Source organism: Typha latifolia, chromosome 9, assembly GCF_019914945.1.
Source record: "Typha latifolia isolate L0001 chromosome 9, TyphaL0001v2, whole genome shotgun sequence".
NCBI lineage: Eukaryota > Viridiplantae > Streptophyta > Magnoliopsida > Poales > Typhaceae > Typha > Typha latifolia.
This window is the reverse complement of record NC_133094.1, coordinates 6414785-6486873: the sequence shown is the minus strand read 5'-3', so window position 1 is coordinate 6486873 and position 72089 is coordinate 6414785. Positions and strand designations below refer to the sequence as shown.

The window sequence follows — 72089 nt, the reverse complement described above, 5'->3', positions numbered from 1 at the left end:
CCAAATACAAGTCTTATCCGTACTCACGAAAGTCCAAATTTTATCAAACTTCATTGGTGCGTTCGAACGCGGCCCAAGTGCGTTTGAACGGCATGACTTAATCTCAGGTGCGTTCGAACGAGCCAGAGTGCGTTCGAACGCGACAACTTGATTTCTTCAGGTTGCGTTCGAACGCGTTTGTGAACACAGCTCTTGGTCTGTGTGAACGCAGTACCCGCATTCGAACGCATTTGTGAACACAGCTCTCGGTCTGTGTGAACGCAGTACCCGTGTTCGAACGCGTTTGTGAACGCAGCTCTCGATCTGTGTGAACGCACCGCATTCGAATGCGTTTGTGAACACGGTGTGAACTCAACAGCTTTTCTCCAATAATTTTGTAATTCTTAAAACTAGAGATATTCTAGACTTGTATAAAGCTCATATACATGTAAAAATACACTTAGAATATTTTGTACACAATTGCCAATAATTAAAAACCTAACAATCTCCCCTTTTGGCAATTTGTGACAAGACATCTAGTTTAAAAGATATTACAAAGAATTTAAAAATGAGCATTCAACAAGTCTAGTACTTTTAGCGCATCAATCCGTGCAAATAAAAATATACCAAACCAAGATCAAGTGAAAATAACTTGAAATGAATAACAATCCAAACACAAAGTATCAAATAAGCAGTTCACAAGTACTCAAGCAAACAAAGTTCACAGGTATTCACGCAAAGGTATTTAAGCAGTAAACATAGCCTAGTAAAGTCCCCCTATGCCATTACTCCCCCTACACAAGTAAACTCCTAAACTCCCACGAACTCACACTCATTCTCCCCCTTTTTGGCACAAATACCAAAGCCTAGGAACTCGGAGGGAACTGACGATGAAGAATCGACAAGACAGAGTCGAGAACGGTCCCCTAACGTGCTTGCTCACCTCGTAAATCATTCACGACCGAATGGAGGTCCTGCACCTGAGTGCTAAGCTAATCGAAACGGTCAGAGAACTGTGGTAACTCCCCCTCAGTGTGAGATGAGTCATCATCCGAACTGTCGTCGGAAATATCAAGATGTGCGGAACGTCTAGCGGCGGAAGAGGACGGCTTGAGAGGAGACGACTGATCATGAGCTTGACTCTGCTTAAGAGTAATCCGATCCAACGGTTTTTGCGAAGTAAGAGAAGGTTCCGTGGCATCCACGCGCACCCCATCTGAGTGCACAAGTTTGTAATAAATATGCCAAACGGCAACCCTTCACGGGGCGCTTCTTTCTGTGCAGCTGTTAGAATGGAATCATAGATCACCGCAGCTAAATCAACAGAAACTCTCGACAACATCGCATGAAGGTGGAAGGCACGATCAGGACTAATACTAGAATGGCAAGTCTTAGGGATGATGTTGTACAGACAAAGCAGGTGAAGCATGCGAGCCACTGATGTCAGTTTTGCATGAGGCATCATATTGCGCTTCCAACGTTCCCCTTTAATTGACATCAGGGAGTTGGAGTTCTGCATGAATAACATTGGAGTCCAAGTAGATCGAAACCTCACAGATAGTAGAACGTATATAGCGTTCTAAAACCGTGGCATTACTAAAAAATTCCCTAACCACTTCCACATATGTAGTCTCGCTCATCCGACACACGAATAACCATCCTCGCTCAGTAAAGATCTGTTCGATCCCCAAGGCAGAAAAATCAGAAATGACCATGGGTCGTTCACAAATAATAGGTCGAGTGCCAAAATTGTGTTTGTAACGCCTCGCAGCCGTAGATGTCGAAAACTTGGGAGCCGAAGTAGGTGAGGAAGGCAGCCTAGGTTTCTTGGAAACTGCAACTTTTCTAGGCATTCTTGAGAAAGAAACAAGATGCAAGATTCAATACATGCCCAAAGCAAACAAAAAGATAGCAAGAAAATAAAAAAAATTCAAGAAACCATGAAGGCCCTAAATGAAATCTATCATCCACTTGAAAATGCTAAGATATCACGTTCAATCACACAAGAAACATCAAGATTGTAACTTTAACGTGATCAAAACTCGAAAACGTACGAAATCAATCAAGATCAAGAGACTTAATTGAATAAAAAATAGGAAAATTGATGGATGATCATACCTCGCAAAAGTGAAGAAAAACTAGGAAATTCGGCCGAAAGATGCTAGATCCGGAGGAGAACTACCCTTTAAAAGGGTTTGTAGTGAGAAATTTGATGAAAAAGACCAAGATCTTGAAGATTTGAGAGGAAGAAAATGAAGGGTTTCTAGGGTTTGGAAGATGGAAGATGAAAATCCTTAGGTTCAGACGCAATATATAAAGAATCCTTGAGTGCGTTCGAACGCACCAGTCGACGCGTTCGAACGCGCCAGTCACTGCATTGGAACTCAAAAATTTGCATTTGAACGCCCCTTTTTTTTAAGTAAAAAAAATCTAAGAAAAAATCAAAATATCTTTTTGGAGATGCACCTCTAAAAATTCAAAATAGATTCAAGACATAGAATATGACAATCAAATGAAATAAGTCATACACAGATCAATCAAATCATTAAAAGCATACTATAATCACTTCTAATGCATCAGTCAAAATTAAATTAATCTTAATTGATCATAATAATATGCCATATGCAAGGTGAGCATAGATAACATGAAACATTCTTCTTAAATAAACTTTCCTATTTAAACAATGATACAATACAGTAGTCAAACCGACTTAGTGTTTAAATTTGCACTTTTCGACTTATTCTCCATAATCGAACATGAATTTTTCCTGTATTATTTTTTTATACATAAACCATATAGGTGCAATGATGGCTTTCACACATGAGTAGGTAGTCATTTTCTTGTAGTACATATCAAACAATGTGCAAGAAGATATTCACAAACATCAAAAAAATTTATTTAATTTGCAAGCAATGTACTGAGTCAAACTGGACTCTAAACAAGATGGCTTTCACACAAACTCATTGTAGCCCTTTTCATTGATCTTTTATGAACACATTTGTGATGACTAAGCATGAGGTCAAACTGTGCAAATCAACGTCAATAATGAACTATTTAAAAAAAAATTCATGATGTCATGCTCACTCAAGAATATACATACGTTATGAGTGCATTAAATTTAGTTTAATTATCATAGAAGTCGAGAGAGTGAACAAATAAGAAATGATACAATATACTGCAAGATGACAAAATTGACTATAATAACTCATAATCAAGAGAAAAAATCATATTTATATGTCAAGAGTATATTATTGAATCTAGGAGTGCATCAATTTTTTATTTTTTTTATGACAAAAACTCTTGACAAATCTGAAACTAAAACCAAAGAAAAGTTCAGAGTAAAGAAAACCTAAAAAGAAACGAAGAGAAATAATAAAAAGAAACACGCAAACCAAAACAAAAAAAATTAATCCAAAGCACAAATCCCTAAAGAAGTACGAAGATACTCAAATCTCTGTAAATCCAAAGGTTTTGTAAATAGATCACCCAACTGTTTCTCCGTCTGAACATGTTCTAGTGCTATTGTTTTGTCTTCAACTAACTCGCATATAAAATGATGTCGGATATCAATATGTTTTGTACGCGAGTGTTGAACAGGATTTTTCGATATATTAATAGCACTCATGTTGTCATAATAAAACACCATAGTATCTTGTTCAATGCCGTAATCTTTGACCATCTGTTTCATCCATAGTAACTGAGAACAACAACTACCCGCTGCAATGTACTCGGCTTTTGCAGTAGATAAAGATATCGAGTTTTGTTTCTTACTGTGCTAAGCAACCAGATTGTTTCCAATATAAAAACATCCACCTGAGGTACTTTTTCTATCATCACATGAACCTGCCCAATCAGAATCCGTGTATCCAGATATGATAGCTCCCGAGTCATACGTAAACCAGATACCTAAGTCAACTGTGCCACCGACATATTTTATGATACGTTTCACAACAAACAAATGTGTCTCCTTAGGTTCAGACTGAAACCTAGCACACACACCGACACTAAATGCAATGTCTGGTCTACTAGAAGTTAAGTACAAAAGACTACCAATCATGCTCCTATACAGTTTCTGATCAACACATTTTCCTAAAATATCCTTACCTAGTTTGGTAGTTGTACTGATAGGAGTTCTAGCATGTTTTGCATTTTCTAAACCGAATTTAGTCACAAGATCCTTAGCATACTTGGTTTGAGCGATAAATATCTCTCTTTCCAATTGAGTAATTTGAAGTCCCAAAAAGAACTTTAACTCACCCATCATGCTCTTCTCAAAATGACTATGCATAAGACCTGCAAACTCTTTAGCTAATGATCGACTCGTTGCCTTGAAGACAATGTCATCCACATATATTTGTGCCACAACTAAACTCTTGTCCGACCGTCTAATGAACAATGTCTTGTCCACTCCCCCTCGAGTGAACCCCGCATCCACTAAAAAAGTGGTCAACTTCTCATACCAAGCTCTTGGAGCTTGTTTTAGCCCGTAGAGGGCCTTTTTCAGTTTAAACACATGAGAAGGAAATTTTTGATCTTCGAACCCTTTCGGTTGTTCCACATAAACATGTTCATTCAGAGTACCATTCAAGAAAGCACTTTTAACATCCATTTGAAACAATTTAAATTTTAAGTGACAAGCAATAGCAAGCAGTATACGAATAGATTCTAATCTAGCAACAGGAGCAAATGTCTCATCAAAATCTATACCCTCAACCAAAGTAGATCCCTATGCTACGAGTCTAGCTTTATTTCGAACTATATTGCCATGTTCATCACTTTTATTCTTGTAAATCCATTTTGTTCCAATGACGTTCACATTCTTAGGTCTAGGAACTAAATACCAAACATCATTCCTAGAAAATTGCTCTAATTCCTCTTGCATAGCATTAACCCAAGAATCGTCTAACAATGCTTTCTTCACATTTTTAGGTTCAAAAGAAGATGTATAACAAGTAAATGATACCTCACTTTGGATTTGTCGTCTTGTCTTAATTGGTTCATTCACGTCTCCGATCACTTGTGACAGTGGATGATTTGATTTCACTTTGGCAGATGGTTCCGGTACGTTGCAATCATTTTGTTCATTTCAACTTTGTCCTCGTCTTGATTCTCAATTTCCAGATCAAGCTCCTTTCCTATTTCTTCGTCATATGTATCTGCAGAAACTGAAATAGGAGTAGCTTCAATTAAATCAGTCGTGGATTCATCTATCATAACATTAGCAGATTCCATAACAATAGAAGTGTCAAGATTAAATACTCTGTAGGCTCTACTATTATTGGAATACCCCAAGAAGATGCCTTCGCTACTTCTAATGTCAAATTTAGTCAAATATTCTCGATTACGCAAGATATAATATTTACTACCAAAAACTCGAAAATATTTAACACTAGGTTTCTTACCTTTTTAGATTTCATAAGCAGTCATTTTTGTACCTGGTCTTAGATAAACATGATTTATCACATGTACCGCTGTATTGACCGCCTCCGCCCGAAACCTTTGAGTAACCTGTTTAGCGTGAAGCATAACCCTAGCCATTTTCTGCACAACTCGGTTCTTTCTTTCAACAATCTCGTTCTGTTGTGGAGTTATAGAAAAATTTTCATTTTCAAATTCTCTACTATGATCAGAACGAATCCTAACTAGGGTTGTAGATTTTTCATTCTGCAATTTTAAGCATAGTGATTTAAAAACTTCAAAGGTTTCAAACTTCTCACGTAGAAAGGCAACCCAAGTATATCTGGAGTAATCATCGACCATTAAGAATATATAGCGTTTACCTCCAAGACTTTCCATTTTTGTTGGACCCATCAAGTCCATGTGAACTAATTGAAGCACAGTGGAAGCTGCATTTACCTTCTTGTGTGAGATCCGAATTTGTTTTCCAAATTGACACGAACCGCACACTCTTTTTGACATTTCTTTCATCTTAGGTATTCCTCTTACCACTTCTTGTTTGGACAAAGTAAATAATTCCTTGTGATTCACATGTCTAAGATGTTGATGCCAAAGATCTGCAATGTCGAAAGAGGCACTGTTACATTTCAGTTTATGTGACGTTCCAACAACATAACAATTATCAGATGTCCTAGATTCATAACAAATAACATTACCACCATGATCTAGAATAGTACAATCATTTTTGGAAAATTTTACCTCATAATCTTCATCACAAAATTGACTGATACTCAGAAGATTTGCTTTTAAGCCCTTAACATAAAGAAACATTTTCAAGAAAGGAACCTCTAGAGAACTTACATTTCCTTTACCTATTACCTTGGATGAATTACCATCTCCGAATGTCACAACTCCCCCTTCATGTTTTTCAAGATTAGAAAATAACAACTTGTCACCCGACATATGTCTTGAACAGTCACTGTCTAAATACCACAAATCAAAATTTAAAGCTTTCAAGGCTGTATACACAACATAACATTTCAAATCACTTTTCTTGACCCATATGGCCTTTGTTTTCATCCCATAAATGAAAGCAGTTCTAAGTTTTTTGCAAAATTTTGCAATGAGGTCGAATATGCTCTAAAATGCCGCAATGATAGCATGTCGGAACAAACCCTTTTCTACTCACCTTTTGTCGAGGAGTGTGACTAAAGTTTACCTTTGGTGCCGTTGACGTTTCACCAGTTTGTAGATTCACCTTCAGTTTAGAAGCATTTATCCAGGATTGCTTTGTAAATGCGGTTGATGACTTCAAATATTCTTCCTTTTGTATACCTGTAGAAACGAAGACAGTTTTATTATTATTTGAATTACTAGTGTATCCAACACCATACTTATCTTTTCCAGAGTCTGAGCCTTTAGAATCTCGTCAAGTTTGTTCTTCCCTTTTAGAAATGTCACTTCCTTATTCAGTCGCTCTAGTTCAATTTCATCAGTCTTCATTTTATTTTTTGCATTGTCAAGTTGTTCATAAAGGTCTTTGACATGTTCAAGTTCCAATTTGTACTTCTTCTCAAATTGAATTCTTTCTAGTTCGATTACCTTGAGTCGTTGAAGTAGTCTAAGATTGCTTTTCTTGAGTTTAAACGACTCTAGGTACAGGTCATTATATGCCTTTTGAATTTCAGATTCATCCTCGTTAGCTGGTAACATATCCTGATCATCTGTACTATTAGTATCAACAACAGAATCGATATTAAGTAGAGAAGAGGCAAAAGCAACAAAGTTTTCTTCGTCTTTTCCAAAATCATCATCAGATTCATCTAAGTCATCCCAAGTAACTTTCATAGCTTTACCCTTCTTCTTAAGGCAATTAGGGCATTCTTGTGCTATGTGTCCAAAACCAAAACATTCAAAACATCGAACTTTATTCTTAGAATTCTTATTTTTCTGTTTGACACTGTTGTTGTTCACAGGTATATTCGAACTCGCAGTATTCTTCTTTTTCACAAAGGCTTTGCTTTTCTCAAGTTTTTCAGCATTCAACTTGTTTGGCTTCCGAAATAATTTATTAAACTTTTTGACGAACATGGCCAACATCTCAACATCTAAATCACCTTCATCATCAGACTCCTTTATAATTTCTTCAACTGTGGATAGAGCAATCCCTTTGGACTTCCTCGGTTTTGAAAGACTGGACTCAAATGTTTGTAGATTTCCTACCAATTGTTCAACTTTCATAGAATCGATGTCCTTACTTTCCTCAATAGCTATAACTTTCGCCTGAAACCTTCTCGGAAGAGACTTAAGGATCTTACGGACAATTCTATTTTCATGAATTTTCTCTCGTAGGTTGAAACTGGAGTTGACTATATCACTCAGCTTTGCATAGAACTCATCAAATGTCTCATTCTCCTCCATACGTAGAGTTTCAAAACTAGTAGTCAACCTCTGAAGTTTAGAAAGTTTTACAGCCATAGTTCCTTCATGAGTAGTTTCTAAGATCGTCCAAGCTTCTTTTGCTATCTCACAATTAGAAATTCTTCTAAATTCTTCCGAGGAAACACAACTAAAAATTGCATTTATTGCATTGCTATTCCATCCAACTTTTTCATAGTCTGACCTATCCCATGACTCTATCGGTTTATCAGCAAGTTTATCATCCACCATGTACATTGGTGGACTCCAACCATTCACAACGGCAAACCATACTCGTTCATCTATAGACTTCAAGTAAGCTCTCATCCTAGCTTTCCAATATCCATAATTTGATCCATCTAGGATAGGAGGTCTAATAGATGATGGTCCATCTCTATGAAAATCCATGCCTATCTGATATATCTCAAAGAGTGAGAGAACCTGCTCTGATACCAATTGAAAAACCCCTAGACACAAATATGTATCTAAATACTAGGCAATGATATCACTCGTTCGCTTAAGTAAAAGTCCGTAGAAATATTAAGAACGAAAGCAGAGATGAACGCCAAGATTTTAACGTGGAAAAACCCAAACGGGAAAAAACCACGGATCCAAACTCGGATCAAAACCAATCACAAGAATAGTAGCAGTTACAAGACTGACTCACAAAACAACCCGTCGATCCAAACAACTTTGTTCCTCTTAGTCTTGCTCGCTAGAACCCACAATTCACTGCTTCTCGTGATTGAAGTCCAACCTCAGTAACCCTCGAGATTGATCTTTCGTCTAGATAGCCCTTAAGATAAAAGATTAACTTTTACAAGTGATTGCTCACTAGAACCTCACTACTTCACAAGATTGAACACAGCTCTCGGTCTATGTGAACGCAAGTACCCGCGTTCGAACGCGGTGTGAACTCAACAGCTTTTCTCCAATAATTTTGCAATTCTTCAAACTAGAGATATTCTAGACTTGTATAAAGCTCATATACATGTAAAAATATATTTAGAATATTTTGTACACAATTGCCAATAATTAAAAACCTAACATGTCCCATAAAGTATGGAAGACTCCTTTGATCGGTTCGTATAATGAATCATCTACCGAGCAAATAAGGCCTCCACTTTGTCACCGCATGTAGAATTGCCAACATCTCTCTCTCAAAAGTCGATAATTGCTGAGATTTTTGAGACAAAGCCTTACTAAGGAAGGCTATGGAACGTCCTCCTTGTATTAGTATAGCTTCTATTGAAACACCCGACGCATCACATTTGACAATGAACTCTTTCGTGAAGTCCGGTAGCGCTAGAATGGGTGCCGTCGACATTGGTGTTTTCAATTTTTCAAAGACTGAAGTGGGTTTATCTGTCCATCTAAAAGAGTTCTTCTTCATCAAAGAAGTGAGAGGAGCAATGATCTTGCCATATCCGGCGATGAATCGGCGATAATATCCGGTCAGTCCAAAATATCCTCTCAATCCGGTAGTAGTAGTAGGAATAGGCCAAGCGGTCATACATGCAACCTTTTGAGGATTCGTCGCTACACCATCCGCTGAAATGATGTGGCTTAAATACTCCACTTGTGGTACTCCCTAGAGGCACTTGGACTTTTTGATCTTCAATTGGTTTTGCTTCAATAAATTTAGCATGTCCTCCAAATGCCTCCAGTGCTCCAATTCATTCCTGCTATACACTAAAATGTCGTCAAAAAATACTAAGACATACCTTCGCAAGAGAGACTGAAATATATCATTCATGAGGCCTTGAAAGGTAGCTGTAGCATTGGTGACATCAAAAGGCATCACTCGGAACTCGTAATGCCCGTCCAAAGTCCAAAATACAGCTTTGTGCACATTCGCCGAGTGAACTCTAATTTGATGATACCCGGCCCTCAAGTCAAGCTTGCTGAATATAGTCACCCCTGCAAGCTCGTTTAGTAGCTCCTCTATAACCGGAATAGGATACCGATCCTTGATGGTACTAGCATTTAGCTGAATATAGTCACCCCTGCATGTCCCGTCCTTTTTCGCACTAATAGCATGAGGGATGAGTATGAGCTATGACGGATGAATGAGACTTTGCTTTAACATCTCGGCTAACATCTTTGAGATAACTTATTTTTGCACATGTGGATACCGGTATGGCCTCATGTTCGCCGGTGCAGCCCCGAGTACAATCTTTAAGCGATGGTCCGCTGCTCTCCTTAGTGGCAACTCCTGTGGCTCCTCAAGTAGTCCAGAAAAATTATCAAATAAATTAGACAACTAAATGGTAGTGTCTTGACTCATTTGAGGCTCATCTCCTGCTGGTCCTAACTGAAGAAGATAGGCCAAATCATACGCACAAGGCAGCCCTGTCATAGGCTGCATCGTAGGAATCGGCGAAGACCGAACACCATCAAGCCGCACATCTTTGTTTCCATGTTTAAATTTCATCCACATGCTTCGAAAATCAAATGTGGCCGGTCCCAAACTCTATAAACATTGAGCACCAAGGACAATGTCCGCTCCTCGCAGCACCAACGGATACAAATATACAATGATGTCGTATCCTTACATCCGTATACCGACCTGGCGACATAAGCTCTCTGCCTTAAGCTTCATGCCGTCTCCAATAGCAACATCAGATCCCGTGGTCGATTCGACATCTGTAACGCCCCTGCCAAGCACAGGCACGTGCACGCCCACGCAGGCACGGCACGCGACAGGACGGGCAGGACCCGTCACGCATAGATACTCCTGTGCACATCATCAAATAAAACCTACTAACCTATCCATGATCACATAATCCATCATAAAATAAATCATATTAATAACCAAATAAACCTGTTAACATAAAAATATCCAAGTTCACAATAATATACACTAGACTACTACATAATATGGCAGGACCTACACAGGCCACAACAAACTATCAAGATACAACTAAAACGACTAATATAAGAGTACACTATGATTCGACTTGTATTATACAATTCATCGTCTAATATAAAAGAGTACAAATATCAAATACTAGTACAACTCAATTCCTATATAAACTATCGTCTATACCGTCTCGCATCTATAGCTCACCTCATCATCGCTCTAAAATATCTTCTCAAGATATCTCAAGTCGCTATCACGTACCACTTATTTGAGAGGTTAGAAAAGAAATAAAGAGAGTAATGAGCAAAAGGCTCAATGAATAGACCTTACCTCGAATTAGTGATGCCAAACAGAGAGTAAATCATGTACCGGATAATATAAATCAGAAAGAACATCATGTCATGAATGAGTATATAAATGTTCCTCAATAATACATAAATGAAAAATAGATAACATATCATGTCATAACTGATAAAATATATAATCCTCGAGAATGTATAAATAAATTTCCATGTCATACCATTATCATAACTCTCTCTCAAATATGACATATGATGCATGCCGACCATGACCATGCTATGATATCAAATGCAACTATATATGATGCATATTGATCACTCTATAATTAGGCAATCAGATGATAATGAAATCATATGCATTTCTCAACATCTCAGTCATCAATGTCATCTCTATATGTCATCATCATACTAGACCACTATGTACAGTCAACACCCGGTACCCGGTCTCAACATCATGTCCGAAAGCTCAGAGCATACCCTGCCACCCGCAAGAGTATCTCAAATATAACCATACCCCGCCACTTGCTAGGGTATCAACATCCATCCAGACCGGGCACCCACATAGTTGATAGAAACCTTATGAGGATAACTTGCTACATATGCCCTAGCGAACGGCATGTGTCCGAATGTCTACTGCGCACACAGACTAACGACCTCAGACATAAGGCCAACAGGATCGCGACTATGTCGAGAGATCAATCATCTCTAGGCATACCCTAACCATCGCGCCCACTTGAGTATTCTCACGCTTTCTATCAACTATCCTATCAATCACATTTCATATTTTCTTTCTAAATGACAGATCATATTTATATATCTAGTACGATAATAAGTCAATGCATAACAGAAATTTAGGTGGAACAAAAAACAAGAAGAAAATGATGCAATGTAAAATCCAACCATGTATCTAACACATGGATACTCCAGCTAGTCTATTACATGCAGACTCATACTAGAAGATCATCTTCATATAAAATCATAATAGTATAATCATCTTTAATAATCTCTATTTATCATCATCATACTCATATCCAAGATCAACCTAATTCTATGCATGATAAAAATTATGCTCGACTGAAATCATCTCTAGATAAAATCATATAATCATGCTGGAGGCCAAAACATACATGTACATAATATATAATAAATCGTAATTTGAGAAAGGCATCTAGGGGATAAGACTACTCACTCTGATCAGAAGATACACACCACGTATCCTTCACATCCGCCCATCAACCGAGTGACACTCATCGCTAGCAAAGTCTACGGGGTCTCAAATAAGGGGTTCGGGATTTGAAAATGTTTAAGTAGCAAGAAGTTAGTCGTTCATCTACGGGGTCTTTATAACTGGCTAAATTTTTAATTATAAATAAAAATATAAATATATATAAAACTCTAATTATAATTAAATTATATCTTGATTAATTAGAGAGTACGTAGTCATTACTTTATAAAATAATAAATAAATACATAAGCCGATCATTTTATTTGCTACAAAATAATAATGTATAATAAATTATTAGAATTATTTAAAATGTATCTCATAAAAACATTAGTATATAAATTTGATAATTATAATTAATTATAATTTAGAAATCTATATATTAATCTAATAGAGATATAAATAAATAAATATGAGTATTACGTATATTTATACCTAATTAATCATTGATTATACAAATTATAATTAATACTAGTCATATTGAAGAATATATATAATTATTAAAATAATTAATGTCTAAATAATCTATATACATTAATTAAGAAGGAAAAAACCTAAATAAATAATATTAATAAAATAAATAAATAAATAAATAAAATAATTAATTAATTAAAATACTGCCATCAGTGCTGGGCTCGGGACTATGCAGAAAAAAAAAGGAGTAGAAGCCGAGGAGGAAGAAGAAAAAGAAAGAAAGTAGAAGAAGGAGGAGGAGAAGAAGGAGGAGAAGAAGAAGAAGAAAAAGAAGGGAGGAGAAGGAGAAGAAGAAGAAGAAAAAGAAGGGAGGAGAAGGAGAAGAAGAAGATAGGAGGGGAGCTGAGGGAAAGGAAAGGAGAAAGGAAGAAGAAATAAGAAATAAGAAGAAAGAAGAAAGAAGAAGAAGAAGAAGAAGAAGAAGAAGAAGAAGAGAAGAGGAAGAGAAGAAAGAGAGAAGGTGAGTGAGGGGGTTGCGTACCTAGGTCGGCGGGGAGGTCACCGGTCGCTGCTGGCCAGCTAGTGGCCGGCCTCTCACTGGCGGCACGGCTCTGACGAGTCCAAGCTCGGGCAAGAGAGAGAGAAAGAGAGAGAGAGAGAGGAAGAAAAGGAAAGAGAGGAGGAATGAGGAATCTCACCGGTGGCGGCGGCTTTGGGGAGGTGTCGGTAGGCCGACGTTGGCAACGCGGAGAGGAAAGAGTGCGAGAGAGAGTAGAGTGAGAGAGTGACCGAGAGAGAGATAGAGATAGAGAGAGAGATTTAAAGAGAGAGGGAAGTCCGCCAGCCACATCGTGCCCATAATTATTTTTTATTTTTTTATTTTTTTATGTTTTTTAAGGTTGGGTTGTTATATTTTCCTTCCCCCCTTATAAAAATTTCGGCCTCGAAATTTAAATTGCACTTGTATTGCAAGAAAATCCACATATTTAGTTCCACGACGTTCGAATTAAATCGACAACTGTGCAATCTCACTTTTTCAAATTCATAACTCATACTTCGTTCACTAACTCCTAACATTACACAATCACAAGTAACTCCCTTACAGGAATAAAATTCCTCGATCTAGGTCAGTCAGGTAATCATACTATGTTTATAGACATCAATAATACCACTGGTCTGCAAGAAAGAGTACATTCATTCTACAATACACAAAGTGTTGTCATATATTAAGTGAATCATATTCTACTTCAAAATACCTCAAGCTGTCCCAATTTATCATTTTTCCTGCTAACTACAAGAATACAACATCGTAATGCCCTAATCACCTATGATAATATGATACAACCTATTTAAGTAAATTATCTCTAATCTACTGATTAAATACTCCGATCCCAAATATACTCAATGGATTATCCCTCAATACTATCACTAATACCAAGTAGTACGATAAATATAAGTTATTTTAAGAACATCCGAAATACTTAACTCATGCTTCTCTTCCTAGTCAAATAATATCACTAATCTAAACATACTCAACATCATCCGATCTCCTCATAAAATTTAGGCGATAGCACAAACTCTCTTATTTAAATCGTACTGCTCATATGCTTAAACCATCATAGAAATTACAAAATAAATTAATATAAGAGGTCACACATATTCATATAAGACTACAATATCAACTTGTATTCATAATACATTCTTCAAATTAATATACCGTTTATCAAATCCAACCTATCAATGTTAATCCTAATGCAACCTCAAACGAATTTATACACCCTTCTAATTCTCCACATTATCTTCCTTCTTAATCTGCAATATCTGAAAGATTAAGTTCAAACTATCTGAAGAAGCATACATGATAAACTTTATAATGATCTTTCTATCAATCATTTCTCTGTGTCCAAACTATTTATCCCTTGATCAACATAATTCCAGTTTGATCATTATCTATTTAATTACTATCACTACTAGTATATCCACGAAAATATCACTTAATAATATCGATATTCAGATCCAAAGACTATCCACGAAGTTCTATTAAGTAATCCAATAATCTCTTCAATATCTCAACAGATATAATATTTAGTTCATAATATTAATTTATTGCCACATAAATATTTACTCATCCATCATACTTGATCTTTAAGAATACATAAACACATCTTAGACAAATTCACAAAATCATTATACATGAACTAAAGCTACTAAGATTAATCTCCCGAATTGATAATGCTAGTATGATCTGCTAATAAGCTAGCTGACACTAATTGATTCATATAGATTAGAAGACATCCAAAAATATAGATAACAACATTCTCGCAACCTTAACTTTGCAACTCATTAAAAGATTAAATTTTCACAAACTATAATATAACTAATCATGAAATCATTATATCCCAATTATGAAATCATTATCTCCCAATCAAGTATCTTTATCTTAAGACTTAAATGTAAACTTGTAAGTCTTTACAATCATTAAGATCAATCTCTTCGTTCTAAAAGGCTCGCTCCATAACTACCAGTAATAATCGAACATGTAAGCCAATGGTTAAACAAATACTAATATAATCACTTTTCTATACATCATTATCTATTTATCATTTAGCAGTATAATAAACATCCATCAATACACTATATATGAAATATCATAGTCCTATGAAGCAATTAATTAAACTTCCAAATCATCTATCAGTCATAATAAATAATCATATCTATAGGCTCTATGAATAACTCTATCAAATTATCTCTCCAATTAGTATCATCGAAATAACTAACATGTCAAAACACATAATATCTCAATTTAACATCTATACCAACATATCTCATTCCTAATTTAATCACTTAAATCTCATATTTTTCAATAGTCCCAACTTTATATTTTATCACATCCTCTATGATTCTATATAAAGTCCACCACCTATACTAAACAATTTAATCTTATAGCATCATCAAAACTCATTCTATAACAACATTAATATCACCTAATAATCATGAAAATAAGTTTGTATATTTGTAGCGAGACTTCATCACCTAAAATACATGATCGTCATGCTATAATATTATTATCCTCTAAATCAAAGCCCAAAACTAAACTAATAGTCGACATATATTTTCGTTGTCATACAATATATGTCATGGGGCTATCAACTTAACAACTATCATCACTCTATATTATTTAGTTCATTATCATTCTTTCCATCTAATCAAATTCATACAATTAGGAACTTCTAAACTAGACCTACTATCATGTCATCCAAAACTATATACCTTATGTCTCAACTACTAACATCACTCACAATCCAATAACTATATCAATGTCATATTTTCTGTACCCATTACCCTATTTAGTAATCAACTCAAAGATTTAAACAATACGTTAATCCTCTGGTAGTACTATTGGACAAACATATCCCTATTAAATCATCCATCTTGTGATTATGCCTACTAACACAAGTATGTTGCAAACATAATTTATCATACTAATCGTCCCAAAAATTCTTTTCCGTATACAATCTACAACTATATCACAACACATAATTTCTTTTACACTATACAAATTCATCATATGTCTTATTTATCCATCCACCATCCATAATTATAACTTTCATAAAAATCAGAATAGTCTTTCTGCAGATATACCTTTTATATCAATCTCCTAATCTCACATATATCCATAAAAGATCAAAAATCCAAAAATATGTTATGTCTACTCAGAATAACCTCGAATCTACTGATAATAATCCTTCTGTACAAAATACATATCTCCACATATTTATAAATTTCTACACTTTATCACAACATATGAACAAGTCTATATATCCAATATTAGGCTCCAGAGACTATAACACCTCAATATCAAAAATATCAATGCATGATTTAGTAATATCTTTTCTTATCCATTAGTCGTTCAAATAAATTGTCAATATACTAATATCACAAATTATTTCTATCAATATCGTCAGAGTATTAATAATCTCAATATCACAACCTAGATTTCTATCTCAATCAATTAATATCAAACTCATCGAGATCGACTACTAGCATAACCCTAAATAAGATCGACAACTACTATACTTGATGGTTTGCCAAATCATCCTTAAACCTAAGCTTTGATACCATATGTATTGTAATGACCCCGCTCGGCACAGGCACATGCATGCCCACACGCCCACACGGCACGCGCGACGCACGCGACAGGACGGGCGGGACCCGTCACGCATAGATACTCCTGTGTACATATAATCATGACATCATCAAATAAAACATGCTAACCTATCCATGATCACATAATCCATCATAAAATAAATCATATTAATAACCAAATAAACTTGTTAACATAAGAATATTCAATTCCACAATAACATACACTAGACTATTACATAATCTAGCAGGACCCACATAGGCCACAACAAACTATCAAGATACAACTAAAACGACTAATATAAGAGTACACTATGATTCGACCTATATTATACAATTCATTGTCTAATACAAAAGAGTACAAATATCAAATACTAGTACAACTCAATTTCTATATAAATTATCATCTATACCGTCTCGCATCTATAGCTCACCTCATCATCGCTCTAAAATATCTTCTCAAGATATCTCAAGTCGCTATCACGTCCCACAAATCTGAGGGGTTAGAAAAGAAATAAAGAGAGTAATGAGCAAAAGGCTCAGTGAATAGACCTTACCCCGAATCAGTGATGCCAAACAGAGAGTAAATCATGTACTGGATAATATGAATCAGAAAGAGCATCATGTCATGAATGAGTATATGAATGTTCCTCAATAATACATAAATAAAAAATGGATAACATGTCATGTCATAACTGATAAAATATATAATCCTCGACAATGTATAAATAAATTTCATGTCATACCATCATTATAACTCTCTCTCAAATATGACACATGGTGCATGTTGACCATGACCATGCTATGATATCAAATGCACACATATATGATGCATATTGATCACTAGATAATCAGGCAATCAGATAATAATGAAATCATATGTATTTCTCAACATCTTAGTCATCAATGTCATCTCTATATGTTATCATCATACTAGACCACTGTGCACAGTCAACACCCAGTACCCGATCTCAACATCATGTCTGAAAGCTCAGAGCATACCCCGCCACCCGCAAGAGTATCTCAAATATAACCATACCCTGCCATCTTGCTTAATATCGTCCTCTGAACCATCTTGCTTAATATAGCAACAAAATCTTCATATGCCACCATCCCAAATCTGCATGTAATCCTCTTACAAAAGTTAGCCCATCCAGTAAATCTTCCACCACGAATAATCGATCGATACCAATGCAATGTCGTTCCTTGGAGATGAAAGCTTGCTATTTTGACATTTGCATCTTCCGCTGTACCTTGATAATCAAAATATTGTTCAACATGAAACATTCAATCCATTGGATCACTGCCTTGGAATTTTGGAAAGTCTAAGCGTGCGGTTCTCCCCCAAATAGCATTGTTAGGTTCACGAAATATCCTTGGTTCAGGTCTAAACCTTTGTGCAAATTGATCACCCTCTCTAAATCCTCGATCACATCCATTACCATCTCCATAGGGATCAACCTCATCCTCATAGTGCCAATCCTCCTTATCGACGAAGCGCACCGGTGCCGCATGCCTCTCGGGTTCCACCACCGCCTGTCTTGGGTTTTTGCAACGGATGTGTGGGCATAGGTAAGAGGGTATCATTGACACTCGCATGACGCACCTGGACTTGTAGGGTATCAGTTCGATGAGGTCCCGCCACTGGTCCTTCTTGAAACTCCGATTGTCGTCAAGGAGATAACGAATCAAATCGGTTCATGACATATTCCTTGAAATCATTATGATTCTTTTGAATTGAGTCAACTCTATGCATCAATGTATGGAATATGCCCCTAAGTTTATCTATATTTGCCCTCATGGACATTGGTTGACTCGGTCTTGCCATGGTCGCTCCAAAGGAATCGGCCTCATGGTTAGGGTCATCGTCGATTGAGTCTTCCCTTTTCGGTGTGCTCTCCATAGGTCTCCTTGTTGATGTCATGTTTCTTGTTTCAACCATTAATGGAGGTCTGAGGTCTGCCTACTCTGATACCAATGGTAAGCTCTCATACCATTTGATAAGATCTAAAACCAAAGATAGGCTACGCTACGATTCCTTCTAAATCTGAATGTATTATAAGAATCAGTCTGTATAACTATGGGAAATTTTTTTTCAGATATCCTCCGATAGTCCAAAAATTTAGATTCGTAACTTTCTGATCTACAACTTTTGTATTTATGCCCTTCGTAGATTCAAACTGTCGAAGGGACGAAAATACAAAATAACGTGGGTGATGGTGGTGGTGACGGGTGGAGTGGATGTTAGGATTATGGATGGGTATAGAGATGAAGGTGGATGGTGGATGTGATTAAGGGAAATTGATGAAGGGAACAAAGTGGTCGAGATCCCAAAGAAGAGGGGTGGCTCGATAGTCGAGGGATATTAGAAGTTAGAAGAAACCTTGTCAGTGGTAGAGGTGGAAGGATAGTGAAGAGGGAGAAGGGAGAGAGTCTAGGGAGAAGATAGAAGGCAAGAAATTAATATTCCAATAGCATAATAAATTTGGTTACCATCCACATATATATAGAGGCTAGCCAACAAGTCCTAAAACAATATGTAGCCTTAATTCTAGAGGATTCCCGCCATCGCATTCGAACGTGCTCAATTGCGTTCGAATGCACAAAAGACGTTTTCAGTATGTGCGAACGCAATGCAGGCGTTCGAACTCGCCAGATCGCGTTCGAACACACAATATGTATTCTCTATATTTGCGAACCTAATTTAGACATTTGCAAGGGCGTTCGAATGCGACCCCACCTGCGTTCGAATGCAACTTACAGAAATTTTATTTTAATGAAAATAAACAAATAATGCAGTAAGAAAAGATTCTAACTAAATGTATCACATAGAGTTGACGCAATGTAGAATGATCATAATGCTTTAAAGAAATATGTCATGAACCGATCGGCTTCGCCATCTCCTCGACAAAGATTGGTGCCTCAAGGAGTGGGGCCACATCGAACCGATACCCCATAGGTCCAGGTGCGACATGTGAATATCAATGATCCTCTTTTACCTATGCCTACACATCATACCACACCTCCGATACAAAACCCAAGATCGACGATAGTGGAACCCGAGAGGCATGCGGCACCATTGCGCTTCGTTGATGAGGAGGATTGGAACTTTGAGGATGAGGTTGATCCCTTTGGAGATGATGATGGACGTGCTCGAGGATTAAGGGAAGGAGATCAACATGCACAAAGAATCAGACCTGAACCAAGGATCTTTCGCGAACACCACAATGCTATTCGGGGGAGAACTACACGCTTGGACTTTTAAAAATTCCGTGGTGATCCCACAGATTGGGTGTTTCAAGTTGAACAATACTTTGATTGTCAAAGGATAGCGGAGGACACAAAGGTCGAGATGGCAATCTTTCACCTCCAAGGAACGGCATTGCATTGGTATCGATTGATTATTCATGGTGGAGGATTTAGTGGATGGGCTGACTTTTATAAGAGGATTACATGCAGATTTGGGATGGCGGCATATAAAGATTTTGCTACTATATTAAGCAAGATGGTTCAGAGGACGGCCGTATTGGAGTACCAAGCAGAATTTGAAAGAGTTAGTAGTCGCTATGAGCTATCTTGGCTCGAACTGATATTGATGAGCACATTTATTTCAGAGCTGCGAGAGGAGATACAAGCGGATGTTCGTGCTCTATGTCCAACCACTCTTGAGGAGGCCTTTGAGAAGTTCGTGAGGATGGAGCAAAAGCATAAGGCCCTCAAGATGGCAACGAAAATAAGTTGGTGCAACCAAGATGGGCGATTTGCACCTAGAACGCCGGTTGGAAATTCTACGGGTTCAAAAACAGCGACTACTACCACGACCACCTTTGAGTCTTTCTTCCAATGTTAGAGGTGGCACAAGACCCCCTCGAACTCTCATGCGATGAACGTTTCATTCCCGATCATCAGTGTTCCAAACCGATCGGGAGTGTGATGCTCATCGACGCTCTCGAGGAGGATGATGAGGTTGTGGGTGATGGAGAGTGTTCAGAGGAGGTCAATGAGGAGGCCATTGAGGAGGGTGTGGAGGAATATATGCAAGCTGAAATATCGATGCATGCATATTCTGGTACTTTCACGCCGAGGATGTTACATGTAGACTGACTCATTAGAAAGCATTGTGTACACATCCTCATCGATTACGGGAGTACACACAACTTTCAAGATGAGATGTTAGTGAGGAGATTAGGTTTGGATGTTGAACCGACCATGGGGTTTGATGTGGCTATTGGAGACAGCACGAAGCTTAAGGCAGAAAGCTTGTGTCGCCGGGTCGGTATACAGGTGCAAGGACACGACATCATTGTGGACTTGTATCCATTGGCACTACGAGGAGCAGACATTGCCCTTGGCACTCAGTGGTTACAAAGCTTGGGCCTCGTCACTTTTGATTTTCAGAGCATGTGGATGAAATTTAAGCAATGAAACAAAGATGTGCGGCTTGATGGCGTTCGATCTCCGCCGATTCCAACGATGCAGCCGATGGTGGGGCTGCCATGTGCGAGTGATTTGGCCTATCTTCTTCAGTTAGGACCAGCAGGAGACGAGCCTCAAATGAGTTTAGATACTACCATCGAGTTATCTAATTAATTAGACAGTTTGCAAAACAAAAGGGGTTGCCACCAAGGAGAACGGTGAACCATCGCATAGAGATTGTGCCCGAGGCTGCACCGATGAATGTGAGGCCATATCGGTATTCACATGTGCAAAAGGAAGTTATCTCAAAGATGGTAGCTGAGATGTTGGAGCAAGTTCGAACTCGCCCGACCGCGTTCGAACGCACCGAATTAGCTCTTCTGGATTTGCGAACGCGATGCAGGCGTTCGAACGCGGGAGCGAACACGCATGTCGGTATTTGCAAACGCGATGCAAGCGTTCGAACACTATCTTAACCCACGTTCACAACCCTGTTCACAAACTGCGTTCGAACTCACTCCACCCGCGTTTGAACGCGACTTACAGAAAACTTATTTTAATGGAAATTAAACACTAAAACATGAAACAAAAACACTCCTAAAGTGAATCCATGCTCGAGACGACGTCGGTGAAGTTTGAATCGTATCAAATTGACTATTTGATAATTAGGTATTCAGATGAGAATAAAATCATATGCAGTTCTCAACATCATGATCATCACCAACATCTTAGTATCATCTCATCATTCTAGACCACTGTGCATAGTTAACACTCGGTACCGGGTCTCAACATCATGTTCGAAGGCTCAGAGCATACTCCGCGACCCGCAAGAGTATCTTAAATATAATCATACCCCGCCACCCGCTAGGGTATCAACATCCATCTAGATCGGGCACCCACATAGTTGATAGAAAACCTCGCGAGGATAACTCACCACATATGCCCTAGCGAACGGCATGTGTCCGATTGTCTATGCGCACAGACTCAACTGACCTCAGACATGGGCCACGAGATATCACATATCAGCGACCATAATCATCCATCTAGGCACCCCTAACCTTGGCACCTACTTGGGTATCCTCAGCTTTCTATCAACTATCCTATCAATCACATTTCATGCTTTCCTTCTAAATGCCACATCACATGCATAACGAGTCAATGCATAATAAAATTTTAGGTGGAATAGGAATCAAGATAAAAATGATGCAATGTAGACTCCAACCATATATCTAACACATGCATACTCCTACTAGTCTATCACATGCACACTCATACTAGAAGATCATCTTCATATAAAATCATAACAATATAATCATCTCTAATCATCTCTATTTATCATCATCATACTCATATCTAAAATCAGCCAAATTCTATGCATGATAAAAATATGCTCGATTGTAATCATCTCTAGATAAAGTCATATAATCATGCTGGAGGCCAAAATATGCATGTACATAATATATAATATAACCTAATTTGATAAAGGTGTCTATGGGATAAGACTACTCACACTGATCAGAAGACGTAAACCACGTATCCCTTACATCCGCCAATCAACCGAGTGACACTCATCGCTAGCAAGGTCCACGGGATCTCAAATAAGGAACTTCGGAGTTTAAAAATATTTAAGTACCATGAAGTTAGCCGTTCATCTAATTAAAATCTGTTCATATAATATATGATAATTTATTAGGTTTTAGAATTTCTACTTATCGTTATTATTCGCTAGATTTTTAGTTATAAATAAAAATAAAAATATAGATAAAAAACCTAATTATAATTAAATTATATCTTGATTAATTAGGGACTACGTAGTCATTACTTTATAAAATAATAAATAAATACATAAGCTGATTATTTTATTTGTTACAAAATAATAATGTATAATAACTTATTAGAATTATTTAAAATGTATCTCATAAAAATATTAGTATATAAATTTGATAATTATAATTTACAAATCTATATATTAATCTAATAGAGATATAAATAAATAAATATGAGTATTTCCTATATTTATACCTAATTAATCATTGATTATACAGGTTATAATTAATACTAATCATATTAAAGAATATATATTATTATTAAAATAATTAATGTCTAAGTAATCTATTTGCATTAATTAAGAAGGAAAAACCTAAATAAATAACATCAATAAAATAAATAAATAACTAATTAATTAATTAATTAAAACACTGCTATCAGTGCTTGGCCGAGCCTAGCACTATGCAGGAAAGAAGGAGAAGAAGCCGAGGAAGAAGAAGAAAGAGAGAAAGAAGAAGAAGAAGAAGAAGAAGAAGAAGAAGGAGAAGAAGAAGAAGAAGAAGAAGAAAGGAGGGAGGGCACCCGGCAACTGGTGGCCAGCTGTCGGCAGCTCGGCTCCGACACGCCCGAGCCCAAAGCAAGAAAGATAGAGGGAGAGAGAGAAAGGGAGAGAAAAGGAAAGAGCAGAAGTGAGAAACCTCACCCGTGGCGGCGGCGGTTCCACGGGAGGTAGCGCCAGTCGGCAAGCCGACGGGGCGGCGGTGGTAGTAATTAGGGAGAGAGAGAGAAGAGCGTGAGAGAGAGAGAGAAATATAAAGAGGGAGAGAGAGGCGGTGGGGGGGAGGGTGCAGCGGTGGTGATAGTAGGATGGGGCCCACCGCGGCCAGCTGGCCGGGCAAGTGACGCATGGCGCCCCATGCAGCATCAAGCTACATGGGCACGAGGCCGGCCATAGTCGTCACCAAAATTTAATTTATTTATTTTATTTTATTTTATTTTTTTAAGGTTGGTTTGTTACATCATCAAGGAAAGGAAAAGTAGGAGAAGAATAGGCTGCAAGTTCAGCAGTATCAGGTTGGCGTAATAGTGCATCCGCCGCTTTATTTTTTGTTCCTTTCTTGTATTGAATCTCATAATCATACCCCAGCAATTTTGTGACCCATCTCTATTGTGCCGGAGTGTGAATACGTTGTCCCATAAAGTATGGAAGGCTCATTTGATCGATTCAGATAATGAGTTGCCTACAGATCAAATAAGGCTTCCACTTTGTCACTGCATGCAGAATTGTCAATATCTCTCTCGTAGGTCGATAATTGCTGGGATTTTTGTGATAAAGCCTAGCTAAGAAAATCTATGGGACATCCGCCTTACATTAATACAGATCCTATGCCAACTCTTGACTCATCACATTCAACAATGAACTATTTGGTAAAGGTAGAGCTAGAATGGGCACCATAGTCATTACTGTTTGATACGATCTCCCCTTTTTTGCTAAGGTTCGATCTCTTCCGATTCTCAGATCTGGACAAATTGTGGCATGGAACTTTAAAAATAGATCCCAAAAGATGTCGTCGTCGGATCGACATGAAATTTGGATATGTTCCAACAAATCAAGTTTCAAGCGAATCGGATATGGGCATCTCAAGATACCGTCCGATTAGTGGATGAACATCAGGGGGTCTGATCAGGATTCGTGGATGAAGGCACGAGATCCTAGAAAATGGTGGTTGGGGGTGGACCGGTGTTAATGGGATGGCACTGGTAAAAAGTGGTGGTGGAAGGGTTATGGTTGATGGAAGGGTTAGCGCAAGTGTTAGATAGATTGAAAGAAGGGGGAGGAGAGGGCCACCCCTAAGGGACTAGGGTAATTGGCGGTCGAGGGAGGTTAGAAGCGGCGTCGCAGGGGATCGAGAGGACAAGAGCGAAGAAGATGAAGGAGGCAAGGCAAAACTCAATTCTTCAATAATGACTCTATGGTTGCCATCCACATCCTTTGGAGGCTAACCAAACAATTCAAAATTAACCCTTAACAGTACATTATCGCCGACCGTGTTCGAACGCGCCCGCTAGAATTCGAACGCACCTAGTTCGCTCTTCTCTGGATTTGCGAACGCGATTCAGGCGTGATGCACAATTCACACTCTCTGGACGTGATGTAGGCGTTCATAGCGCGTTCGAATGCACAATTCACACTCTCTGGATGTGATGTAGGCGTTCACAACCGCGTTCGAACGCACTCCACCCGCGTTCGAACGCGACTTACAAAAAACTTATTTTCTTAAGAATTAAACATTAAAACAAGAAACAAAGACACCCCTAAAGAGTATCCATGCTCGAGACGACATCGGTGAAGTCCGAATGGTTTCATTGTTTTTACTTTTTCAAAGACTATAGTGACTTCATCCATCCATCAAAAAGAGTCCTTCAACAAAGAAGTGAGAGGAGTAGCATCTTGCCATACCCGGCGATGAAGCGGTGATAATATTAAGTCAGCCCCAAGAATCCTCGCAATCCTATGGTAGTAGTAGGAATCAGCCAAGCGGTCATGCATGCTACCTTTTAAGGATCCGCCACTATACCTTCCGCTGAGATGATGTGGCATAAATACTCCACTTGTGGTACTGATAGACTCTGATACCAATTTATAGACTCTGATACCAATTTGATAGGTTCTCAAACTAAAGATAGGCTACGCAACGATTCATTTAAGATCTGGATGTATTATAGGAATTAGTCTGCGCAACCGTGGGAAACTATTCGTCAAATATTCTTCATTTATTATAAAATTACAAGACTAATTAGGTTAGATCCGTAACTTTCTGATCTACATCGTTCGTATTTATACCCTTCGTAGATACAAACTGTAGCAGGGATGAAAACATAGAATAACGTGGGTGATGGTGTTGGTGATGGGTGGAGTGGATGTTAGGGTTATGGATGGATATGGAGATGAAGGTGGATTGTGGATGTGATTTAGGGATATAGAAGAAGGGAATAAAGTGGTCGAGATCCCAAAGAAGAGGGGGGCTCGATAGTCGAGGGAGATTAGAAGTTATAGGAAACCTTGCCAATGGTAGAGGTGGAAGGATGGTGAAGAGGGAGGAGGGAGAAGTCTAGAGAGACGATATGAGTCAAGAAATCAACAATCCAATAACATAATGGATTTGGTGTGTTCGAACGCGATTGGGCGTGTTTGAACACGATCGATGAAAGTCCTCTAGAATTAGAGTTTCATATTATTTTAGGACTTGTTGGCTAGCCTCTATATATATGTGCGAACGTGATCCAAGCATTCGAACGCAGGCATTCAAACTACAAGAATTTTATTTTAATAAAAATAAATACCTAATGAAATAAGAAAAGATCCTATCTAAGTGTATTAGCCTACCACGCTTCCGCCACCTTCTCCTCAAGGTGAAAAGTCGGGGAAACACTCGACGATATCAGTCTCCAACTCCTATATCGCCTCATCAGATGGCTTGCCAAGCCACTCAACTAGAATCTCCATCTCCAACCTAGTACCATGTCATCGTCGGCGTCTAGCAAGTACTCAAACTGACCTCAATCTCCTCTAATGACTCTGGTAGAATCGATCCAACAATCTCATGATTTCCAATACGCTCTCTCAACAATAAAATATGAAAAATAGGATGCACTCTCGACCCCTCAAACAGCTCCAAACGATATGCAACCGGACCAATACGCTCCAACACCAAATACGGACCAAAGTAGCGATGTGCTAACTTTTGGTTATGCATCAGACATAAGGTCACTTGTCGATACGGCTGCACCCTCACAAATACCCAACTATCGATGTCGAACCCCTACTCCATATGGCTACGATCATAAACTTGCTTCATGTTGTTTTGAGCAAGTTTAAGATGAGCTCACAACCTCCTCAATATGGTGTCTCTATCCATCAAAGCTAAGTCCACCTTCGTCCGACTTACAGATGCCACCGGATCATAAGCACGTAATGTCGGAGCCATGCGTCCATACACCACCTCAAATGGAGTCATGCCAATGCTGCTATGGTAGGTGGTGTTGTAAGACCACTCCGCCCGCGGTAAGAACTCCAGCCATCATCTCAGCATCTCTCCCACAAAGCACCTCAAGTACTGCTCAATGCCTCGATTGACCACCTCGATTTGGCTGTCTATCTGCGAATAGTAGGCCGAACTGAAGTTCAATTGAGTCCCCTGTAATGTAAAAAGCTCCATCCAAAAGTCGCTCATAAATACATGATAATGATCTGAGACAATCGTGCGTGGCATGCCATCTAATCGAGCAACATCTCTAATAAAAATTTCAACCACCGACTTGGCTAAAAACGGATGACAATGACGAAAAGTACGCATACTTGCTCAATTTGTCAACCACCACAAAGATAACAGAATAATCACATACCATCAAAAGACCCTCTATGAAATCCATAGAAATATCTTTCCAAACACGGTCCGGTATAGGTAAAGGCTGTAGTAATCCGGCCGATTTCAATGTTGTTGCCTTAGCCCTTTGATAGACTTCGCAAGCACGGACAAAACTCCTCACATCCCGTCTCAATGGCGCACTCATATGACGCACCTGAACCTATGGGGTATTGGTTCGATGTGGTCCCACCACTGGTCCTTCTTGAAACTCTGATCATCGTCGAGGAGATGACGAACTCAATCGGTTCACGACATATTCTTTGAATTCATTGTGATCCTTTTGAACTGTGTCTACTCTATGCAGCAATATTTGGAATATGCCCCTAAGTTCGTCTATATTCGCACCCATGGACGTTGGTTGACTTGGTCCTGCCGTGGTCACTCCAAAGGAATCACCCTCAAGATTAGGGTCATCATGGATTGAGTCTTCCCTTGTCAATGTGCTCTCCATAGGTCTCCTTGTTGATGTCATCTTCCTTATTTCAACTATTGATGGAGGTCTGAGGTTCGCCTGCTCTGATACCAAATTGATGAGCTCTGATACCAAATTGATGGGTTCTCGTACCAAAAGATCGGCTACGAAATAATTTCTTTAAAATCTATAGTTATTAAAGAAAATAGTCCGCGCAATCGTGAGAAAATATTCTTCAAATATTCTCCTATAGTCAGAGAATTATGAAACCAATTATATTAGATCCATATGTTTCTGATCTACAACTTTCGTATTTACACTCTTCCCATATTTGAACTACAACGGGGATGAAAATATGGAATAACGTGGGTGATGGTGGTGGTGAAGGGTGGAGTGGATGGTGGATGTGATTAAGTGATATAGACAAAGGGAATGAAGTGGTCGAGATCCCAAATAAGAGGGGTGACTCGACAGTCGAGGGAGAACAATGAGTCATAACGTAAGGCTTTCTATTATTAGTTCCAAAAACTTTTAAAATATTATAATTGCTACTACATTTTCTAAAATATCATGATTGTCACAAAAATTATTTTGCTCTTCTGAAAATGCCATTAAACTACACAAATCTAATTAATCATGATTAAAATGCAATTTATATCCAAGAAAGAGTATTTTGCCCTTGCATAAATGATTAAAAATAATTTAAAAGCTATCTAATATTATATCCAATACCATAGTACAATGATATATATCTTATTTAATGTGAGAAAAATTGTTGATAAATTTTACACACTAAACTTAAGAAGAAGAGGGTATTTTAGTTATTTATATATATTTATTAACTTTAATAATAATCCGTTAGAAATATTAAGTTAAAAATTAATTAATCATAATGGCAATTTTGATATTGTAAAGAATGTAGTGGCAACTATGACATTTTGAATGTTTTCGGTGGCAATTACATAATAGTCCTTAAAAGTAATCAAGCTAATGTACATCTAACGAAAATTAACAATAGCTTGGTTAATTACTAAGTAATACTATCAATTAATAAATATATTAATAAGTTAGTTATTATTTAAATGCTTGTATTATTACATGTCCTAGCAATCCAGTATGGGTAGCTAACTTGAAATATTCTTGCTTTATAATTCGCCTTATCATATCATTTTCCCTATCAATATTGCAGTTAGGTATGATTAATTATATTTTAGATTGTTGAGCTAAATATTCTAGATGACGGATGTGTGTCACCCTTAATTTACACCATTTGCTTTCTTAATTTATATATATACGCAGCATCAATCTAGTGATATTTGGTGCTATAGAAATAAGGCTTTGTTGTAATAGAGTAGAATAGGAATAACAAAGTCTAATTTATTATTAGTAAAATGAGAGTGTTATTCTAGGAATAGCTATTTCTAAAATACCATTCTATTTTGTTTAAAGTAGATTGATGGAATAGATGGTAAATAAACTAATATAATTTATGTATGTAATGCGTAAAATTACTTATGCAATGATAGGCTAGGGTATTATATATGCAATCTATGGAGATAGATTGTAATTCTTGATTACAATGCTAGGGAAATAAATATGGAATGCTATGCAATTTAAATATCTTTTAATTTTATAAAATATTATTTTATTAATATTTATCTTTTCTTACATTTAATCCTACATATTTTATAGTCAAAAAGTATTTTTATTAATTATTATATTTTATAATATTTAAATAATATTATATTTTAAATACGACTTGATCGGGTTGGATCCATTCGCGATGCATTGGGCTCATTGGGATGAGCCTATTTATTTAGTTTAATTTCTTGCATTTTTTTAGCAATTGCCCTATTAGTTGAGCCATAAACGCAAGTACCTACTAAATATGGACTCAACTTGTAATTAGTTAATTGAGTCTAGACTAGTCAATAAATTATTTTAGTCGAGTCATAAGATGCATGGTGAACCCGAGTTTGACTCACTCTAAAGGAGGCAACCCTAATTTGAGTTGAATTTGATAATTGCATTGGTATTGCTGCCCCTATCTCCCTCCTTCTTCCTTTAGCCATTAGCGCCCTCTCCTACCTTCTTCCTTCTACCATCCAAGTCCTTGGTCCGCCTTCTCTAACTCCTAAATCCTTTCTTCTGTAGTAACCTCTCCCTCTTCACTCTAAAAGAGTTCTTTTGGCACTTATCTAGCCATTGAAGAGCTAACAAGCCAGCATTCATCTCGACCTTTAGCTACTTTTTGATCGATATCTCGAGATCTAGTCATTCAAATCTTGAGATCTTGGATCCATTGGAAAGTTCTCTTCAAGAGCGATAAGATATCTAAATTTTAATAGGATCCAATGGCTAGATTGACTGTAACAACGTTTGAAAATTCCGTACAAAATTCTATTGAGAACCATTACGAATTGGATCAAGCCTGTTCGTAACAATTTGGTATCAGAGCGGTCTTTCCTTGGACCACCAGGAGATCCATGGTGTTATGGCAAGTTCGATAATATTCACATGTAGAGGAGCAAGCCATGGAGATGGACCACGCCGCTCCATCAAGATCGCCATCTCCACTATGTCTATGAGATCCCATGGAGTACCTAGCTGATCTACCTCAAGCCATAGCTTTCATGACGGAGATGAATGCAACCCTCACGGATATGAATCAATAATGTCCAAGGCATATATCGGACCTTACCACCCTCAGGATAAACCACCAAGGCAGCATGTCAACTAGAACAAGCACACCTATTGAATCAAATCAAGCCACGACAATAGGGGCTGAACCGGCACCAAGATCACCTCCACAACATGATGAAGGACCATCGATGTATACATCACCATCAAAGGAGACCTTGCTGCCCACATCGACAGCTAGGAATCCCAAAGAGGTCGTCAACCATCACTAATCGCCATTTGAGCCACCAATTGAGGACATTGAAGCTTTGAAAGATCGAGTATCCTATGGTTGTGGCTGCCTATCTTTACCAATCTAAAGGACAGTATCCTATAGTTGGCCGAGCCATGGCCTCCTCTACAAGTCTTGCATATTTGGACTTGGCTAGAATGTTGGTGGGAACAATTTGGCAAATATTGAAGGTTTGGAAACCACCATGGACACCTTGAGGACAAGGTGGACGGAAGCATGGTGGAGTGGTACGACTTGGTCGGATTGGATACATTCGCGACACATTGGGTTCATTGGGATGAGCCTATTAATCTAGTTTGATTTCTTGCATTTCTTTTTGGCAACTGCCCTGTTAGTTGAGCCATAAACGCAAGTACCTACTAAAGATGGACTCAACTTGTAATTGGTTAATTGAGTATAGACAAGTCAATAAATTGTTTTAGTCGAGTTATGAGATGCATGGTGAACCCGAGTTTGACTTGGGCTAGTCGAGTTGAGTTGGTTGATCAAGTCCTGATCAAAAGTCGGCCTAGAGTGAGTCTCCATAAATATGTGGATGAAACCCTAATTTGAGTTAAATCTAATAATTGCATTGGTATTGCTGCCCCTATTTCCCTCCTCTTTGCTCTAGCTATTAGCATCCTCTCCCACCCCTTCGTTCTACCATCCAAGTCCTTGGTTGGCCTTCTCTAACTCCTAAACCCCCTCTTCTGCAGTAACTTCTCCCCCTTCACTCTAAAAGAGGAGTTCTCTTGGCACCTATTTAGCCATTGAAGGGCTAACAAGCTAGGATTCATCCTGAGCTTCGGTTACTGTTGGCTGATATCTTGAGATTTAGCTATCCAAATTCTTAGATATTGGATTCGTTGCAAAGCTCTTTTCAAGAACGACAACATATCCAAATTTTAGTAGGATTCAATAGGTAGATCAATCTTAATAACCTTCGAAAGTTCTATGTAAAATATTTTATAGTTGAAAATAATAAAATTTTATTTTACATGGAACATATATTTTTTAATAATCTTTGCAAAATGAGATTATTAATAATATTAAAATGTTTCATATGTTTCATTTTAACTTAAAATATGAGATTCTTAATAATATTATATTATATTTTTCCAATATTTCTTATTTTATCATTTCATAAAAGAATGATTTAGTCAGGTTAATACACAGTTTAATAGTAAATATATTATTTTATTCATGAGTTAATATTTAATTTGATAAAATATTTGTTCATTAATATTATATTTTTGATGTTATTAATACAGATAAAAATTATTTAAATAATAAGATAATATGTAAAATAATTATTATTCGGTTAATTACTATATTATTAATAATTTTATAATATTTATATTTATATTTAAGTATATAAAATTAAAATAATATTTAATAATAATACCTTTTAAAATGTGCTTACCTTTATGAAATATTAAATTATTGATATTTATGTTGTTCAAATTAAATTTATTTATTTAGTATAAAAAAATATATATGGTAGGAGAAGAGAGAGAATAGAGATGGGTGATAATTATGGTAAGTTGTTCATAAGATGTTTGAGAGAGAGAAGAGATGAGTAATGAATTATAATAAAATATTTGAAAGAGATAAAAGATGAGTGATAAATTATAATAAGATATTTTAAGAGAGATTGTAGTTAAAAAATTGATAATTGAGTTAGTATATGATATAAAATATAATTTTAATAAATAGTGTTTATATTCTAGAATATGACTATTTTAATATTTAGCGATTATTCTGAAATAAGAGGTTATATTCTGAAATAAGAATTTTAGTTATTTCAAAAGGGGCTTAAAGAGTATTATACATAAGAGGAAACTATATATATATAGTTTGACGAGGTCTTTTATATAGTTCGACGAGGTAAAGAACGATCATTTTACTTGTAGAAAACGAAACAAACGTGTGACGTGCAACCACATGTATGGTTAACTTATTGACGCGACGCTGTAGATTGACGTTGCTTCCTCGCTGCCGGCCCTTGCAATGAATTGATGCCTTACCTATTCCATTTTGGCTACATGTATGGATCCATCAATCTCTAACAATTATTCTAGCTGACCTAATTAACGTGTATCGGTGCAGTGGTTGTATTCACTTTTCTTACATTCATCTACTAACTTGTAGGTACTACTATCGAGTCGCATGAAATATTTAATACAAAAGTAAATCTTCATGCAACATGTTTTCCAGCATATATACCTTCTGACATCTAGCAGATATGTTCCCTAAAGAAGAAAATGTCTATTTATTGATGCTCTATATATTCTACCAAGGAACGTGTAACAAAATTTCATACAGAGAAAAAGAAATATATCCAGATAAAGTGATTTTATGCTAAAGTATGGTATATATATATTTGAATGGTTCAACTCTGGACCCACTAAGTTTCCTAAGCCGATCTACGATTCAGATCTAATTTAAATGTTCCGTGCTTGACATCATTGATGTTTTACCTCTCAAAGAAATAAATTAGATACGATGTTAAATTAAATTCTAAACTTACATCTGTAGTTGGCATCCTTCAAGGTCATTTGCAGGAACGGCTGAATAAATTTCTTCAGTGGTGTAATTGCCAACCTTTGATTGGCTGTTAAATCGATCAGTTAACTGCTGGATGATTCGGTAACCAGATGATCAAAGACTGCATGATATTCCTGCATTTGGGGGGTTTGCAGAGGATTCAGTCCCTCTTACAAGTCTTTAACCACTGCACTTAAGTCGTGGTACTAATGCAGACCTGCAGCTTTCGTGTACTCCAACTCTCTTTTTTTTCTTTTCTTTTTCTCTGAGAAATTGCCAACTCTTCCTTCGATCTCTTTAAATATTCAAGCCATCCAACTACACTCGAGAAACCCTACTCCCTCTGCTCTCTCATACCTCTTTTGCCTGTGTCTCCGTGGTTCACAGTTATGGAAACTTATAGAATTGCAGGATATTTCAAGAACAAGTGCATCCTGATCACTGGATCTACTGGCTTTCTAGCCAAAAGTATGCATCTCAATTACACATCTTTTAAAAATGGTTCTACGTTGTTCGTCTTCTCCTTGTAAAGTGCACGAAGACATTCGTGAATTACTGTCTCCTCTTGTTGTTGTATATGTAGTATTTGTGGAGAAGGTACTTAGGGCTCAACCAGATGTTAAGAAGCTCTTCCTCTTAGTGAGAGCTAGTGATGCAACGTCGGCCAAGCAGCGTGTTCAAAATGAGGTACTACTTCTACTATATAATTATATACACCTTCTCTTAAGCTTGTGATGATTAGTTCATCTGGAAGAATTCTTATGTTTAATTTGGCAGGTTAACTTGTTGCTTTGTCTCGGATGAATTCTAGCTCTTGCTCACCCTTTGTGATAATCTCTTAATCTACGGATACCTTGAACGTAAACTCGAAATTCATGTTATCTCACAAGAAATCCATTCACTCATTGTCTACTAATACATTCCAATGGAAGTTGATTCCTATATCAAACCATGGTTTCTAATATTGTATTACCATCGAATGCTAGCTATTAGGGTCAGGTATTTGTAGTCATTAATTCAATTAGCTAGTACTCTTTTTGGATAATAAGATCCTTCATGCATCACTGCTTCTCGTTATGAAGAGATGAGTTAGTAAAACAACAAAGATTTATTTAGTATTAATTAATAGGCATCCACGCCTAATAGTCACTTACGTGGAAGTCACTCTAATGTACAACTTAAAAAGTTTCATGCATTAATTTGATTATCATGAAACTCATTAAGAATAAAGTAATTTTAGTACTTTCTATGAGATGATGGCGTGGATAGAATTGCACAGAGAAGGCTACCGAGACCTCTCCAATATGCATATGTGGAGGTCAATTAAAGAACTAGCAGAGTGTCTCGAGGAAGCAATTAAGGAGACAAGCCTCTCACTTGGCCAACCATGGCTGCACCTAGAAGCATCAAGAAGCTTGAGGAATATAGAAAAAGGTGGATTAGCGTCCTATGGTTTAGTCAAGCCGGGAAGAACTCATCGGTGGCGGCTAAGAAGGAGATTCCTCTTAGGGCCAATAGTGGAGGAGATAGAGAGAAGTTGGCGCGTTAGTATGCCTAGAGACGTCATATGGATAAAAGTGAACAGAAAAGTGACTTCCTAACATGCATACGTATAGATAAAGAGTTAATTGTGATTTAACTGCAAAATAGACTGAGCATTCCCGTTGCCCTACCGACAATTTAAATTTTTACTGCAAAATAGACTGAACATGCCTATCTTTGAATGCATTGCTATTAATTCCAAGTCAATGTAATATCTTTGTCGTTTCTTATCTGTTTCTCCAGGTGATAGGCAAGGAATTATTTACAGTTCTGGAAGAGAAGCATGGCAGAGGGTTCCATTCATTTATCGAAGAAAAGGTTTTTCCTGTAGCAGGAGATATTGTGCATGAGAACTTGGGGATAGAGGACTCTATTCTCACAGAATTGTGGAAGGATATTGACTTTGTTGTCAATGTAGCTGCAACCACCAGCTTTAATGAGAGGTAATTGGCTCAGGTTGCTTAATTGTTAAAAATTTAACTTTATTTTGTTTTATGTTATTTCATTTTTCGAGAAAGCAATCCAGTTTGGATAAACTATAGTACATTACACAGTAAAAGAAAAAGAAAAAGACAATCAAAACCTAGAAGTTAAATAAAGTCTAACTTGTTCTTAGGCCTCTTTTACAAAATTAAGATGCCAGAAAAAGCAAGGAAAAACTTAATGCTCTCTATTTCTTATTGGAATATAATTTACATATAATTGCAAAAGTTGTGGATAGAAACCTTAAAACATTAAACATAAATGTCTGCAGATATGACGTGGCTATGAATGTGAATGTCTTGGGAGCCAAAAATGTGTTGGAATTTGCAAAAAGATGCGGTAAGGCCAAGATGCTCCTTCATGTGTCCACTGGTAAGTATCAGCAGTAGATATGTATTGCAAGCAAACCTTTGTTACAGTCATATACAAACTCAACCATGGAGTGGTTTGATCTACAGTATCATTAACTTCAAAAAAATATGGCACTCGACTATGCTTACAAGAGCAAAGGATCTCCTGCTGATGTTTACTATCACTTATATAGTTATCATTTGTTTATATGTCTATGTAACTTACTTCAAAAACTACAATTACTTATCGCAAATTTCTATCATCGTCAGCTTATGTAGCAGGAGAGATGGAAGGACTAATCCCAGAGAAACCGTTTAGCATGGGTGAAACGTTAAACGGCAATTCTCATTTGGACATCCAAGAAGAGATTAATTTCGTTCAAGAAAGAAAGAAGGAACTGCAAGCCGACAAGTCGACAGAAAGGATTGAAAAGATAACCATGAAAGAACTAGGCATGAAGAGGTTAGACACTTAATTCTCTCTTTCTACTTGAAGCTGCTCCTGATCCTTGAAAGTTTCTCCAAAACCAATTAATCAAAATGGACGTATAATAATGTAGGAGGAAAAAAAATAGATAAATTCGGTCTATTGAAACGATTTAAGACTAGAAATCAAATCTTATAGAGATATTAGTAATTCAAAAAATAAGTTCTACTTTGAATAGGAAAGTAAGCATTGACGATTTAAGAATTGAAGAACAAAAAAAAATGTTATACTAATTAAAATCCATAAATGAAGAGTACGTTCTTTTTTGTCGGGTTTGATTTTTGAACTTTTCTTTTTGTTAATCTATATATAGTCTTATAGGGCTGTAGCCAAAGCCGGAGATCAGATCAATTTATTTTCTCAATGACAATCTAAGATCTTTCTTAATATTTTGACGTTTGCGTTTCTTAAAATTAATGCCTTTGATGTGTTATTCATAAGAATCAATGGATTAAGGAAAAGCTTCTTTTCTAGTATTCGTGCACGAATCAATGGATTAAAAATAATACCTATCTTTTCATTGACGCTTCCCTGCGTCAGTCAATCGGTAGCAGAACCTGCATTCCATTCTATTCTGATTAACTTCTTTTTTTGCTTTTTGTTTTCTTTGGAGGAAGAAGTTGCTGATTGTAAGAGAGACTAATGGAAGAAATTACTAAGCATAAGGATTGACTTTGTCGTTAATAGGTTATAATCCTCTCTCATTTGGTGGCTTCGAATTGTAGGGCTAGACATTTTGGCTGGCCAAATACCTACGTGTTCACAAAGGCGATGGGGGAGATGTTGCTTGGGCACCTGAGAGGAGACCTCCCTCTCGTAATTATTCGGCCAACTATAATAACAAGCATCTACAAAGATCCCCTGCCTGGTTGGATGGAGAAAACAAGGTAAGTTAAACTAGAAATATAGTAAAGCCATTCGATTTATTTGCTAGAATGATCATGTCTTAATGTAAATATTTACAGCTGCAAATCTAAAAATTCTTAACCCTGATCATATTTAACCAATGTTTTCACCTTATTCCCTCTCTCTCTCTCTCTCTCTCTCTCTCTCTCTCTCTCTCTCTCTCTCTCTCTCTATATATATATATATATATATATATATGTCCATATATCTCTTTCTTTTTTTTCGGTTACTATCATTCTAATGATCAGGCGATTGGTTTTGTAGGACAATTGATAGCTTTATTATTGGATATGCCAAGGGGAAACTCACATGTTCCCTAGGAAATCCTAAGTTGACGATGGATGTGGTAAGTTACAAATGACATAATTTTAGTGCTGCAACTCTTGTTTAGAGACTAACATGACTATCTATGTTTTAGAAATCAAAACATATGTAGACTTCTATTATATTTTGTACTAGATATATTTTAGAGAAGCCCGAGAAGTGAAATCAACTTAAATATGTGGAGGTTTTATATGTTAAAATTACAAAGAGTCCAACAATATTCAAACTTAGAACCTCTACTAGTATGTTAACTTGCTGACTCTAAAAACTTAAATTAATAGAGAATGGTAGTTTCATTTTTTTTGCATACTTTAACAATCCCTATTTAAAGAGAGGGAGAGAGAATTTTATCTTGAAAAGGAAAGCAAGTTGTGTTGAGTCTAGAATTGAACAAAATTTGGTCTCTCAAGTAAAGAAATGGTCAATTATAGCTGATCCTAAACTTTTTTTCCAAAGTACATCATCTAGATCTTGAAATAAGTGATTTTACTATCTTAGAAAAGTTTTGTTTTTTTTTATATCAATTGTTGATAACTCAACATTCTATTCAATTTGTTCCAATGTTATTAGTTTAACTTAAACTAGGATTTTGTGAGTCTATGTAAACTCTCTATAAATAAAAAAAGTATTCTTTTGTCGAATTAAGATTTTGAATTTTTTATTAGTTTACATATAATCTTGCAGGCCTGTGGTGGAAGGGTGGCCTTAAGTTCAGTTTATTTTATTAGTAAAATTTTTTTGAGATTTTTTCCTTTTCAATCCTTCGAATTTTGTATTTCTCAAATGTTAAGCCAGTATTTGCCTTATAAACATCAATAGATTACAGAAGAGCTTCTTTTCGGTAAGAATCAATGAGTTAAAAGTTTTCTGTATTTTCTTTGATGTTTCCCTGCATCAAAAGGATGGAGCAAAGAATAATTAACCTTACAAAACTCACAATATTTGATTAATCATTATTTCGTCTGTAGAACTAAGATTATATACTAATTTCAGAAACTTTTTAGAGTAATAGCATGCAAACTTTTAATTCTATTTCACCCGTTCAACAATCTAAATTATATAAGCTCTTCGCTGATGCATTTTACAACCGGTTTGTTGTACTTGTTTATGGTACCTTGTATTACTCATGCATACATGCAGATCCCCGGAGATATGGTAGTGAATGCTATGATCGTGGCCATGGCTGCTTATTTGAATAACCAATCAGAAATCATCTACCATATAAGCTCCTCAATGAGAAATCCTGTGGCATTCTCAATCCTACAACTTTGTGTGTACCAATACTTTTCTAAGCACCCTCGCACTGGAAAGGATGGAAAGACCATCAAAACAAGGAAAGTTCCTATGTTTAGGAATCTGGCAAGTTTCCATACCTATATGGTCCTAAGATATAAACTTCCATTAGAGGTTAGTTATAATCATCAATATATAACCAATTTAAATTGTCATATTTAATGGTAAGTGGACCTTATGTCAACGATTTCTCATCATTAGGTATTGCACTTGCTGGATTTGATACTCTGTCGTTCAATTTCACATCGTTGTAATGAGCTCCGCCAAATGTATAACTTTATCGTCCGTCTGGCCGAGCTTTATGCACCTTACACTTTCTTCAAAGGATGGTATGTTTTCATTTATTTCATTTGCTTTTCATTCATCATTGTCGGTTTCGAGTCAAATGATACATCAAATTAATTTTTTTTTCTTTTCTTTCTAACGAAAGCTTTGAAGACATTAACTCACGAAGATTATGGATGGCAATGATGAAGGACAACACTGAAGAAATTCCGCTATTAGATTTTGATCCCAAGTCGATTGATTGGGAGGACTATTTCAATAACATTCATATCCCAGGTGTCTTAAAGCATCTGTGCAACTAAAGGCAACATATATTTACAAAGATTTCACCGTCAAGTTTATGCTGTTCTACCTCTTTAGGCCTGGAGAAGAAAACTCTTTGTTCCAAAATGTTGCAAATAATAGTTGGTTTTCATATTATATAGAAACAAATTTATTCAATCATCTTCCTGTTCTGATTAAGCAGAGAAGGTGATACTTGATGTATAACTATTTCAATACAATGTAACCTGAAATTTAACTTATATAAACACATGGAATAAAAAACTACATGTATAACTATTTCAATACAATAATTTCTATAATTTGAATCAATTATATATGTATCAATCTGGCCTTAGAGGAAAAAAAATGTGAATGAGGTAGGCGTTTAATGTTGGGATCAAACACTTACACCCCAGGAAAGAAGAAACAGTTCATCTAAACCTAAGGACCAATCTATGTCAAAATAGTTTTTTGATATGATCTCCCCTTTAGGCTAAGTTTCAATCTCTCCTAATTTTTAGATCTGGACAAGATCTGACACGAAACTTTGGAAATAGATCCCGAATGATGCAGCCGTCGGATCGACGTGAAATTTTGATATGTTGAAGCCCTGGAAACGAGCTTTCCAATAAATTTAGATTTAGGCGAATCAGATAGTGGGATCTCTAGCTATAGTCCGATTAGTAGCCCGACGTCAGGAAGTCTTTTGGATCTGTGGATGGAGGCATGAGATCCTAAGTGATGATAGATGGTGATAGACCGGCGGTAATGGGGTAGCACCGGTGAAAAAGTGGTGGTGGAAGGTGTATGGGTGATGGAAGGGGTTAGGGCAAAGTGATAAATAGATTGGAAGAAAGGAGAGGAGTGGGTCGCCCCTAAGGGTCTAGCGTGATTGTCCAGTCGAGGGAGGCTAGAAGCGGCGACGACGAGGAACGAGAGAATGAGAGAGAAGAAGATGAAGGAGGTTAGGGCAAAACTCAATTCATTCAATAATGATTCTATGGTTGCCATCCACACCTTTAAAGGCTAACCAAACAATTAAAACATGATAATTATTAACCCTAAAATAGCAGATTTTTGCCGATCGTGTTCATTTTGCATTCTCTATATGTGCGAACGCGATGCAGGCGTTCGCAGGCGCGTTCGAATGCGACGTTCGAACGCACATTTCACACTCTCTGTATTTGCGGACCTAATGCAGGCGTTCAGAAGCGCGTTCGAACGCACTCCACCTGCGTTCGAACGCGACATACAGAGAACTTATTTCTCTATGAATTAAACACTAAAGAAAGAAAGAAAGACACCCCTAAAGTGTATCCATGCTCGAGATGACATCGGTGAAGTCTGAATCGTATAAGTCCACCACACTTCCACATCCTTGTCCTCAAGGTGTGGAATTAGGGAAGCGATCATTGAACTCTGACTCAAGCTCCTCCATGACTTGATCCTCTGCACTGGTTCCCCATATATCTGAAAATAGAGGAAGGGTTGGTGTTGAAAAGGATGCGAGCTCTCTCGTGTCCGATTGGTGAGAAAGGGCATTGGCCTCTCAGTTCTCGATCCCCTTTTTGTAGACTATCTTGTAGTCATACCCAAGGAGTTTCATGACCTACCGTTGTTTTGCTAGGGTGTGCACACGTTGCTCCATGGAGTAGGGTAAGCTACGCTGGTCCGTGCGGATAGTAAATAGTTGGCCAATCAAGTAGGGTCACCATTTGGTGACAGCGTGTAGAATTGTTAGTATTTCGCGCTCGTAGGTGGATAGCTGTCGTGACTGGTTCGATAATGCCTTGCTCATATAAACCACGAGCTTGCCCTCTTGCATCAATACAGCTCCAATGCCTTCACTCGAAGCGTCACATTCCACCACGAAGGGCTTGTTGAAATCCGATAGAGCCAAAACCGGTGCGGTAGACATAGCTGTCTTCAATGCTTCAAAAGCCTCCGTTGCCTTGTTCGTCCATTGAAACCCTCCTTTTCTGAGTAAGGAGGTCAGCGGGGCAGCAATATTGCTATAGTTGGCAATGAATCACCGACAGTACCCCGTCAACCCAAGGAATCCCCTCAATTCCCGCTGATTAGTGGGAATCAGTTAGTCCACCATATTTTTGATCTTGCTTGGATCGGCTTCCACTCCTCTCGCTGAGATTATATGACCCAAGTACTCCACTCGTGGCTCACCCCATAGGCACTTGCTCATCTTGACTTTTAACTAGTTTTGTCGCAAAATATTCAACACCTCACGCACATGCCGCAAGTGCTCGCTCCAATTCCTGCTATACACTAGAATATCGTCAAAGAAGATGAGAACGTACTAATGCAAGAGCGGGCGAAAAAGGTCATTTATCTGCCCTTGAAAGGTAGCAGGTGCATTGGTGAGCCCAAATGGCATGACTTGGTAGCCATAGTGGCCATCGTGAGTTCGAAATGCCATTTTGTGCACATCTTCCGGGTCGACACGGATTTGATGGTACCCTACTCTTAAGTCAAGTTTGCTGAAGTAAGTCGACCCTGTAAGTTCATCCAGCAACTCTTCGATCACTAGTATTGGGTACTGGTCTTTGACGGTGATCGCATTCAAAGCTCGGTGGTCGACGCAAAATTGCCAACTCTCGTTTTTCTTTCGAACCAGCAATACCGGCGATGAGTAGACTTCTACTCAGTTAAATAATCCGTTGCTATAGCATTTCCACCACCAATTTGCTTATCTCCTCCTTCTGGACATGCGAGTACAGAATATTTGCTAGTTCAGCCCCTGGAATGATCTGGATGCGATGGTCGTGTCGACGGGTCGACGGCAGTCCTCGGGGCTCCTCGAAGAGATCTTTAAATTCATACAACAGCTCTTGCATGTTAGCGGGTATTTTCCTTGATGGTGGATGTTCTGGTTCAACAATAGTCATTTGCAATAGTAGAGCTCGACCCCCTGCACATGGGAGTCCAAAAAATGGTTGCAACGTCGGCCCTTGCCGCAATTGGTTTCTATCCAGTAGCACTCTTCGACCATTCCTCCGAAATGTAAGTATGAGGTTTGAAAAATCAAATATTGCGGGCCCCAAGCTTTAAAGTCATTGAGTCCCCAAGACAATGTCGGCACCTTGCAAGACCAATGGATAAAGATCCAATGTGAAAGTTTGGCCTTGCACCCTCAATTCCACACCTCCACAAATAAGATTTGCTCGCAATGTAGTGTCATCTCCAATCGTCATATCGAACCCTTCCGTGGGTTCCGACTCGAGCCCAATCTTCCTAAAGAGCCTCTTATCAATGAAGTTGTGGGTGGACCCGGTGTCGATCAAGATTCTCACTGTGGTTTTCTTGACTACACCGTTCACCCGCAAGGTCTTTGGCGTGGCTGTCCCTGAATATGCGTGGAGGGAGATTTCGGCTATCATGTCTTCCATGGGGTGCTCCTCAGCTACTTCTCCTTGCTGTCTAGCCACACCTTCATCTTCATCGGCAGTCTCATCTTCTATCTCCTCCAATCCGTCTATTAGCATCACCGATCCTATCGGTTTAACACAGTGATGTCTGGGTACAAACATCTCATCACAACGAAAGCATAGGCCTTTGGCTCTTCATTCCTCCACTTGAGTAGGTGTGAGTGCTCGTCCCAAACCTTTAGCTGCGTACTTCACATCTTGGGAGGGCTTCAGGGGTGCTCGAGGAGGCACCATTGCAGTAGTGGTTCTTGGTATGCCGGTAACATTCCTGCCGCTATGGTTGGTTGAGCTGGATTGCGGCTTCCTTGGCTCGTCTAGTTCTGTTTGAGGTGTAACATCATGGCTCGATGTTTGTCTTCCATGAGCACTACATCTTTTTAGGCCTCCTTTAAGGTTTTAGGCCTTAAAGCCCTCACGTCGGCTTGTATATCTCCCTACAGCTCGGAGATGAAAGTGCTACAAAGTTGCTGATCTGTCCATGGGGGTTGGCATCGGCTACTTATCCTCTCAAATTCTTCTTGATATGCCCCAACTATGGTCCTTTGCATCGTCTTTGAGAGGAGTATCATACGATTCGGACTTCACCGATGTCGTCTCAAACATAGATTCAATTTAGGAGTGTCTTTGTTTCTTGTTTTAAAGTTTAATTTCTAAGAAAATAAATTTTCTGCAAGTCGCGTTCGAACGCGGGTGGAGTGAGTTCGAATGCGGTTGTGAACGCGATTGTGAATAGGTTGTGAGAGTGTGCATTGTGTGTTCGAACGCCCCGTTCGAATGCACTGTGAACGTCTGTATCACGTTCGCAAATCTAAAGAAGTGGGAAACAGGCGCATTCGATTGCACGCTCGATTGCGCATTCGAACGCCTGCATCACGTTCGCAAATCCAAAGAAGAATAAACTCGGTGCGTTCGAACGCGGTCGGGTGCGTTCGAACGCGGTTGGCGAAATTGTATTGTTTAGGTTCATTTTGAGTTGTTTTGGTTAGCCTTTAAAAGGGATGTGGATGGCAACCAAAAGATATTTATTGAAGAATTGAGTTTTGCCTTGCCTCCTTCGTCTTCTTCGCTCTCATTCTCTCAATCCCCGGTGACGCTGCTTCTAACCTCCCTTGACCGGCTAATTACCCTAGACTCTTAGGGGCGGCCCTCTCCTTTCCCTTCTTCCAATCTATCCAACACTTGCCCTAATCCTTCTATCAACCAAAATCTTTCGATCACCACTTTTCACCGGTGCCACCCCACAAATGCCGGTCCCCCTCCAACCTCCATCATCCTAGGATCTCGTGCCTCCATCCACAGATCCTAAACAAACCACCTTGACGTTCGTCCACTAATTGGATGATATCTTGATATCCCCTATTCGATCTGCCTGACACTAGATTTGTTGGAAAGATCTTATCCGAGGCTACAACATATCCAAATTTCTCATTGATCCGATGGCGGTATCTTTTGGGATCTATTTACAAAGTTTCGTGCCAGAATTAGTCCAGATCTGAGAATTGAAGAGATCGAATCTTAGCCAAAAGGGGAGATCGTATCAAGCTGGTATCAGAGCCACCGTTCCTTGGACAAGCGCTTCCTATGACGACCACTAGAGCCATGGATGCACGGCGAGAAGATGAAGAAGAGATTCTCCCAATAGAGGAGGGGGAAACGGTTGCCCGGACTTCCACCCACAGAACCACCCGATCTAATCGGAATACGAAAGAACCTAGTGTTCAAGCCGTGTTGGGGTCTCTATCCAAACAAATGGCCATCAACAACCAAATGATGATGGGGATGATGTGGGAATTACGGTCGACAAGGGAAGCCATGGCGAATGGGAACGCACCATCGACCCCACGACGCGAGTCCACACCCATGAACACACCGCCACCGGTTCAGCCTTTGCTACCACAAGAGCCGCTGCTGCCACGCCCTATGGGCCAGATACAAGCAAGGATGGTTACACCAGGCCCAGTTGCAGGTGAACCCATCTGATGAGCGAACCACTATGCAGACCACCTTGGAGATCAAGATCCGTGGGCGGGTCAATACGATCCGAAATCACGGCGAGTTAATCAAAACTGAAGGAGGGATCATCAACCCTTCATGGTGCATCCTCTTCTAGTTAGACAAGGACTTGGACATGATCCGGAACGAGACAATGGCATCCGTGGACAAATCGTGCGTCGTGAATTCCCCAAGTTCAAAGGTGGTGATCCGATCGATTAGTTGTATAGGGCAGAGCAATTCTTCGCATACCAATGTACGATAGAAGAATACAAGGTGACGCTTACGAGCTTCCACCTTGAGGATGCAGCGCTTCATTGGTTTTGAGCAGCTAATGCCAATGAGGCTATCGATACTTGGGCTAAATTTTGTGCTGAAATCACACGACGATTTGGAGCGTTGGGGTATGAAGACTTTGATCCCCTCCTCTCAAAGATGGTGCAAAAGACCACGGTTGGGGCATACCAAGAAGAATTCGAGAGGATAAGTAGCCAATGTCATCCATCATGGACGGATCAGCAACTTCGTAGCACCTTCATCTCCGGGCTGCGGAGAGACATACAAGCTGATGTGAAGGCTTTAAGGCCTAGAACTTTAAAGGAGGCCTTCGAAGATGTGGTGGTTATGGAAGACAAACACAGGGCCATGAAGTTACACCTGAAATAGAGTTGGACGAGCCAAGGAAGCCACAATCAAGCTCAACTAACCATAGCGGCAGGAAATATCACCGAAGTACTAAGAATTGCTGCTGCAATGGTACCTCCTCGAGTGCCCTTGAAGCCATCCCAAGATGTGAAGTACGCATCTAGAGGTCCGGGATGAGCACTCACACCTGCTCAAGTGGCGGAACGAAGGGTCAAAGGCCTATGCTTTCGTTGTGATGAGAAGTTTGTACCCGGGCATCGCTGCGCTAAACTAATGGGATTGGTAATGCTAATCGACGGATTGGAGGAGGTTGAGGATGAGTTTGCAGCTGAAAATGAAGGTGTGGCTATACATCAAGGAGAAGAAGCTGAGGAGCAAGCCATGGAGGACATGATAGCCAAAATCTCCCTCCACACCTATTCGGGGACAGCTGCGCCAAAGACCTTGCGGGTGAACGGTGTAGTCAAGAAAACCACAGTGAGAATATTGATTGACACTAGGTCTACCCACAACTTCATTGACCAGAGGCTCGTTAGGAAGATTCTCACTGTGACGATTGGAGATGGCACTACATTGCGAGCAGATCTTATTTGTGGAGGTGTGGAATTGAGGGTGCAAGGTTAAACTTTTACATTGGATTTTTATCCGTTGGCCTTTCGAGGTGCCGACATTATCTTGGGGACTTAATGGCTTCAAAGCTTGGGGCCCGTAATATTTGATTTTTCAAACCTCACACTAACATTTTGGAGGAATGGTCGAAGGGTGCTGCTGGATGGAAATCAACCGCGGCAAGGGCTGACATTGCAACCATTTGTCGGCTTTCCTTGTGTAGGGGACCGAACATCCACCATCAAGGAAAATACCCGCTAACATGCAAGAGCTGTTGTATGAATTCAAGGATCTCTTCGTGGAGCCCCGAGGACTGCCGCCGACCCGTCGGCATGACCATGACATCCAGATCATTCCAGGGGCTGAACCAGTAAATGTTTGGCCCTATCAGTACCCGCATGTCCAGAAGAAAGAGATTAGTAAATTGGTGGTGGAAATGCTCGAGCAAGGGATTATTCAACCGAGTAGAAGTGCCTACTCGTCACCGGTGTAGCTGGTTCGGAAGAAAGACGGGAATTGGCGGTTTTGCATCGACTACCGAGCCTTGAATGCAATTACTATCAAGGACCGGTATCCAATACTGATGATCGAGAAGTTGCTGGATGAACTCACAGGGTCGACCTACTTCAGCAAACATGACTTAAGAGCAGGATACCATCAAATCCGCGTCGACCCGAAAGATGTGCACAAAATGGCGTTCCAAACTCACGATGGCCACTATGAGTTCCAAGTCATGCCGTTTAGGCTCACCAATGCACCGGCCACCTTCCAAGGGCTGATGAATGACCTTTTCCACCCGCTTTTGCGTCGGTACATGCTCGTCTTCTTTGACGATATTCTAGTGTAGGAATTGGAGCGAGCACTTGTAGCATGTGTGGGAGGTATTAAAAATCTTGCGACAAAACCAGTTAAAAGATAAGATGAGCAAGTGTCTTTGGGGAGAGTCACGAGTGGAGTACTTGGGGCATATAATCTCAGCAAGAGGAGTGGAAGCTGATCCAAGCAAGATCAAGAATATGGTGGACTGGCCGATTCCTACTAATCAGCGGGAATTTAGGGGATTCCTTGGGTTGACGGGGTACTACCAGCGATTCGTTGCCAACTACGGCAAAATCACCACCCCGCTGACCTCCTTACTCAGAAAAGGTGGGTTTCAATGGACGAGCAAAGCGACGGAGGCCTTCGAAGCCTTGAAGACAATTATGTCTACCGCTCCGATTCTAGCACTACCGGATTTCAGCATGCCCTTTGTGGTGGAATGCGACGCTTCGGGTGAGGGCATTGGAGCAGTTTTGATGCAAGCGGGAAGACCCGTGGCATATATGAGCAAAGCAAAGTCAAATCAGTCGCGACAGCTATCCAGCTACGAGTGCGAAATGCTAGCAATTCTATACGCCGTCACCAAATGGCGACCCTACTTGATTGGCCAACGGTTTACTATCCGCACAGACCAGCGTAGCTTACCCTACCTTATGGAGCAACGTGTGCAAACCCCAGCCTAATAACATTGGGTCACGAAACTCCTTGGGTATGACTAGGAATTAGTCTACTAAAAGGGGATCGAGGATCGGGCGGCCGATGCCCTTTCGCGCCAACCGGACACAAGTGAGCTTGCTTCTTTTTCAGCACTAACATTTCCACTGTTTTTAGATATGTGGGGAACCAATGCAGAAGATCATACCATGGAGGAGCTTGAGTCAGAGTTTAAAGATTGCTTCCCAAATTTTAGACCTTGAGGACAAGGTTGCAGAAGCGTGGTGGATTGATATGATTCAGACTTCACCGATGTCGTCTCGAGCATGGATCAACTTTAGGAGTGTCTTTGTTTCTTGTTTTAATGTTTAATTTCCAAGAAAATAAGTTTTTTTTAAGTCGCATTCGAACGCGGTTGTGAATGCGGTTGTGAACGAGTTGTGAGAGTGTGCATTGTGCGTTCGAACGCCCCGTTCGAACGCACTGTGAACGCTTGCATCGTGTTCGCAAATCCAGAGAAGTGGGAAAAAGGCGCGTTCGATCGCACGTTCGATCGCGCGTTCGAACACCTGCATCGCGTTCGCAAATTCAGAGAAGAATGAACTCGGTGCGTTCGAACGTGGTCGGGCGCGTTCGAACACGATCGAGGAAATTGTATTATTTAGGATCATTTTGAGTTGTTTTGGTTAGCCTCTAAAAGGGATGTGGATGGCAACCAAAAGATATTTATTGAAGAATTGAGTTTTGCCTTGCCTCCTTCGTCTTCTTTGCTCTCGTTCTCTTAATCCCCAGCAACGCCGCTTCTAACCTCCGTCGACCGGCCAATCTCCCTAGACCCTTAGGGGCGGCCCTCTCCTTCCACTTCTTCTAATCTATCCAACACTTGCCCTAACCCTTCCATCAACCATAATCTTTTCATCACCACTTTTCACCGGTGCGACCCCACAAATGCCGGTCCACCTCCAACCACCATCATCCTAGGATCTCGTGCCTTCATCCACGGATCCTAAACAGACCACCCTGATGTTCATCCACTAATTGAACAATATCTCGAGATCCCCACATCTGATCTGTGAAACTAGATTTTTTAGAAAGATATTTTCTGGGGCTACAACATATCCAAATTTCACATCGATTTGACGGCGGTATCTTTTGGCATCTATTTACAAAGTTCCATGACAGAATTAGTCCAGATCTGAGAATTGGAAGAGATCGAACCTTAGCCAAAAGGGGAGATCATATCAGAGAGCATCGAAGTCTTCATAGCCTGACACTCCAAATTGCTGTGTGATATCGGCGCAAAAGTCGGCCCAAGTTTCAATCGTCTTATAGGCATTGGCTGCTCGAAACCAATGAAGCGCCGCATCTTCAAGGTGGAAGCTCGCAAGCATCACCTTATATTCTTCCGCTGTACCCTGGTATGCGAAGAATTGTTCTGCCCTATACAACCAATAGATCGGATCACCACCTTTGAACTTGGGAAATTTGAGACGCACGATTTGCCCAAGGATACCATTGTCTCGATCCACATCATATCCTAGACCTTGCCTAACCGGAGGAGGATGCACCATGAATTGATGATGATCCCTCCTTCGATTTTGGTTAACTCGATGTGGCTTTGGTTCGTATTGCCCCGCCCAAGGATCTAGATCTCCAAGATGATCTCCATAGTGGTTTGCTTGTCGGATGGGTTCACCTATAACTAGGCCTAGTGGAACCGTCCTTACTTGTCTCTGCCCATAGGTTGGTGGCAACATAGGCTCTTGTGGTTGCAAATTCTAAATCGGTGGCGGCGGGTTCATGGGGGTGGACTTGCGTCGTGGGGTCGATGGTACATTTTCGTTCGCCATGGCTTCTCTTGTCACTCGTAATTCCCGCATCATCTTCATCATCATCTGGTTGTTGATGGCCATTTGTTCGGAAAGAGAACCAAACATGGCTTGAACACTAGGCTCTTCTGTATTCAGACTTGGTCGGGCGGTTCCGCGAGTGGAAGTCCCCGCAACCATTTCCCCCTCCTCTATTGGGGAAATCTCATGTTCCTCATCTCGCCGTGCAGCCATAGCTCTGGTGGTTGTCATTGGAAGCGTGTGTCCGAGAAACCTAACTCTGATACCAACTTGATACGATGTCCCCTTTAGGCTAAAGTTTGATCTCTCCCGATTTTTAGATCTGCACAAGATCTGACAAGACGAGCTTTCCAAAATATCTAGTTTTAGGCGAATCAGACGGTGTGATCTCTAGATATCGTCCAATTAGTAGCCAAACGTCAGGAAGTCCTTTGGATCTGTGGATGGAGGCACGAGATCCTAGGTGATGATTGATAGTGGTGGACCGGCGGTAATGGGGTGGCACCGGTGAATAAGTGGTGGTGGAAGGGTTATGGGTGATGGAAGGGGTTAAGGTAAGGTGATAGATAGATTGGAAGAAGGGAGAGGAGTGGGCTGCCTTAAGGGTCTAGGATGATTGGCCGGTCGAGGGAGGCTAGAAATAGTGATGCCGTAAAACGAGAGAATGAGAGAGAAGAAGATGAAGGAGGCTAGGGAAAAACTCAATTCATTCAATAATGATTCTATGGTTGCCATCCACATCTTTAGAGGCTAACTAAACAATTCAAAAATGACAATTATTAATCCTAAAACAGTAGATTTTCGCCGACCGCGTTCGAACGCACATTTTGCATTCTCTGTATGTGCGAACGCAATGCAGGCATTCGTAGGCGCATTCGAGCGCGGCGTTCGTAGGCGCGTTCGAACGCGGCATTGGCAAGTGCATTCGAACACGGCGTTGAACGCACATTTCGCACTCTCTGTATTTGCAAACCTAATGCCGGCGTTCATAAGTGCGTTCGAACACACTACTCTTGCGTTCAAACACGACGTACATAAAACTTATTTTTCTATAAATTAAACACTGAAACAAGAAATAAAGATACCCCTAAAGTGTATTCATGTTTGAGATGACATCGGTGAAGTCCGAATCATATTCTTTTTAGTTGCAAGCATATAGATCGTTTCATCAATATCACCATTGAGAAACAATGTCTTAACATTCATCTGATGAAGCTTCAAATCAAAATGTGTAACTAATGCAAATATAATATTTAAAGAGTCTTTCAATGAAATCGGAGAGAAAATCTCTTTATAATCGATGCCTTCTTTCTGTGTGAAACCCTTAGCGACAAGACAAGCTTCAAATTACTCTATATTATCTTTTAAATATTCTTTTGGTTTTAAATATCTATTTGCAACCAATACGTTTCACACCTTTAGGTAATGGAACCATATTCCAAAGTCACTGTCAACCATTGATTTCATCTCCTCATTCATGGTATCAATACAATTTTGAGAGTCTTACATGGCTTGTTTGAAGTTGATTGGGTCATTTTTTAACATACTAATGTCAAACTCATGTTCTTGAAGGTAAACTACACAATCCAAAGATATTATAGACCTTTTCTCTCTGGTGGATTTTTTTATTAGTACTATATTTGAATTTTCTTGAGTACTTCCAGCATTGCTTGTGAGCCACATTATTGACCCTTGTGGGTTACATAAAGGCTCGCTCCTAATCTGGCCTACAACAGCATCTTTTGAATTTCCATTGAGCGATTGAGGATCACCAAGAGGTGGATTGCTATCTGCAATTTGATCTAAAGTCTGACTTTCTGCTGTTTGATTTTTTTGAGTTTAGTCTTCAATAATGGTTTCTGCTTCGAAAATTGTATCTTGAGCTAGATTAGGACTTATGTCCACACTGCCCATGACACCTGTGAGAATATTTACATACTCATCTTCTAATTCAAAATCCATTATTGTATCTTCTCCCACAAACTCAACATCCTCAAAAGATTTTGCATTTCTCCTCTCAAAAAGTGAATGTTTCGTATCATTGTAAAATTTATAACCCCTAAAGCATTCGGCATACCCAATAAAATAGCAACTAATAGTCCTTCTGTCTAGTTTTTTCTCATTAGGCCTATAAGCCCGTGCCTCAGCTAGACATCCACATACATGCAAATGTTTCAAACTAGGCTTTCGCCCAATTCAAACCTCAAATGGGGTTTTGTTAGTTACTTTAGAGGGTCTCTACTAAGGATATATACTATAGTCTTTAAGGTTTCACCCCATAGATTTTCTGATAAAGTAGTATGACTCATCATACTCCTTACCATATCATTAAATGTTCTATTGTGTCGCTCAGCCACTCCATTCATTGTAGGCAAACTTAGCAATGTATACTGAGGCACAATGCCACATTCATCTATGAATTGTGCAAAAGGCCATTGACGTTGTTCACCTAATCCATCATATTTGCCATAATATTCACCACCACGAACAGATCTAATGGCCTTAATGCATTTGTCAAGTTGTAACTCAACTTCCTCCTTAAAACTTTTGAATACATCTAAGGATTGAGCCTTTTCTTTAATTAAATATATGTAGCCATATCTAGAATGGTCGTATGTGAATGTAATAAAATACCGCTATTCATTTCTTATAGCCGTTGGTAGAGGTCCATAGATATCGATATGTATTAATTCTAAGACTTCTTCACACCTTTTGGCTTCATATTTTCTTAAATTGGTTTGTTTTCTTTTTATGCAATCAACACAATCATTGCAATTTGAAAAATTTAAGGGTTCAAGAATATCATTAGATACAAGATATTCAATTCTTCTTGTATTTGTATGCAAGGCTTCTAAATAAGAACTATCGACATTCAAAGAATATAGATTATCATAAACTAAAAGAAAATGGGAAGGAACATGTTTTGAATCATGAAACAAACCAAAATTTCCATTTCTAAAAGTACAAGTAATTCCATACCTATCTAATGCAGAAATAGAAATTAAATTCCGTCTAAAAGATGGTACCACAAATGTCTCTTACAAATCCAAATAAAATTTAATTTTTAAAAGTAATATATAAGTCCCAATAGCTTCCACCTCAATTTTATTACCATCGCTCACAAAAATGAACTTTCACCATCGCTTGGCTTCTGATAATTTAGGCAGCTCTACAATGATACACTTATATGAATAGTTGTAGCTGAATTTGTAACGCCCCCGCTCAACATGGGCACATGCACACCCACGCGCCCACACGGCACGCGCAGCGCACGCGACAGGTTTGGGCGGGGCCGTTGCGCATAGATACACTCCTATGCACATATAATCATGGTATCATCAAATAATACATGCTAACATATTTATACTCACATAATCCAACACCAAATAAATCATATTATCAACCAAATAAATCTATTAATATATGAATATCCAAGTCCACAATAATATACACTAGACCACTACCTAATCTGGCAAAACCCATACAGACCACAACAAACCATCAAGATACAACTAAACAACTGATACACGAGTGCACTATAATCTAACATGTACTATATAAATCATCGTCTGATATAATAAAGTACAAATATAACAAACAACGATACAACTCAATATCTGGTTAAACTATCTTCTATACCACTTCACGTCTATAGCTTACCTTATGTTTGCTCTAAAATATCTCATCAGAACATCTCAAGTCGGTATCACATACCATAATATCTATGGGGGTTAGAAAATAAATAAAAAGAGTCATGAGCAAAAGGCTCAGTGAATAGATCTTACCCCGAATCAGTGATGCCAAACAAAGAGTAAATTATGTACTGAAATAATATGAATCGAAAGAGCATCATGTCATAAATGAGTGTATAAATGTAAAATCATTAATATATTATTGAAATGTCGATAACATGTCATAACTGATAAAAGTATATAATTCTCGACAATGAGTAAACAAATCTCCATGTCATACTATCAGCATAACTTTCTCTCAAATATGACACATGATGCATGCCGTCCATGACTATGCTATGATATCAAATGCAGTCATATATGATGTATATTGACCACTCAATAATCAGGATAATCGATGATAATGAAATAATATGCATTTCTCAACATCTCAGTCATCAATATCATCTTTATATGTCATCATCATACTAGACCACTATGCACAGTCAACACCTGGTACCCGATCTCAACATCATATCCGAAGGCTCAAAGCATACTCCGTCACCCCTAAGAGTATCTCAACTATAACCATACCCTGTCACCCGCAAGGGTATGAACATCCATCCAGACCGGGCACCCTCCTAACTGATAGAAATCTCGTGAGAATAACTCACCACATATGCCCTAGTGAACGGCATGTGTCTAAATGTCTGCTGCGCACACAGACTAATGACCTTGGATGTAAGGCCAACAGGATCGCGACTATGTCGAGCAATCAATTATCTCCAGGCACGCCCTAACCCTCACGCCCACTCGGGTATCCTCATGCTTTCTATCAACTATCCTATCAATCACATTTCATGCATTCCTTTTAAATAACAGATCATATGCATATATCTAGTATGATAACAAGTCAATGCATAATAAGAATTTAGGTGGAACAGGAATCAAGAAAAAATGATACAATGTAGTTTCCAACCATGTAGTCAACACATGCATACTCATGCTAATCTATTACATTCATACTCATGACAGAGATCATCCTGACATAAAACCATAACAGTATAGTCATCTCCAATTATCTATATATATCACCAATGTACTCATGTCTTAAATCAGCCTAATCAAATGCATGATAAAATATGCTCGACTGAAATCATCTCTAAATAAAGTCATATAATCATGCTAGAGACCAAAACATGCATGTACATAATATATAATATAACCTAATTTGAGAAATGCGTCTAAGGGATAAGACTACTCATATCTGATCAAAAGATACAACTCACGTATTTGTCACATTCGGCAACCGAGCGACAACTCGTTCTAATAGGGTCCACGGGACCTCAAATAAGGGGTTCAGGATTTGATATTTAAGTAGTATGAAGTTAATCGTTCACCTAATTAAAATTTATTCATGTAATATATGATGATTTATTAGGTTTTAGTTCTACTTATCTTTATAACTAGCTATATTTTTAATTATAAATATAAATATAAATATAGATAAAAACCTAATTATAATTAAATTATATCTTGATTAATTAGGGACTATGCAGTTATTACTTTATAAAATAATAAATAAATAAATACGTAAGCATAGTATTTTATTTGTTACAAAATAATAATGTATAATAAACTATTAGAATTACTTAACATGTATCTTATTCTACAAATTTGATAATTATAATTTACAAATCTATATCTTAATCTAATAGAGATATAAATAAATAAATATAAGTATTAGCTATATTTAAACCTAATTAATCATTAATTATATAAATTATAATTAATAATAAATATATTGAAGAATATATATTGTTATTAAAATAATTAATGTCTAAATAATCTATTTGCATTAATTAAGAAGGAAAAGCCTAAATAAATAACATCAATAAAATAAATAAATAAATAAATAATTAATTAATTAATTAATTAAGACACTGCCATTAGTGCTCGGCTCGGCCTAGCACTGCCTGCTATAGTGCTGGGCTGAGCCCTGTGCAAAAAGAGAATGAGAAGAAGCCGAGGAAGAAGAAAAAAAAGAAAGAAGAAAGAAGAAGAAGAAGAAGAAGAAGAAGAAGAAGAAGAAGAAGAAGAAGAAGAGGAGAAGAAGGGAGGAGAGGAGGGAGGGAGTTGCGGACTCAGGGCGGCAGAAAGGGCACCGGCCGCTGCTGGCCAGCCAGCGGCCGACGACTCGGCTCCGACGATCCCGAGCTCGGGTGTTAGCGCGTGCGCGCGCGTGAGAGAGAGAGAGAGAGAGAGAGAGAGAGTGTGTGGGAGGGGAGGGAGGGAAAAAAAAGAAGGGAAGTGAGAGACCTCACCGGTGGCTACGGGGCGGCGGCAGTAGTAGTTAGAGGGAGAAAGAGAGTTGGAGAGAAAGAGGAGAGTGAGAGAGAGACCGAAAGGGAGAGAGTGGAGAGAAGTAAAAGAGAGAGCAAGAGAGGTGGTGGGGAGAGGGAAGTCGGTGTTGGCGGCAGGGTGGGGCCCGTCGCGGCCAGCTGGTCGAGCAAGTGACGCATGGCGCCCCATGCAGTGTGGTCGGCACATCGTGCTCAAAATTTAATTTTAATTTTAATTTTAATTTTTTTTAAGGTTGGGTTGTTACAGAATCTATTCACCAAGTGTATCTAGATACAAAAATTAAGTTAACCTCCCTACAAACCAAGATAAGAGACATATCGTTCTTAGCATGCCAAGCGTGATAATTTTGGCAATATTTTATTGTGTGTGTCTAACTCCACCACAAAAGCTTGGCAACTTGCCCTTTTTTGATACGAACTGACTTGGGGTCGATTCGAATCCCAGAGAGTTATGTACAGTCGAGGGAGAATATTTGCCGAATATTGTATAGATGCCAAAACATTATGAAACTAACTAGAATAGTTTCATTACTTCTAGATATAGCTTTTTTATATTCAGATCCTTCTCAAATTAGGATGATATCAGGGCCTAATCTGGATGACAAATTGATAGTGGTGTAGGTGGCAGGTGTGGATCGGCTTGTAGATGGTAATGGAGATGGCGTCGATGGTGAATAATAATGATGGTGGTTAGGTAGATTGATAGTTCAGAGGAGAAGATGGAGGATGTAGGCCTGCCCTATGGGACTAAGGGGATCGACGGATGAGGGAGACTAGTAGCTAGATGATATTGTTCCAATAGGAGATGCGATGTTGGTCGGTAAAGAGGGAGGAGGGAGATTGAGGCCGACGACCAAGTTGAGAGGGGAGATACTAGGATGCAAGAAAAAAGTCAATTAATCATTCATGCATACCTAAGATACAAGCCATAATACCTTATTTATAGAGATTAAATCTAAACAGTCCTAAACAACTTAACTAAACTAGTCTTTCTTATATTCTCGGATTAGTCCTTTGTTTCACCATAGATAGATTCTGAATATAGAGAAATCGTGCATACTAAAGTTGTAGATCTGTAGATTGGCAATATTATCCAACTAATTTAATATTATTTGGACATCTGTGGAATATCCTACGAATATTTTTCCGAAACTGCGCAAAGTTGAATTTAGTTAATTAAATAAAATCCTAATCTACTAAGACTCTAACTAAATCAAATAAGCAGATAAGATAATTAGACTCAATCCATTGAGTCTAATGTCCCCTTAATGTGATCCGAGCTAACCCGATTCACGTCATTTTCCAATTTGTTTCGAGTAGTCACTACAGCTTCCTTATTATCCTTTGGTGTTTTCGACCATTCTGTTTTCTTGAATCATTATTTTTGGAGATTACATAAGTATGGGCACTTTTTGTCTAATCTCGCTTCAATTTTTTTCTTTCTATACACAATGAGATGAGCTCATTCAGAGACTATGTTTCTTTCTAACAATTGTATCTCACCTTGAACTAACCAAACTGTGTGGAAAGGGATATCAAGATTAAGTGCACTAAAAGATCATCAGAGATCTCAATCTTAAGTGCCCTTAATTTGGAAGCAACATTAGACATCTCCATGATGTACTCCCTTATGTTCCATTTTCCTTTATACTTCATTGAGATGAGTTTTGTTAGAAGTGTACCAATCTTAGACCTTTCATTCCTAACAAATATCTTTTTAATGTCCTCTAAAAATTCCTTAGCAATAGTAATCGAATCTGAAATTGTGCCTCGAAATGCCACTGGTATAGACCGCTTTATTACCATGAGACACATGCGATTTGACCTATATTACTTTTTCTTCTCCTTTTCTTTAGAAGTACTCGAATCTATAATAGTGGGAAAGACAATCCTTAATACAATGATGTGATTTGAACTTCCCCGAGTCATCTCGAGCATGGATACACTCTATCATAGTCTTTTCTTATTGTGTTTACTTATTTATTTCAGAAAAATAAGGATTATGTATGTCGCGTTCGAACGTAGGAGCGGGTGCGCTTGAACGCCCATGCGAATGCCTACAAGCGTTCACATAGACAGATAATGCAATTTGTGCGTTCGAATGCATAGACCCCATTCGAATGTGCAAACCCCGTTCGAATGCCCGCGTGTGAACGCCTGCATACGTTCGCATCGGCAGAGAATGCGAAATACGCGTTTGAACGCACTTAACCCCGTTTGAACGTGATCGATGAGAATTTACTATTTCTAGGATTAATAATTATCATTTTTGGCTTATTTGATTAGCCTCTTAAGGTGTGGATGGCAACCAAAAAGATTATGATGAATGAATATTAAGTTCTATCATCTCTCTTGTCTCTCTATCCTAATCTCCCCTTCCCCTTCGTTCAAGCCCTAATTGTGCGCCATCTTGAAGACGATGATCTTCTAAACTTCCTTGTCTATCTAGTCCCCCCCCTCCCCCCCTAGGATCTCGACCCCTTCTCCCCTTTCATCCTTATCCCCTAAACTCCACAAACCATCCACCCTCATCGCCATTATCATCCCTAACCTTATCATCACCACCACCATTAGCCCCCACTTTGCGTATTTTCGTCTCATCTTCAGTCAGAATCTATGAAGAACATAAATACTGAAAATATAGATCAGGAAGTTTGGATCAACCACACCTAGTTTCATAATATTCTAACTATGGTAGAATATCTGGTGAATATTTTTCCTTGGCTATGCAGGCTGCTTTCCTACAATCGATCCAAATCGGGAAGCAGACGTTTGGTTCATAACATGTGGTATCAAAGCTAGGTTCCTCAGCCATCATGCCCACCACCAGATCCATGGCATCAAGACCCAATGAAGGCACCTCCGCGAAGGGAGAAGCCATAGATATTATTAGATCGGATGCCAACCCTAACTTACTAATTGAAACATCTCCAACGACCTCTACGATCAACTTAAATCTGATTAAGATGCTTGCATAGATGGTGGAGATACAATGAGCCATCAAGCATTAATGGAAGTCATGACTCAAGCCCTCTTAGGCGCACCAAGGGGTACGGCAGCGACCGAGTTCCCTACTCGAGCCTGGGCTACTCCACCAAGGGAACCGCATTTTTGCCAAGAGACACCACCTCCACCATTCCGTACCAAGCTGGAGGAAGACCATGAAGATCCCATGGGTGGACACACCAGAAGGCCATTGATGCCCACACCGGTCGAAAGGCACAACGTACCACCATCGGTTCATCACCGCGACCGAGCACCGGATCTATCATTCCATGGTGGCAAAGACAAGTGGATAGATTATGAAGAACTAGTGACCCCACGACACCATCCTAGGGATGTTGGATTCAATCAAAGAGAAAGGAGACCCAACCGATATGACGAAGAAGAATGAGGCGTCCGTGCAGGGACGGGACGGTTCGCCTCAACTTCCCACCCTTCAAAGGAGGAGACCCACTCAATTGGGTTTACCGAGCAGAGCAGTTCTTCAAATACCAAATAACACCAAATGCCCAAAAGGTGTTGTTCACATCTTTCCATCTCGAAGACACCGCCATTCGATGATAGCGGACCACAAATCGAGCTCAACTCTATCGATCGTAGGAGGAGTTTGCTGATGTGATTTGCGTCAGATTTGGACCCTCCAGCTATGAGGATTTCCAGGCTACTCTTATCAAGCTAACTCAAAGGACTACGGTGAGAGCATATCATGAGGAGTTTGAGCGAGTTAGCAATTGAGTGTGGGGCTGGTCGGATTCTCAACTCAAGAGCACCTTCATTAGTGGCCTTTGACGGGACATTCAAGCTGAAGTGAAGGCCGCCTGACCATCCACATTGTTGGAGGCTTCCGCAATAGCTCAATTGATGGAAGAAAACCTTCGAGAGCGGCGGATAGTAGCAAAAGGGGGCTGGAGCATCACGAAATCTAGAGGAGTGCCTCAACAAATAGCAGCCACACATCATGTGTCGGTGCCTCCACCGAGAACAATGGGTGCAAGACTACCTCCACGACCACAACCAAAAGTAAGGGGACCTTCTTGAACTACCATGAGGAGACTTACTCCAGCCCAAGTTGAAGAGAGAAGAGCAAAAGGGTTATGATTTTACTATGATGAGTGATTCACCCCTAGGCACAAATGTGTCTGACCGACGGCCACTGTGATGGTGTCGGGCAAAGTCGAGGATGTGGAAGAAGAGGAGATAATGGAAGCTAAACTAGAGGATGCAGTGGAAGACCAAGAAGCATTGGAGGGCAGCGAGGAGATCCATGCCGAGATATCCATGCATGCCTACACTAGCACTAATGCACCTCAAACATTGTGGGTCGATGGCACAGTGAAGAATCAAACGGTGAGGATCCTCATAAAGATCAGGAGCACCCACAACTTCATGGATGAGTGTGTGGTCAAGAAGATAGGGATGGCTATAGATGCTACGTCGGGAGTTGATGTAGCATTGAGAGATCGCACAATCCTCCGGGCAGACGACGTATGTAGAGGGGTTCTTTTGAAGATACAGGGCAATTCCTTCACCTTGGATCTTCACCCATTGGCCTTACGAGGTGTTGACATCATATTGGGGATGCAATGGATGTAAAGTTTGGGCCCGACGACCTTTGACTTCTCAAAGATGTTGATGGACTTCAAACGAAGCGGCAAGCGGGTGCGGTTAGAAAGAATTCGACCGTGGCTCGGAGCGCAACTTCAACCAATGGTGGGAGTGCCAAAGGCTAGATATCATGGGCTTTTAATGCAACTAATCTAGGGTCAAGAAGGCTAGGCTAAGAAAGAAGTACCCACTGATTTGTCCACCTTATTGAAAGAATTCAGTGAGGTGTTTGAGGAGCCACGTGGCATGCCACCGGCTCGACCCCAAGATCACTGCATTGAGATTACTCCTGGAGCATAACTGGCTAATGTGAGGCTCTATCGGTACTCATTTGTGCAAAAGGAGGAGATTACAAGACTTACCAAGGAGCTTGCGAGGGCCTCTTACTTTAGCAAGTTAGACTTGAGAGCTGGCTACCACAAATTTGCATGAGGCCCAAGGATGTGCACAAGACTGCATTCCGCACCCATGATGGGCATTATGAGTTCAAGGTCATGCCTTTTGGTCTCACTAATGCCCCCTCCACCTTCCAAGCTTTGATGAATGATGCCTTTCGGGTGATATTGAGATGGTTTGTGCTAGTCTTTTTTGATGACATCCTTGTGTACTGTCGCTCATGGAAGGAGCATCTCACTCACCTTCGCGAAGTGTTGCAGATTTTGAAGGACAATGAGTTGAAGGTGAAGGAGTCCAAATGTTTATGGGGCCAGCCAAGAGTGAAGTATCTTGGCTACATTATTTCAGCAGTGGGAGTGGAAGCCAACCTCGCCAAGGTGCAAAACATGGTGCAGTGGCAAATTCCAAAGACACTAAAAGAGTTGCGGGGCTTCCTTGGATTGACGGGCTACTACCGTCGATTCATCACCAACTACGGCAAGATTGTCGCTCCCTTGACATCACTACTGAAGAAGGAAGAGTTTCATTGGACTGAGGCGGCAATGAAGGCCTTTGAAGCATTGAAGAAGGCAATGACCACTACTCTAGTTTTGGCGTTACCTGATTTCACCAAACCCTTTTGTAGTGGAATGCGATACGTCAGGAACTGGAATTGGAGCTGTACACATGCAAGAAGGAAGGCCGGTGGCGTACATAAGTAAGGCATTGTCAATGAAGAACCAGATGATGTCTACCTATGAGTGAAAGATGCTCGCCATTATCCATGCTGTCACCAAATAGAGACCATACCTCATCAGTCGGCGATTCGTAGTGCGTACCGACCAGCGAAGTCTTCCTTACTTCCTTGGGCAATAGATCCACACTTCGGCATAGCAGCAGTGGATGACAAAGTTGTTGGGATACGACTACGAACTAGTGTACAAGAAGGGAACTGAAAATTGAGTCGCCGATGCACTATAGCGGCAACTCGAACCGACCGACTTAGCCATGATTTCTATTCTGATATTTCCCTTCCTTTCGGAGATTAGAGCTGCATGTGTAGAAGATCGAGAGATGAGGGAGCTCATGAAGAAAGTTGAGGAAGAACCACTTCACCCAAATGAGTGTCATGCAATCTGAAAATTTTCATCCAAAACTCGTTGATGAATACTCGATCATGATCTAACCAATGGTTCATGACATGCCATTAATTTTGACAACATTTTTGACAAAAGATTTGATGACCATTTTCGCCTAAAAAGGATGTGCCAAAGCTGACAAATAAGTATACTTGCTCAACCTATCCACCAGAACAAATATTACTAAAAATCCATGTACGAATGGAAGACCTTCTATGAAGTCCATAGAAATATCTTCCCAAACTCGATCTGACATCAATAAGGGTTGGAGAAGTCCAGCTGGTTTCAACATCTCCAATTTTGCTTGTTGGCATATCTCACACCCTTTCATGTGAGTCCATACATCCTTTCACATTCCAGGTCAAGTACAGCTTTCAGAGAGCCTTTTGTATGTCCTCAAGACGCCCTCATGGCTCACCTCTATAGTGTTGTGGAAGTGGTCAAGCACCCGAGACGACAACGAAGCATTCGTAGGCACTTGGATGCACCTATGGTCCATTAGGATGCCGTCTTGGTTCTCTAGCTTTGGATGATTCTCCGGATCTACTGCTATCTCTTGAAAGAGACCCTTAATGGTTGGGTCAAACACGCTTGCTCCTCTCAACCCCTTAAGGAAGGGAAAATTAGGGGTTGAGTAGGCAACAAGTTCAGCCCCTCAGTTTGGCGTGATAGCTCATCCGCAACTAGATTCTCCGTGCCCTTCTTGTATTGTAGATCATAGTTGTATCACAGGAGTTTGGTCACCCATTTCTACTGTACTAGTGTATGTATCCGCTGACTCATGAAGTAAGGAAGACTCCTCTAATTCGTGCAGATCTTGAAACAACACCCGATCAAGTATGGTCTCCATTTGGTAACGGTATGGATAATAGCCAATATTTTCCTCTTGTATGTCGAGAGTTGCTGTGATCTTCTAAATAAGGCTTTGCTCATGAACATTATAGGTTGGCCTTCTTGCATAAGAATAGCATTATCCTAACTCCTGATGCATCGCATTCAACCAAAAAGCCTTCGGTGAAGTCCGATAGCGCTGAAATCGTTCTTGTCGTCATTACTGATTTTAATTCTTTGAAAGAAGCAATAGCTTTATCACTCCATTCAAATGCATCCTTCTTCAACAGAATTGTTAGGGGTTAAGTTTTCTTCCCATACCTAGCAATGAACCTCTAGTAATAGCCCATCAATCCTAGGAATCCTCGGAGCTCGCGCACGGTATTTAGAAGCGGCCTTAAATTTGAGATTACATGGCCTAGATATTTCACCTTTTATATGCCCCATAAACACTTGGACTGCTTCACCTTCAATGAATTTGTCTACAAAATTATCAGCACTTTGCGAAGGTGTTGCAAATGCTCTTCGAAACTCCGACTATACACCAAAATATCGTCAAAAAGTACTAAGACAAACTGACATAAAAAAGGTCTGAAAATATCATTCATTAGTCCCTGGAACATAGCTAGAGCATTGGTTAATCCAAATGGCATCACTAGAAACTCAGTGTCCCTCATGGGTGCGAAATGTCATTTTGTGCACATCAGCAGAATCGACCCATACTTGATGATAGTTGGCGCACAAGTCCAACTTGCTAAAGTATGCTACTCCCACTAGCTCATCCAAGAGCTCTTCTATCATCGGTATTGAGTACCAGTCTTTGACAGTGTTGGAGTTCAAGGCCCTCTATTTGACACAATACCATCATCTGCCGTCCTTTTGCACCAACAAGGTGGGAGACGAGTAAGCACTTGTACTCAGCTGAATGATGCCTTAATCCATGATCTCCCTCACTATCTTTGTGATCTCCTCTTTCTGGATGTGTGGATACCTATAAGGTCGCACATTGGTAAGTGCAACCTCGAGAGTGATCTCTATGCGATTATCAAAATTTGTAGTTGGTGGCAGCCCCTTTGGTTCCTCGAACACACCAGAAAATTCAGTTAGTAATCGATGCAATTTAGCATTATACTTGAGCTTGAGTTTGGTTCAAGGGTTGTTGGAGCCATGAGCAGCATATAGGCCATCTCCTTTGGTCTTGGTAGATCCGCCATGGGCTGCAAAGTAGGGTTCGATGGTGCTCTAACTCCATCAAACTACACCACCCTGTCGTCACACCTGAATCTCATCTACATAGTGCTGAAATCAAAAGTCACAAGCCCTAGGCTATGCAACCATTGTGTGCCTAGAATGATGTCAGCTCCTCGGAGGACAAGAGAGTACAAATTTAGAATAAGATCATGTCCTTGCACCCTTATTCCCACCCGACGGCAAAGACTTTCCACCTTCAACTTTGTGCTATAGTTGATCATCACGTCAAACATTGTTGTTGGCATCTCTTCTGATCCAAGCCCCTTGACTAACTGCTGATCTAAGAAGTTATGTGTACTCCTCAAATTGATAAGGGTGTGTCCAAGCCCCTTCCACCTGAGTAGGTGTGAGAGTTTGGACCTCAGGTCTAGTACTCCCTTTTACATCTGTACATGGCTGAAGTGGAGCTCTTTGGCCTTGGAAAGTCCCAATTGCTCTCTTTCCCGTAGCCAATCCACCTAACACTACTAACAGCCGAACCAAGTAGCAGCTGTCCCAACTTGCTACTAGCGTGCAGTTTTGGCTCTTCATTTTTTGGTGCTTCCTCTCCATAAGGATGGCATACTGGAAGGCATCTTCTAAGGTGGCAAGTCGAACATCTGTACATGGCCAACTGTGGGTTCTGATTGGCTAGAGTCGATTGGAGTATTCCTTGATCTTTCTTCTTGATTGAAGGTAGTTTAATAATGTTACAGTTCAGATTTGGACCAATCTAGATGTAAGAAAATTGTAAAATATTTATATGGAGTAGCCTCAGAAGTTACGGTTCAAATGGATCTAGTTTTATGAGAATCCGATGACTAGATGAAAAGTTATAAATAAAATAGTGAAGAAAGGTCGAAATAGGGTAGAATAGTAAATATCTGACGTTGCGGCGGTCGTCAGAGGATGGTGGACGGCCGTAAGGTAAGGTGGCTGTTGGTGGAGGAAGATGGCTAGGGTTTGGAAGATTAAAATATTTCTACGGCTATGATCTACTCCTAGAAAGATAAAGACGATCTAATGACTACGCTAAAAGATAAAGACGAGATAATGAAATAACTTAGCGGATCGAATCCACATGTAGATTATCCAATTTATTTGAAATTAAAAATAATAAGATAAAGCTAACTAACTAACTTGACTTGACTTGACTTGACTTAACCTATGTGGTCGAATCGTAACAGATGATCCTCTATATTCGTTGTTTCTTCTTAATTCCTTTGAGACCTTGTGTTCATTATTAATAAAGCTTCAAGATGATCCAAGGTCCAACCAGCTCTGATACCACTATAATGATCTCCTTCCTAACCCCACGAACTCTACGAGTCTAAATTCAAAACGGAATTGGATTCTAACTCACGAGCAGAAAGTAGGGTTGTTCTTTAGAGTCAAGGGGGCGCGACCAGATGAAGAGGAAGGCTGCAATGAAGATCCCAAATTATGGCTAGGGTTCCAAAGCTTGGAGGTAGTTGAACAAAGAGAAAGGAAATGATCATACAAATTAGCTTCAATAATCTAAGATAATTATTTAGGTGCACACCACATCTATTTATAGGTGGCTCCTTGACTTGACTAGACTTGGCAATACGACAAAACATGCTCCAATCCTGTTGCCCAACATAAACAAAAATAATAAAATAAAACACCTAGACTAGATTCCTTACTGTCGGACATTCGAACAGCCTTGAGGGTGTTTGAATGCCAATTTATTTTCTAATTCTCGGGAAAATGCATTTGAATGCTCTGAGTGGCATTCGAATGCCAATTTATTCTGCTGCTCTCGAGAATTTGCTTTCAAATGCCTGAAGGGCCGTGTGGACTCACCCAATCCTGAGATTAGTTCTTTTGGCTATTAGAACTTTTATTTCCTTCCTAATCATTTTCTAGCTAACCATTATAGATCCCCTCTTGTCTATAACCAAATACACATTTACGATTAAGCACAAACTCTCTTTTTTATTATTATTATTCAAGAGCCCGAAGGCTAGATATGGGCTGAACTAGATACAAAGGCAGTTAGACCCCCACTAAACTTAAGCTAGTATACTAAGCTATCTAGTCTAGGCTTTAAGATATGTGCTTCGCCAAACTAAATGTCGCTAAGACCTACTCCAAACCATCACATTGTCAAGCTGTTTCTTCAAGTCTACCACACACCAAACTACTAAACCACCAAACAATTTTTGGTTGAACACAATATTTGCAATGATGGCATCGACTTGGGTGCTGGATTCCCTACTTGACCAGATATCTAAGTTATAGCAATATTTGCAATGATGGACAAAAATATATTTAAACCTTTAAATGATCACAATTTTTTTTTTTGGGGTGCATGTTATGAAAACCAGCTAGTAGGATTACACTAATCAAATCCGCTCTTAGGCTATCCTAACCATTAGATGGCATTCACATGGCTGCTGGATTCCCTGCATGACCAGATATCTAATTAATAGCAAAATTTGCAATGGTGGACACAAACGTGTTTAAGACTTTAAATGATCATGATGTATTTTGGGTGCATATTATAAAAACAAAATATGATGGTTTTATTCTGTGGGAAAATTTCTTGGGTTAACCAGTACTGCCTTGGCCATTAGGGGTGGAATCTCTAGATTCAATGCTAATTGCTAGGCTTCTGGTGTTGTTAGTATGCCTTGGACGTTATTTGATATTCCTCTCTATCTAAAGAACTCAAGTTAACAACCTTGTTAGGAGAACCATTAATTTTGCTAGTACCACAAAGCATGAGCTATGAATTTCACGGGCCAAGGATCCCACCATAACTCTCGTCTTAATATCAATATAAGTTCAATTTCACCTTTTAACCAAAAATAAAAGAAACAATGATCAGAAGCCATATTCCCTTCAGAACTATTGAATACAAAAGTGCCATCAGTTGTTAAATGTTATGGGTGGGGTTAGGTCATCCATAACTTCTCGTTCTTTTAAGGTCCGTAAAGTTTTCCATGCAAAGACAACTACTCCATATTTATTTGATATTTTAAATAACCAAGCCGTCAACTTTTTCTCCCACGTTCTGAATCAATTTATGGACAAGTATCTCTCCCTATCCTTCTTTCCAATTCTCTTTCTTCTTCGTTCTTTAGCTCTTAGTGGCCTATACAAAGCATTCCAGAAGGCATACGAGACAAGGGGACTAAAGAATATTGCAGGGGTTTGTTGTATGCTGAATCAGCCAGAATGGTTTTGGATGCCGTCGTTTTCACTTTTGTGTAAAAACCCTGAAACTTGGCTTACTTAACCACGTTATGTTTGATTTTTGGAAGTTCATAAAAGAACATTCTATGCTATGCTTTTAATATCTATCATTTATGATTATTTATCATGAATTCTATATCCTTTTAATACCTTAAAACACTTTAAGTTAAATTTAACTTGACAATAATTGACAGAATAAAGAATATTTATCACTTTTAAAAGTAAAAAACTAAAGGCAAATATTTCAATACCCTTCTAAAATTTACAATCTTAATCTAAATAGTTATAATAGTCAGTTTTAATAACCAGTACAAGTTTCAAAACTATATTATGTAAAAAAATTGGGTAGAAGATTTGATTATGTGAACCTAACTTTAAAATTACATGTTCTTTTCTTCCATTAATATTTCTCTCTCTTAGATATGATTATGATAGATATAATTATGCCTTAATTACAGAAGATATCATTTAATACTAAACAATCTAAATTAGATTCTTTGGAGATAGACTTCAATTAAAATATGATTCTCTATCTCTATCTGTTAGTAAATTTAATTTAAATCAATCTTAAACTAATAAGAAATATATGTAAATAATAAAAAATAATTAAAGAGATAAAATTTAATTAAAATTTAATTAAGTTAATTATAAAAAGACATCAATACTATAATTTTGATATATGTACATTATTCTAGGTAAAAGATATATATGTTATTTACTTGATAAATAATTAAAATAATATAATTATTAAAAAATAATGTGCGCGGTAATATATTTAAAAAATAATAATTACCTTTTGAACTGGTAGTATCTTTTATATTTTTTATATTTTTATTATACCCTTTAGAATCTTAAACGTTATATCTTTATTAAATTGATTAATAAATAATTAATTTTACGGTACGAAAAAAGCGCTCAAAATTAAAACACTAAAACTACCGCTTGCAGGACTTTAAAGACAGTTCCCGGCCCTTTCTATTTCTACCTTAGTCTTAAATTATTTACGCAAGAGCTTAATGTCAATTTGCTTACATATCTAATTTAATTTGTCAATATTTGAATAGGCAGTTAAAAGAACTACCATCAGTGCGTTTTTGAGGTGTTAAAACTAAAATGCAGATATCAAATGATATATACCTACATGGTAGGGGATTAACGATGATAAAGCACAAAAATAGGGTAACTTTAATCAATTTCCCTTTTATTTAATAGGTGAAGAACAGTTTAAGATTACCATGCTTTCTACCCAATCAAGAACATTACAGGCCTAACACGTGAACATTACTATTTTAATTTACCATTGAGATCATTTTGTTGTAAATGATTAGATGGATCTGATAGAATCGTTGATAAACATACTTGCTTCTCTTCCTTTGTGAACTCTGTTGTCTAAACGACAACGATAGGTGCAACAGTGAATATTTATTTTTCATATTCTATAAGATACCGCTTAGAGTGATATGCATCTCGATAAGTTGTTACATGATAATGAACTATATATAGCAGCCATCTGATGAAGCTGGCACAGTTCACAAACAAGGGGATACGTACTTACTTCCTAAGAAAAAGAATAAATTACAACTACAAACAACATATAAAAAAGAAGAAGAAGAAGAAATATTTGTTCTTTGTTCACCATATACGTGGCGCAAGGACACAAGAACTAAAAGAATCCACTACAAGCTAGAAGAAAGAAAAAAAATTACATGCTATCTTTCAGTATCGCAGATCATGTTTGGATCTCTATCAGATGGATAACGACCTTAGCTGACAGTGATGACACAAGGCTTGGACTTTTCTATGAAGTGGCCCGCAAGAAGTAATGCAATTTATAGAATCCCCTCAATTTTTTGTCTCCGTGCATGAATCTCCCTCTTTGTAATTATCCATTCCGTTCTTTTCTCCAGCTTCTCCTGTACTCCACCTTTTTAGCACAATTTACAAAAACAACTTCTTCTTTACCCCGCCGTCTCTCTCCATGTGAGTCCTTCTTTGAGCAAGTCAAAGATTTTGATATTGATGGAAGAGTTCCCAATATGCAGTAGGTGAAGGTATCATAGAGGTGGACAACAAAAAACTAGGACTAGCCAAGGTGTTCTGTGCAAAATTCATGCTTGCCGTGAAAGCTGGGCTAAGCTCTTGCAAGAAGCTGAGAGGATTCACGCTCATCAACGGTGAGAAGAAATTCGGAGATATTGGCGGAAGGGTAGAAGGGAGGGGAGATAAGATGCTTGGGAAAAGACCTAATTGATCGAATGCATCCGCATCGGTCTTCCTAGGCATATCGACTCTCGATGAGCTATTTCCTTGCTCCATCACCGCTAGCCGAGCGGCAGGCGAGACCGCTCCCCCTCTGTTTTTAATCCAAGGAGGAGGGGCATGAGAAATATCAGGAAGAGCACCAGAAGAAGAGGAGGACGCGCCGGTTAACCGTTGCACCAAGGACATGAAGTCGTTAGGGTTTGTGTGGATGACCCTAGGGGAGACCTCGTAGATTATGATCGGCTGCCGGTTTTGCAGGGGCGGTGCGGCTTGTTCGAGAGGAAGCGGGGCCAGAGGAGGCTTCTTGATCTTGTGGGAGTCCTTGCTTACCCTGAGTGGGGTTGGTCTTGGACCTTGGATCTCTCGTCGCACAGAAGGCCTCCCTCTGTTATGCTCAGAAGCCATGGTGTCTTTGTGGTTGAGGCTTGAGAGATATAGAAAGATATAGAGAGGGATAGAGAGAGAACTAGGAAATATTATTAATTAGAGTAGGTAAGTAATTGTATAGAGCAAATTATTGTGGAAAATGGCAATCCACATTTAATATTATATATGATGTAATCAAGTTAAGGAGCACTGGAGTGCTCATAAATTATATGATATATAACAAAAGCAAAGGAAAAATGAAAGAAGTAGAGAAGATTAGAAGAAATGGCCAACCTGATATTGATTACGTTGAACTCGTCCATGCAGGTAACTTGGAGGATGCACTAAACGTACTAAAACACCAAACAGCAAAAATTTTGTCAAGTGGGCCCCACACATTGGCTTTCTTGATCTCTTTGTGGATTTTAATTTTAGAAAATAATATGTGTCATGTTTTGTTTGGGCTTGCGTAGAGCTTGATGTTAAGGAGTAAACATGAGCATGCAGCTCTGCGGAATTGGTTGGAACTCGAAGAGGGGCTGCATTAATAATTGATATGAAGAATCGTTCACTTAGTCTGATGTGGTCAATCGGTTCGTCAATATTCATGAAACGGTCAAACTGTTGAAGGGATCCAACTCTCCAAGATTACATTCTTTTCCTTTCTCACAATTGGAAAGAATTAAAAAAAAAAGAAACTTCAAAAGTTGCTTGTTTCTTGTTTAATTTTGATATGAATGATTCAATATTATTTCACATCTTTTGTTCTTTCATTAAATTACTAGAAGGAAAAAGAGAAATAGTGCTTGATTGCAAAAAGTCATCTGCATGCAATCTTTTCCCACCTCAAAAAGTAGTGTTACTCTTTTTTGTCCAGTATCCCAAAAGTCTTTCTTTACCTTTAAGTGGAACTGTTTACCAGCGAACCCCCAACCCCCTAAACATTCATCAGCCACTCGTAGATCAAATAGGAAAAATAACAAACTTTATTATTTTATCCTTAAGATAAAACATTGATGTTATTGGTGCCTTTTTACGAGTGTACGTAGAAAATGAGAAATTTACCTCTTAATTTCTATCCATTAAATAAAAGAGAATTTGCATACAACTCCTTGTCTATTAATAAATTATGGTTTACACCCTATATTTTCACTATTTACAAATCGAGTCTTATGATTTAACTAATATATACAGAAAATACCCTACCATTAGATTTGTTAGTTAAACTTAACTAAATCTCTAAATTAAGTTAATTCTATTAAGAAAATTATAAAAATATCCTCAACCAAATCATACTAATGGTGTTTTAATTATTTTAGAAATATAGATATTTTAGTCATTTTATAAAATAAATATCTCTACTTAACGAAATATTTTCACAGTGTTAATTCAAACATAATGCAGGGTATTTTTTGCACATATTAGCTAAATTATATAACTCGATTTACAAATAGTAAAAATATTAGGTATAAACTATAATTATATTATAAAGCAGGGTATTATATATAAATTTCTCTTAATAAATAAAATAGAGAAAAACTAAAGATGTTTATATGTTATAATTCGGAAAAATATTAAATTTTGATCTGTATAAGATAAATGAAGTCCTCATCCTGCTCACTTTCACTTTTTTAACAATGTAATTCCTATATAAAGTGTAATTCGGGTAAATATTATATATTTTACATAAAATGCTTATATGAGATTAGGATTTTATATTCTATATTAAATGCTAGTAGGTTAAGTGTTTTTCTAGGAGTTGGAGTTGGTGATACGTTGAAATAGGCTTTTTAGATAATAAAATTTAGATAAATTATCTAGGTAAATAAATTTATGAGGAGGTCCAGTTTGATGAATAATGTTAGGTTTTTAATATTGGAAAATATGTGTAAAATAATCTAAGTAATTCGAATGTGTTTGGAAAATAAGTCAGCTCATTCAAATGCACTTAGGCTGAATGCACCTATACAACGTGAGATTTTTGGACCTTTGTGAGACCTTCTAACTTGGATTTGGCCTTAATTTGTTAATCTATATAAGTGTTGGAATGCTCTAACCCTAGAGACATTAGTTATTGCTTTTGAAAGAGAGTTCTTGAAGAAATAACATTCTTTCACTAATAGGGTTCGTCTCACCTACAACACATCAAGTTTTAGTCTTAAGGGTCATCTAGATGAAAGATCAATCTCAAGGGCTACTGAAATTAGAGATCAATCACCATAAAGTAGTGAATTGCGGGTTTGATATGATTCGGGCTTCACCAATGTCGTCTCGAGCATAGATACACTTTAGGGGTGTCCTTCATTCTTGTTTTAGTATGTATTTCAGGGAAAGAAAAAAAATATTTGTATGTCGCGTTCGAATGCGGGTGGGGTGCGTTCAAACGCGCTTGTGAATGTCTGCATCATGTTTGTAAATACAGAGAACGCAAAATGTGGGTGGGGTGCGTTCGAACACGAGCGCTCGGCGAAAATCCACTGTTTCTATGGTTAATAATTGCCATTTTTGAATTGTTTGGTTAGCCTCTAAAGGTGTGGATGGCAACCAAGGAGTCATGATTAAATGAACTGAGGTTTGCCCTAGTCTTCTTCTTCTTCTTCTCTCTTGTTCTCTTGTTTCCCGGCGCCGCCGCTTCTAGCCTCCCTCGACCGGCCACTCACCCTAGTTCCTTAGAGGCAGCCCACTCCTCCCCCTCCTTCTAATCTCTCTATTACCTTACCCTAACCCCTTCTATCATCCGTATTCCTTCCACCACCACTTACCCACCGGTGCCACCCCATTACCCCCGGTCTACCACCATCCATCATCACCTAGGATCTCGTGCCTCCATCCATGGATCCATAGACGGACTCCCTAAT

General features: G+C 38.9%; 4 protein-coding genes across 5 annotated transcripts; 2 read left to right on the top strand and 2 right to left on the bottom strand.

Annotated features, from left to right (window-relative positions):
- Window positions 1-33446: 33446 nt before the first annotated feature.
- Window positions 33447-39460, top strand: LOC140795632 (alcohol-forming fatty acyl-CoA reductase-like). Of its 2 annotated transcripts, none has more exons than XM_073148315.1 (10): window positions 33447-33686; window positions 33802-33905; window positions 35004-35203; window positions 35515-35615; window positions 35864-36056; window positions 36806-36967; window positions 37251-37332; window positions 38451-38717; window positions 38805-38932; window positions 39034-39460. In XM_073148315.1, exons 1-10 carry the CDS (start codon window positions 33608-33610, stop codon window positions 39188-39190), a joined length of 1473 nt encoding a protein of 490 aa, XP_073004416.1. In that variant the 5' UTR covers window positions 33447-33607; the 3' UTR covers window positions 39191-39460. The 2 variants fall into 2 exon arrangements, with proteins under 2 accessions (XP_073004416.1, XP_073004417.1); XM_073148316.1 differs by having other exon boundaries at window positions 33533-33686; window positions 35515-35582.
- A 17247-nt stretch (window positions 39461-56707) lies between these two features.
- On the bottom strand, window positions 56708-58079 carry LOC140795070 (uncharacterized). The gene is made up of 3 exons (XM_073147435.1): window positions 57969-58079; window positions 57750-57812; window positions 56708-56992 (listed from the first exon to the last, which is right to left on the bottom strand). Exons 1-3 carry the CDS (start codon window positions 58077-58079, stop codon window positions 56708-56710), a joined length of 459 nt encoding a protein of 152 aa, XP_073003536.1.
- Window positions 58080-60234: 2155 nt separating this feature from the next.
- Window positions 60235-60903, top strand: LOC140795068 (uncharacterized mitochondrial protein AtMg00860-like). The gene has a single exon (XM_073147434.1). The coding sequence runs from the start codon at window positions 60235-60237 to the stop codon at window positions 60901-60903; it is 669 nt and encodes a 222-aa protein (XP_073003535.1).
- Window positions 60904-68604: 7701 nt separating this feature from the next.
- On the bottom strand, window positions 68605-69270 carry LOC140795067 (protein MKS1-like). Its single transcript, XM_073147433.1, has one exon. The coding sequence runs from the start codon at window positions 69268-69270 to the stop codon at window positions 68605-68607; it is 666 nt and encodes a 221-aa protein (XP_073003534.1).
- Window positions 69271-72089: the final 2819 nt, after the last annotated feature.

Bases quoted from the DNA above. Each gene is read 5' to 3' on its own strand.
- LOC140795632 (XM_073148315.1), top strand. From the start codon at position 33,608: ATGGAAACTTATAGAATTGCAGGATATTTCAAGAACAAGTGCATCCTG. The intron at 35,616-35,863 runs GTAAGTATCAGC...TATCATCGTCAG, and splicing joins GCTCCTTCATGTGTCCACTG to CTTATGTAGCAGGAGAGATG. The intron at 38,933-39,033 runs GTATGTTTTCAT...TTCTAACGAAAG, and splicing joins TACACTTTCTTCAAAGGATG to CTTTGAAGACATTAACTCAC.
- LOC140795070 (XM_073147435.1), bottom strand. From the start codon at position 58,079: ATGGCTTCTCCCTTCGCGGAGGTGCCTTCATTGGGTCTTGATGCCATG. The intron at 57,813-57,968 runs GTCTGCTTCCCG...TGTTCTTCATAG, and splicing joins CCACATGTTATGAACCAAAC to ATTCTGACTGAAGATGAGAC. The intron at 56,993-57,749 runs GTTAGGGATGAT...ATGGTAATAAAG, and splicing joins ATGGTGGTGGTGATGATAAG to CGGTCTATACCAGTGGCATT.
- LOC140795068 (XM_073147434.1), top strand. From the start codon at position 60,235: ATGAGGCCCAAGGATGTGCACAAGACTGCATTCCGCACCCATGATGGG.
- LOC140795067 (XM_073147433.1), bottom strand. From the start codon at position 69,270: ATGGCTTCTGAGCATAACAGAGGGAGGCCTTCTGTGCGACGAGAGATC.